The sequence below is a fragment of the Stomoxys calcitrans genome, chromosome 1, assembly GCF_963082655.1.
Source record: "Stomoxys calcitrans chromosome 1, idStoCalc2.1, whole genome shotgun sequence".
In the NCBI taxonomy this organism is placed as follows: Eukaryota; Metazoa; Arthropoda; class Insecta; order Diptera; family Muscidae; genus Stomoxys; species Stomoxys calcitrans.
In genome coordinates this window covers 213,605,471-213,677,559 of record NC_081552.1, presented here as the reverse complement: position 1 = coordinate 213,677,559, position 72,089 = coordinate 213,605,471, and the positions used below count along the sequence as shown (strand labels likewise).

Here is a 72,089-nt window from a genome sequence, read left to right as displayed (position 1 = left end):
TTTTCATAGAAAATTTCAGAGTATTGCTTCATCCAGCACCTCTGCGGAAAGAGATCTTCACGAATTAAACGGTGTCTATCGGGAAGTTTGCTAAACTAAAGAAGTCACAAGAATTGCAAACTCTCGTTCATTTTCTTCCCATTATGCGATTTTGAGCTTATTTTTTTGAAGAAAAAACATAGGAGTTGCGCTAAACCGAATCTTTTGCCACAACCTTCAATGCTGTATAATCAACTCGAAAAAAAATTTCGCATCAAAAATTGAAAATTTTGCTAAAAAACATGCAAAAAAATAAAATGTGAAATTTTAAGTAATCCTGTTTATTGGACGAATCGTCTTCGAATTTCGAACTGCGGAATGGTAGAAAATTTTCGAAATTCGAAAAAGTGAAGGAGTTACAGCGTTGTTGGCCTTGAAAACGACCTTGAATTTTACACCAAAAAAAAAATAGTTTTTGCGATGTTTTTCATAGAAAATTTCACAGTATTGCTTCATCCAGCACCTCTGCGGAAAGAGATCTTCTTCACGAATCCAATGGTGTCTAAAAAATTAGGAAGTTTGTAAAACTAAAAATGTTACAGGAATTGCAAACTCTCGTTGATTTTCTTGTCATTTTTCGATATGAATTTTGTGATTTTGAGCTTATTTTTTGAAGAAAAAACATAGGAGTTGCGCTAAACCGAATCTTTTGCCACAACCTTCAATGCTGTATAATCAACTCGAAAAAAAATTTCGCATCAAAAATTGAAAATTTTCATAAGGGGTTAGCCTTTGCTAAAAAACATGCAAAAAAATAAAATGTGAAATTTTAAGTAATTCTGTTTATTGGACGAATCGTCTTCGAATTTCGAACTGCGGAATGGTAGAAAATTTTCGAAATTCGCAAAATGAAGGAGTTACAGCGTTGTTGGCCTTGAAAACGACCTTGAATTTTACACCAAAAAAAAAAAAAATAGTTTTTGCGATGTTTTTCATACTCAACTCGAAAAAAAATTTCGCATCAAAAATTGAAAATTTTCATAAGGGGTTAGCCTTTGCTAAAAAACATGCAAAAAAATCAAATGTGAAATTTTAAGTAATTCTGTTTATTGGACGAATCGTCTTCGAATTTCGAACTGCGGAATGGTAGAAAATTTTCGAAATTCGAAAAAATGAAGGAGTTACAGCGTAGTTGGCCTTGAAAACGACCTTGAATTTTACACCCAAAAAAAAAATAGTTTTTGCGATGTTTTTCATAGAAAGTTTCATAGTATTGCTTCATCCAGCACCTCTGCGGAAAGAGATCTTCTTCACGAATCCAACGGTGTCTAAAAAGTTGGGAAGTTTGCAAAACTAAAGATGTTACAGGAATTGCAAACTCTCGTTGATTTTCTTGTCATTTTTCGATATGAATTTTGTGATTTTGAGCTTATTTTTTTTAAGAAAAAACATAGGAGTTGCGCTAAACCGAATCTTTTGCCACAACCTTCAATGCTGTATAATCAACTCGAAAAAAAATTTCGCATCAAAAATTGAAAATTTTCATAAGGGGTTAACCTTTGCTAAAAACATGCAAAAAAATAAAATGTGCAATTTTGAGTAATTCTGTTTATTGGACGAATCTTCTTCGAATTTCGAACTGCGGAATGGTAGAAAATTTTCGAAATTCGAAAAAATGAAGGAGTTACAGCGTTGCTGGCCTTGAAAACGACCTTAAATTTTACACCCAAAAAAAAATAGTTTTTGCGATGTTTTTCATAGAAAATTTCACAGTATTGCTTCATCCAGCACCTCTGCGGAAAGAGATCTTCTTCACGAATCCAACGGTGTCTAAAAAGTTGGGAAGTTTGCAAAACTAAAGATGTTACAGGAATTGCAAACTCTCGTTGATTTTCTTGTCATTTTTCGATATGAATTTTGTGATTTTGAGCTTATTTTTTTGAAGAAAAAACATAGGAGTTGCGCTAAACCGAATCTTTTGCCACAACCTTCAATGCTGTATAATCAACTCGAAAAAAAAATTTCGCATCAAAAATTGAAAATTTTCATAAGGGGTTAGCCTTTGCTAAAAAACATGCAAAAAAATAAAATGTGAAATTTTAAGTAATTCTGTTTATTGGACGAATCGTCTTCGAATTTCGAACTGCGGAATGGTAGAAAAATTTCGAAATTCGAAAAAATGAAGGAGTTACAGCGTTGTTGGCCTTGAAAACGACCTTAAATTTTACACCCAAAAAAAAAATAGTTTTTGCGATGTTTTTCATAGAAAATTTCACAGTATTGCTTCATCCAGCACCTCTGCGGAAAGAGATCTTTTTCACGAATCCAACCTAAAAAATTGGGAAGTTTGCAAAACTAAAGATGTTATAGGAATTGCAAACTCTCGTTGATTTTCTTGTCATTTTTCGATAAGAATTTTGTGATTTTGAGCTTATTTTTTTGAAGAAAAAACATAGGAGTTGCGCTAAACCGAATCTTTTGCCACAACCTTCAATGCTGTATAATCAACTCGAAAAAAATTTCGCATCAAAAATTGAAAATTTTCATAAGGGGTTAGCCTTTGCTAAAAAACATCCAAAAAAATAAAATGTGAAATTTTAAGTAATTCTGTTTATTGGACGAATCGTCTTCGAATTTCGAACTGCGGAATGGTAGAAAATTTTCGAAATTCGAAAAAGTGAAGGAGTTACAGCGTTGTTGGCCTTGAAAACGACCTTGAATTTTACACCAAAAAAAATAGTTTTTGCGATGTTTTTCATAGAAAATTTCACAGTATTGCTTCATCCAGCACCTCTGCGGAAAGAGATCTTCTTCACGAATCCAATGGTGTCTAAAAAATTGGGAAGTTTGTAAAACTAAAAATGTTACAGGAATTGCAAACTCTCGTTGATTTTCTTGTCATTTTTCGATATGAATTTTGTGATTTTGAGCTTATTTTTTTGAAGAAAAAACATAGGAGTTGCGCTAAACCGAATCTTTTGCCACAACCTTCCATGCTGTATAATCAACTCGAAAAAAATTTCGCATCAAAAATTGAAAATTTTCATAAGGGGTTAGCCTTTGCTAAAAAACATGCAAAAAATCAAATGTGAAATTTTAAGTAATTCTGTTTATTGGACGAATCGTCTTCGAATTTCGAACTGCGGAATGGTAGAAAATTTTCGAAATTCGAAAAAATGAAGGAGTTACAGCGTAGTTGGCCTTGAAAACGACCTTGAATTTTACACCCAAAAAAAATAGTTTTTGCGATGTTTTTCATAGAAAATTTCACAGTATTGCTTCATCCAACAACTATGCGGAAAGAAATCTTCTTCACGACTCCAACGGTGTCTAAAAAGTTGGGAAGTTTGCAAAACTAAAGATGTTATAGGAATTGCAAACTCTCGTTGATTTTCTGGTCATTTTTCGATAAGAATTTTGTGATTTTGAGCTTATTTTTTGAAGAAAAAACATAGGAGTTGCGCTAAACCGAATCTTTTGCCACAACCTTCAATGCTGTATAATCAACTCGAAAAAAAATTTCGCATCAAAAATTGAAAATTTTCATAAGGGGTTAGCCTTTGCTAAAAAACATGCAAAAAAATAAAATGTGAAATTTTAAGTAATTCTGTTTATTGGACGAATCGTCTTCGAATTTCGAACTGCGGAATGGTAGAAAATTTTCGAAATTCGAAAAAATGAAGGAGTTACAGCGTTGTTGGCCTTGAAAACGACCTTGAATTTTACACCCAAAAAAAAAAATAGTTTTTGCGATGTTTTTCATACTCAACTCGAAAAAAAATTTCGCATCAAAAATTGAAAATTTTCATAAGGGGTTAGCCTTTGCTAAAAAACATGCAAAAAAATCAAATGTGAAATTTTAAGTAATTCTGTTTATTGGACGAATCGTCTTCGAATTTCGAACTGCTGAATGGTAGAAAATTTTCGAAATTCGAAAAAATGAAGGAGTTACAGCGTTGCTGGCCTTGAAAACGACCTTGAATTTTACACCCAAAAAAAAAATAGTTTTTGCGATGTTTTTCATAGAAAGTTTCATAGTATTGCTTCATCCAGCACCTCTGCGGAAAGAGATCTTCTTCACGAATCCAACGGTGTCTAAAAAGTTGGGAAGTTTGCAAAACTAAAGATGTTACAGGAATTGCAAACTCTCGTTGATTTTCTTGTCATTTTTCGATATGAATTTTGTGATTTTGAGCTTATTTTTTTGAAGAAAAAACATAGGAGTTGCGCTAAACCGAATCTTTTGCCACAACCTTCAATGCTGTATAATCAACTCGAAAAAAAATTTCGCATCAAAAATTGAAAATTTTCATAAGGGGTTAACCTTTGCTAAAAACATGCAAAAAAATAAAATGTGCAATTTTGAGTAATTCTGTTTATTGGACGAATCTTCTTCGAATTTCGAACTGCGGAATGGTAGAAAATTTTCGAAATTCGAAAAAATGAAGGAGTTACAGCGTTGCTGGCCTTGAAAACGACCTTGAATTTTAAACCCAAAAAAAAATAGTTTTTGCGATGTTTTTCATAGAAAATTTCACAGTATTGCTTCATCCAACACCTCTGCGGAAAGATATCTTCTTCACGAATCCAAAATTGGGAAGTTTGCAAAACTAAAGATGTTACAGGAATTGCAAACTCTCGTTGATTTTCTTGTCATTTTTCGATATGAATTTTGTGATTTTGAGCTTATTTTTTTGAAGAAAAAACATAGGAGTTGCGCTAAACCGAATCTTTTGCCACAACCTTCAATGCTGTATAATCAACTCGAAAAAAAATTTCGCATCAAAAATTGAAAATTTTCATAAGGGGTTAACCTTTGCTAAAAACATGCAAAAAAATAAAATGTGCAATTTTGAGTAATTCTGTTTATTGGACGAATCTTCTTCGAATTTCGAACTGCGGAATGGTAGAAAATTTTCGAAATTCGAAAAAATGAAGGAGTTACAGCGTTGCTGGCCTTGAAAACGACCTTGAATTTTAAACCCAAAAAAAAATAGTTTTTGCGATGTTTTTCATAGAAAATTTCACAGTATTGCTTCATCCAACACCTCTGCGGAAAGAGATCTTCTTCACGAATCCAAAATTGGGAAGTTTGCAAAACTAAAGATGTTACAGGAATTGCAAACTCTCGTTGATTTTCTTGTCATTTTTCGATATGAATTTTGTGATTTTGAGCTTATTTTTTTGAAGAAAAAACATAGGAGTTGCGCTAAACCGAATCTTTTGCCACAACCTTCAATGCTGTATAATCAACTCGAAAAAAAATTTCGCATCAAAAATTGAAAATTTTCATATGGGGTTAGCCTTTGCTAAAAAACATGCAAAAAAATAAAATGTGAAATTTTAAGTAATTCTGTTTATTGGACGAATCGTCTTCGAATTTCGAACTGCGGAATGGTAGAAAATTTTCGAAATTCGAAAAAATGAAGGAGTTACAACGTTGCTGGCCTTGAAAACGACCTTGAATTTTACACCCAAAAAAAAAATAGTTTTTGCGATGTTTTTCATAGAAAATTTCACAGTATTGCTTCATCCAGCACCTCTGCGGAAAGAGATCTTCTTCACGAATCCAATGGTGTCTAAAAAATTGGGAAGTTTGTAAAACTAAAGATGTTATAGGAATTGCAAACTCTCGTTGATTTTCTTGTCATTTTTCGATAAGAATTTTGTGATTTTGAGATTATTTTTTGAAGAAAAAACATAGGAGTTGCGCTAAACCGAATCTTTTGCCACAACCTTCAATGCTGTATAATCAACTCGAAAAAAAATTTCGCATCAAAAATTGAAAATTTTCATAAGGGGTTAGCCTTTGCTAAAAAACATCCAAAAAAATAAAATGTGAAATTTTAAGTAATTCTGTTTATTGGACGAATCGTCTTCGAATTTCGAACTGCGGAATGGTAGAAAAATTTCGAAATTCGAAAAAATGAAGGAGTTACAGCGTTGTTGGCCTTGAAAACGACCTTAAATTTTACACCCAAAAAAAAATAGTTTTTGCGATGTTTTTCATAGAAAATTTCACAGTATTGCTTCATCCAGCACCTCTGCGGAAAGAGATCTTTTTCACGAATCCAACCTAAAAAATTGGGAAGTTTGCAAAACTAAAGATGTTATAGGAATTGCAAACTCTCGTTGATTTTCTTGTCATTTTTCGATAAGAATTTTGTGATTTTGAGATTATTTTTTGAAGAAAAAACATAGGAGTTGCGCTAAACCGAATCTTTTGCCACAACCTTCAATGCTGTATAATCAACTCGAAAAAAAATTTCGCATCAAAAATTGAAAATTTTCATAAGGGGTTAGCCTTTGCTAAAAAACATCCAAAAAAATAAAATGTGAAATTTTGAGTAATTCTGTTTATTGGACGAATCGTCTTCGAATTTCGAACTGCGGAATGGTAGAAAATTTTCGAAATTCGAAAAAATGAAGGAGTTACAGCGTTGCTGGCCTTGAAAACGACCTTGAATTTTACACCCAAAAAAAATAGTTTTTGCGATGTTTTTCATAGAAAATTTCACAGTATTGCTTCATCCAGCACCTCTGCGGAAAGAGATCTTCTTCACGAATCCAACGGTGTCTAAAAAGTTGGGAAGATTGCAAAACTAAAGATGTTACAGGAATTGCAAACTCTCGTTGATTTTCTTGTCATTTTTCGATATGAATTTTGTGATTTTGAGCTTATTTTTTGAAGAAAAAACATAGGAGTTGCGCTAAACCGAATCTTTTGCCACAACCTTCAATGCTGTATAATCAACTCGAAAAAAAATTTCGCATCAAAAATTGAAAATTTTCATAAGGGGTTAACCTTTGCTAAAAAACATGCAAAAAAATAAAATGTGGAATTTTGAGTAATTCTGTTTATTGGACGAATCGTCTTCGAATTTCGAACTGCGGAATGGTAGAAAATTTTCGAAATTCGAAAAAATGAAGGAGTTACAGCGTTGCTGGCCTTGAAAACGACCTTGAATTTTACACCCAAAAAAAAATAGTTTTTGCGATGTTTTTCATAGAAAATTTCACAGTATTGCTTCATCCAGCACCTCTGCGGAAAGAGATCTTCTTCACGAATCCAATGGTGTCTAGAAAATTGGGAAGTTTGCAAAACTAAAGATGTTATAGGAATTGCAAACTCTCGTTGATTTTCTTGTCATTTTTCGATAAGAATTTTGTGATTTTGAGATTATTTTTTGAAGAAAAAACATAGGAGTTGCGCTAAACCGAATCTTTTGCCACAACCTTCAATGCTGTATAATCAACTCGAAAAAAAAATTTCGCATCAAAAATTGAAAATTTTCATAAGGGGTTAGCCTTTGCTAAAAAACATCCAAAAAAATAAAATGTGAAATTTTAAGTAATTCTGTTTATTGGACGAATCGTCTTCGAATTTCGAACTGCGGAATGGTAGAAAAATTTCGAAATTCGAAAAAATGAAGGAGTTACAGCGTTGTTGGCCTTGAAAACGACCTTAAATTTTACACCCAAAAAAAAAATAGTTTTTGTGATGTTTTTCATAGAAAATTTCACAGTATTGCTTCATCCAGCACCTCTGCGGAAAGAGATCTTTTTCACGAATCCAACCTAAAAAATTGGGAAGTTTGCAAAACTAAAGATGTTATAGGAATTGCAAACTCTCGTTGATTTTCTTGTCATTTTTCGATAAGAATTTTGTGATTTTGAGCTTATTTTTTTGAAGAAAAAACATAGGAGTTGCGCTAAACCGAATCTTTTGCCATAACCTTCAATGCTGTATAATCAACTCGAAAAAAATTTCGCATCAAAAATTGAAAATTTTTGCTAAAAAACATGCAAAAAAATAAAATGTGCAATTTTGAGTAATTCTGTTTATTGGACGAATCGTCTTCGAATTTCGAACTGCGGAATGGTAGAAAATTTTCGAAATTCGAAAAAATGAAGGAGTTACAGCGTTGCTGGCCTTGAAAACGACCTTGAATTTTACACCCAAAAAAAAAATAGTTTTTGCGATGTTTTTCATAGAAAATTTCACAGTATTGCTTCATCCAGCACCTCTGCGGAAAGAGATCTTCTTCACGAATCCAAAATTGGGAAGTTTGCAAAACTAAAGATGTTATAGGAATTGCAAACTCTCGTTGATTTTCTTGTCATTTTTCGATAAGAATTTTGTGATTTTGAGCTTATTTTTTGAAGAAAAAACATAGGAGTTGCGCTAAACCGAATCTTTTGCCACAACCTTCAATGCTGTATAATCAACTCGAAAAAAAAATTTCGCATCAAAAATTGAAAATTTTCATAAGGGGTTAACCTTTGCTAAAAAACATGCAAAAAAATAAAATGTGAAATTTTAAGTAATTCTGTTTATTGGACGAATCGTCTTCGAATTTCGAACTGCGGAATGGTAGAAAAATTTCGAAATTCGAAAAAATGAAGGAGTTACAGCGTTGTTGGCCTTGAAAACGACCTTAAATTTTACACCCAAAAAAAATAGTTTTTGCGATGTTTTTCATAGAAAATTTCACAGTATTGCTTCATCCAGCACCTCTGCGGAAAGAGATCTTTTTCACGAATCCAACCTAAAAAATTGGGAAGTTTGCAAAACTAAAGATGTTATAGGAATTGCAAACTCTCGTTGATTTTCTTGTCATTTTTTCGATAAGAATTTTGTGATTTTGAGCTTATTTTTTTGAAGAAAAAACATAGGAGTTGCGCTAAACCGAATCTTTTGCCACAACCTTCAATGCTGTATAATCAACTCGAAAAAAATTTCGCATCAAAAATTGAAAATTTTCATAAGGGGTTAGCCTTTGCTAAAAAACATGCAAAAAAATCAAATGTGAAATTTTAAGTAATTCTGTTTATTGGACGAATCGTCTTCGAATTTCGAACTGCGGAATGGTAGAAAATTTTCGAAATTCGAAAAAATGAAGGAGTTACAGCGTTGCTGGCCTTGAAAACGACCTTGAATTTTACACCCAAAAAAAAATAGTTTTTGCGATGTTTTTCATAGAAAATTTCACAGTATTGCTTCATCCAGCACCTCTGCGGAAAGAGATCTTTTTCACGAATCCAACGGTGTCTAAAAAGTTGGGAAGTTTGCAAAACTAAAAATGTTACAGGAATTGCTAACTCTCGTTGATTTTCTTGTCATTTTTCGATATGAATTTTGTGATTTTGAGCTTATTTTTTTGAAGAAAAAACATAGGAGTTGCGCTAAACCGAATCAACTCGAAAAAAATTTCGCATCAAAAATTGAAAATTTTCATAAGGGGTTAGCCTTTGCTAAAAAACATGCAAAAAAATAAAATGTGAAATTTTAAGTAATTCTGTTTATTGGAAGAATCGTCTTCGAATTTCGAACTGCGGAATGGTAGAAAATTTTCGAAATTCGAAAAAATGAAGGAGTTACAGCGTTGTTGGCCTTGAAAACGACCTTGAATTTTACACCCAAAAAAAATAGTTTTTGCGATGTTTTTCATAGAAAATTTCACAGTATTGCTTCATCCAGCACCTCTGCGGAAAGAGATCTTCACGAATTAAACGGTGTCTATCGGGAAGTTTGCTAAACTAAAGAAGTCACAAGAATTGCAAACTCTCGTTCATTTTCTTCCCATTTCTCGATATGAATTATGCGATTTTGAGCTTATTTTTTTGAAGAAAAAACATAGGAGTTGCGCTAAACCGAATCTTTTGCCACAACCTTCAATGCTGTATAATCAACTCGAAAAAAAATTTCGCATCAAAAATTGAAAATTTTCATAAGGGGTTAGCCTTTGCTAAAAAACATGCTAAAAAATAAAATGTGAAATTTTAAGTAATTCTGTTTATTGGACGAATCGTCTTCGAATTTCGAACTGCGGAATGGTAGAAAATTTTCGAAATTCGAAAAAATTAAGGAGTTACAGCGTTGTTGGCCTTGAAAACGACCTTAAATTTTACACCCAAAAAAAAATAGTTTTTGCGATGTTTTTCATAGAAAATTTCACAGTATTGCTTCATCCAGCACCTCTGCGGAAAGAGATCTTCTTCACGAATCCAACGGTGTCTAAAAAGTTGGGAAGTTTGCAAAACTAAAGATGTTACAGGAATTGCAAACTCTCGTTGATTTTCTTGTCATTTTTCGATATGAATTTTGTGATTTTGAGCTTATTTTTTTGAAGAAAAAACATAGGAGTTGCGCTAAACCGAATCTTTTGCCACAACCTTCAATGCTGTATAATCAACTCGAAAAAAAAATTTCGCATCAAAAATTGAAAATTTTCATAAGGGGTTAGCCTTTGCTAAAAAACATGCAAAAAAATAAAATGTGAAATTTTAAGTAATTCTGTTTATTGGACGAATCGTCTTCGAATTTCGAACTGCGGAATGGTAGAAAATTTTCGAAATTCGAAAAAATGAAGGAGTTACAGCGTTGTTGGCCTTAAAAACGACCTTGAATTTTACACCCAAAAAAAAAATAATTTTTGCGATGTTTTTCATAGAAAATTTCACAGTATTGCTTCATCCAGCACCTCTGCGGAAAGAGATCTTCTTCACGACTCCAACGGTGTCTAAAAAGTTGGGAAGTTTGCAAAACTAAAGATGTTATAGGAATTGCAAACTCTCGTTGATTTTCTGGTCATTTTTCGATAAGAATTTTGTGATTTTGAGCTTATTTTTTGAAGAAAAAACATAGGAGTTGCGCTAAACCGAATCTTTTGCCACAACCTTCAATGCTGTATAATCAACTCGAAAAAAAATTTCGCATCAAAAATTGAAAATTTTCATAAGGGGTTAGCCTTTGCTAAAAAACATGCAAAAAAATAAAATGTGAAATTTTAAGTAATTCTGTTTATTGGACGAATCGTCTTCGAATTTCGAACTGCGGAATGGTAGAAAATTTTCGAAATTCGAAAAAATGAAGGAGTTACAGCGTTGCTGGCCTTGAAAACGACCTTGAATTTTACACCCAAAAAAAAAAATAGTTTTTGCGATGTTTTTCATACTCAACTCGAAAAAAAATTTCGCATCAAAAATTTAAAATTTTCATAAGGGGTTAGCCTTTGCTAAAAAACATGCAAAAAAATCAAATGTGAAATTTTAAGTAATTCTGTTTATTGGACGAATCGTCTTCGAATTTCGAACTGCGGAATGGTAGAAAATTTTCGAAATTCGAAAAAATGAAGGAGTTACAGCGTAGTTGGCCTTGAAAACGACCTTGAATTTTACACCCAAAAAAAAAAATAGTTTTTGCGATGTTTTTCATAGAAAATTTCACAGTATTGCTTCATCCAGCACCTCTGCGGAAAGAGATCTTCTTCACGAATCCAACGGTGTCTAAAAAGTTGGGAAGTTTGCAAAACTAAAGATGTTACAGGAATTGCAAACTCTCGTTGATTTTCTTGTCATTTTTCGATATGAATTTTGTGATTTTGAGCTTATTTTTTTGAAGAAAAAACATAGGAGTTGCGCTAAACCGAATCTTTTGCCACAACCTTCAATGCTGTATAATCAACTCGAAAAAAAATTTCGCATCAAAAATTGAAAATTTTCATAAGGGGTTAACCTTTGCTAAAAAACATGCAAAAAAATAAAATGTGAAATTTTGAGTAATTCTGTTTATTGGACGAATCGTCTTCGAATTTCGAACTGCGGAATGGTAGAAAATTTTCGAAATTCGAAAAAATGAAGGAGTTACAGCGTTGCTGGCCTTGAAAACGACCTTGAATTTTACACCCAAAAAAAAATAGTTTTTGCGATGTTTTTCATAGAAAATTTCACAGTATTGCTTCATCCAGCACCTCTGCGGAAAGATATCTTCTTCACGAATCCAAAATTGGGAAGTTTGCTAAACTAAAGATGTTACAGGAATTGCAAACTCTCGTTGATTTTCTTGTCATTTTTCGATAAGAATTTTGTGATTTTGAGCTTATTTTTTTGAAGAAAAAACATAGGAGTTGCGCTAAACCGAATCTTTTGCCACAACCTTCAATGCTGTATAATCAACTCGAAAAAAAATTTCGCATCAAAAATTGAAAATTTTCATAAGGGGTTAGCCTTTGCTAAAAAACATGCAAAAAAATAAAATGTGAAATTTTATGTAATTCTGTTTATTGGACGAATCGTCTTCGAATTTCGAACTGCGGAATGGTAGAAAAATTTCGAAATTCGAAAAAATGAAGGAGTTACAGCGTTGTTGGCCTTGAAAACGACCTTGAATTTTACACCCAAAAAAAATAGTTTTTGCGATGTTTTTCATAGAAAATTTCACAGTATTGCTTCATCCAGCACCTCTGCGGAAAGAGATCTTCTTCACGAATCCAATGGTGTCTAAAAAATTGGGAAGTTTGTAAAACTAAAGATGTTATAGGAATTGCAAACTCTCGTTGATTTTCTTGTCATTTTTCGATAAGAATTTTGTGATTTTGAGATTATTTTTTGAAGAAAAAACATAGGAGTTGCGCTAAACCGAATCTTTTGCCACAACCTTCAATGCTGTATAATCAACTCGAAAAAAAATTTCGCATCAAAAATTGAAAATTTTCATAAGGGGTTAGCCTTTGCTAAAAAACATGCAAAAAAATAAAATGTGAAATTTTAAGTAATTCTGTTTATTGGAAGAATCGTCTTCGAATTTCGAACTGCGGAATGGTAGAAAATTTTCGAAATTCGAAAAAATGAAGGAGTTACAGCGTAGTTGGCCTTGAAAACGACCTTAAATTTTACACCCAAAAAAAAATAGTTTTTGCGATGTTTTTCATAGAAAATTTCACAGTATTGCTTCATCCAGCACCTCTGCGGAAAGAGATCTTTTTCACGAATCCAACCTAAAAAATTGGGAAGTTTGCTAAACTAAAGATGTTATAGGAATTGCAAACTCTCGTTGATTTTCTTGTCATTTTTCGATAAGAATTTTGTGATTTTGAGCTTATTTTTTTGAAGAAAAAACATAGGAGTTGCGCTAAACCGAATCTTTTGCCACAACCTTCAATGCTGTATAATCAACTCGAAAAAAAATTTCGCATCAAAAATTGAAAATTTTCATATGGGGTTAACCTTTGCTAAAAAACATGCAAAAAAATAAAATGTGAAATTTTAAGTAATTCTGTTTATTGGACGAATCGTCTTCGAATTTCGAACTGCGGAATGGTAGAAAATTTTCGAAATTCGAAAAAATTAAGGAGTTACAGCGTAGTTGGCCTTGAAAACGACCTTGAATTTTACACCCAAAAAAAAAATAGTTTTTGCGATGTTTTTCATAGAAAATTTCACAGTATTGCTTCATCCAGCACCTCTGCGGAAAGAGATCTTTTTCAAAAATCCAACCTAAAAAATTGGGAAGTTTGCTAAACTAAAGATGTTATAGGAATTGCAAACTCTCGTTGATTTTCTTGTCATTTTTCGATAAGAATTTTGTGATTTTGAGCTTATTTTTTTGAAGAAAAAACATAGGAGTTGCGCTAAACCGAATCTTTTGCCACAACCTTCAATGCTGTATAATCAACTCGAAAAAAAATTTCGCATCAAAAATTGAAAATTTTCATAAGGGGTTAGCCTTTGCTAAAAAACATGCAAAAAAATAAAATGTGAAATTTTAAGTAATTCTGTTTATTGGACGAATCGTCTTCGAATTTCGAACTGCGGAATGGTAGAAAATTTTCGAAATTCGAAAAAATGAAGGAGTTACAGCGTAGTTGGCCTTGAAAACGACCTTAAATTTTACACCCAAAAAAAAATAGTTTTTGCGATGTTTTTCATAGAAAATTTCACAGTATTGCTTCATCCAGCACCTCTGCGGAAAGAGATCTTCTTCACGAATCCAATGGTGTCTAAAAAATTGGGAAGTTTGTAAAACTAAAGATGTTATAGGAATTGCAAACTCTCGTTGATTTTCTTGTCATTTTTCGATAAGAATTTTGTGATTTTGAGATTATTTTTTGAAGAAAAAACATAGGAGTTGCGCTAAACCGAATCTTTTGCCACAACCTTCAATGCTGTATAATCAACTCGAAAAAAAATTTCGCATCAAAAATTGAAAATTTTCATAAGGGGTTAACCTTTGCTAAAAAACATGCAAAAAATAAAATGTGAAATTTTAAGTAATTCTGTTTATTGGACGAATCGTCTTCGAATTTCGAACTGCGGAATGGTAGAAAATTTTCGAAATTCGAAAAAATGAAGGAGTTACAGCGTTGCTGGCCTTGAAAACGACCTTGAATTTTACACCCAAAAAAAATAGTTTTTGCGATGTTTTTCATAGAAAATTTCACAGTATTGCTTCATCCAGCACCTCTGCGGAAAGAGATTTTCTTCACGAATCCAATGGTGTCTAAAAAGTTGGGAAGTTTGCAAAACCAAAAATGTTACAGGAATTGCAAACTCTCGTTGATTTTCTTGTCATTTTTCGATATGAATTTTGTGATTTTGTGCTTATTTTTTTGAAGAAAAAACATAGGAGTTGCGCTAAACCGAATCTTTTGCCACAACCTTCAATGCTGTATAATCAACTCGAAAAAAAATTTCGCATCAAAAATTGAAAATTTTCATAAGGGGTTAGCCTTTGCTAAAAAACATGCAAAAAAATAAAATGTGAAATTTTAAGTAATTCTGTTTATTGGACGAATCGTCTTCGAATTTCGAACTGCGGTATGGTAGAAAATTTTCGAAATTCGAAAAAATGAAGGAGTTACAGCGTTGCTGGCCTTGAAAACGACCTTGAATTTTACACCCAAAAAAAATAGTTTTTGCGATGTTTTTCATAGAAAATTTCACAGTATTGCTTCATCCAGCACCTCTGCGGAAAGAGATCTTTTTCACGAATCCAACGGTGTCTAAAAAGTTGGGAAGTTTGCAAAACCAAAAATGTTACAGGAATTGCAAACTCTCGTTGATTTTCTTGTCATTTTTCGATATGAATTTTGTGATTTTGTGCTTATTTTTTTGAAGAAAAAACATAGGAGTTGCGCTAAACCGAATCTTTTGCCACAACCTTCAATGCTGTATAATCAACTCGAAAAAAAATTTCGCATCAAAAATTGAAAATTTTCATAAGGGGTTAGCCTTTGCTAAAAAACATGCAAAAAAATAAAATGTGAAATTTTAAGTAATTCTGTTTATTGGAAGAATCGTCTTCGAATTTCGAACTGCGGAATGGTAGAAAATTTTCGAAATTCGAAAAAATGAAGGAGTTACAGCGTAGTTGGCCTTGAAAACGACCTTGAATTTTACACCCAAAAAAAAAAAAATAGTTTTTGCGATGTTTTTCATAGAAAATTTCACAGTATTGCTTCATCCAGCACCTCTGCGGAAAGAGATCTTCACGAATTAAACGGTGTCTATCGTGAAGTTTGCTTAACTAAAGAAGTCACAAGAATTGCAAACTCTCGTTCATTTTCTTCCCATTTCTCGATATGAATTATGCGATTTTAAGCTTATTTTTTTGAAGAAAAAACATAGGAGTTGCGCTAAACCGAATCTTTTGCCACAACCTTCAATGCTGTATAATCAACTCGAAAAAAAATTTCGCATCAAAAATTGAAAATTTTCATAAGGGGTTAGCCTTTGCTAAAAAACATGCAAAAAAATAAAATGTGAAATTTTAAGTAATTCTGTTTATTGGACGAATCGTCTTCGAATTTCGAACTGCGGAATGGTAGAAAATTTTCGAAATTCGAAAAAATGAAGGAGTTACAACGTTGCTGGCCTTGAAAACGACCTTGAATTTTACACCCAAAAAAAAAATAGTTTTTGCGATGTTTTTCATAGAAAATTTCACAGTATTGCTTCATCCAGCACCTCTGCGGAAAGAGATCTTCTTCACGAATCCAATGGTGTCTAAAAAATTGGGAAGTTTGTAAAACTAAAGATGTTATAGGAATTGCAAACTCTCGTTGATTTTCTTGTCATTTTTCGATAAGAATTTTGTGATTTTGAGATTATTTTTTGAAGAAAAAACATAGGAGTTGCGCTAAACCGAATCTTTTGCCACAACCTTCAATGCTGTATAATCAACTCGAAAAAAAATTTCGCATCAAAAATTGAAAATTTTGCTAAAAAACATGCAAAAAAATAAAATGTGAAATTTTAAGTAATCCTGTTTATTGGACGAATCGTCTTCGAATTTCGAACTGCGGAATGGTAGAAAATTTTCGAAATTCGAAAAAGTGAAGGAGTTACAGCGTTGTTGGCCTTGAAAACGACCTTGAATTTTACACCAAAAAAAAAATAGTTTTTGCGATGTTTTTCATAGAAAATTTCACAGTATTGCTTCATCCAGCACCTCTGCGGAAAGAGATCTTCTTCACGAATCCAATGGTGTCTAAAAAATTAGGAAGTTTGTAAAACTAAAAATGTTACAGGAATTGCAAACTCTCGTTGATTTTCTTGTCATTTTTCGATATGAATTTTGTGTTTTTGAGCTTATTTTTTGAAGAAAAAACATAGGAGTTGCGCTAAACCGAATCTTTTGCCACAACCTTCAATGCTGTATAATCAACTCGAAAAAAAATTTCGCATCAAAAATTGAAAATTTTCATAAGGGGTTAGCCTTTGCTAAAAAACATGCAAAAAAATAAAATGTGAAATTTTAAGTAATTCTGTTTATTGGACGAATCGTCTTCGAATTTCGAACTGCGGAATGGTAGAAAATTTTCGAAATTCGAAAAAATGAAGGAGTTACAGCGTTGTTGGCCTTGAAAACGACCTTGAATTTTACACCAAAAAAAAAAAAATAGTTTTTGCGATGTTTTTCATACTCAACTCGAAAAAAAATTTCGCATCAAAAATTGAAAATTTTCATAAGGGGTTAGCCTTTGCTAAAAAAAGATGCAAAAAAATAAAATGTGAAATTTTAAGTAATTCTGTTTATTGGACGAATCGTCTTCGAATTTCGAACTGCGGAATGGTAGAAAATTTTCGAAATTCGAAAAAATTAAGGAGTTACAGCGTAGTTGGCCTTGAAAACGACCTTGAATTTTACACCCAAAAAAAAATAGTTTTTGCGATGTTTTTCATAGAAAATTTCACAGTATTGCTTCATCCAGCACCTCTGCGGAAAGAGATCTTTTTCTCGAATCCAACCTAAAAAATTGGGAAGTTTGCAAAACTAAAGATGTTATAGGAATTGCAAACTCTCGTTGATTTTCTTGTCATTTTTTCGATAAGAATTTTGTGATTTTGAGCTTATTTTTTTGAAGAAAAAACATAGGAGTTGCGCTAAACCGAATCTTTTGCCACAACCTTCAATGCTGTATAATCAACTCGAAAAAAAATTTCGCATCAAAAATTGAAAATTTTCATATGGGGTTAACCTTTGCTAAAAAACATGCAAAAAAATAAAATGTGAAATTTTAAGTAATTCTGTTTATTGGACGAATCGTCTTCGAATTTCGAACTGCGGAATGGTAGAAAATTTTCGAAATTCGAAAAAATTAAGGAGTTACAGCGTAGTTGGCCTTGAAAACGACCTTGAATTTTACACCCAAAAAAAAAATAGTTTTTGCGATGTTTTTCATAGAAAATTTCACAGTATTGCTTCATCCAGCACCTCTGCGGAAAGAGATCTTTTTCAAAAATCCAACCTAAAAAATTGGGAAGTTTGCTAAACTAAAGATGTTATAGGAATTGCAAACTCTCGTTGATTTTCTTGTCATTTTTCGATAAGAATTTTGTGATTTTGAGCTTATTTTTTTGAAGAAAAAACATAGGAGTTGCGCTAAACCGAATCTTTTGCCACAACCTTCAATGCTGTATAATCAACTCGAAAAAAAATTTCGCATCAAAAATTGAAAATTTTCATAAGGGGTTAGCCTTTGCTAAAAAACATGCAAAAAAATAAAATGTGAAATTTTAAGTAATTCTGTTTATTGGAAGAATCGTCTTCGAATTTCGAACTGCGGAATGGTAGAAAATTTTCGAAATTCGAAAAAATGAAGGAGTTACAGCGTAGTTGGCCTTGAAAACGACCTTAAATTTTACACCCAAAAAAAAATAGTTTTTGCGATGTTTTTCATAGAAAATTTCACAGTATTGCTTCATCCAGCACCTCTGCGGAAAGAGATCTTCTTCACGAATCCAATGGTGTCTAAAAAATTGGGAAGTTTGTAAAACTAAAGATGTTATAGGAATTGCAAACTCTCGTTGATTTTCTTGTCATTTTTCGATAAGAATTTTGTGATTTTGAGATTATTTTTTGAAGAAAAAACATAGGAGTTGCGCTAAACCGAATCTTTTGCCACAACCTTCAATGCTGTATAATCAACTCGAAAAAAAATTTCGCATCAAAAATTGAAAATTTTCATAAGGGGTTAGCCTTTGCTAAAAAACATGCAAAAAAATAAAATGTGAAATTTTAAGTAATTCTGTTTATTGGAAGAATCGTCTTCGAATTTCGAACTGCGGAATGGTAGAAAATTTTCGAAATTCGAAAAAATGAAGGAGTTACAGCGTAGTTGGCCTTGAAAACGACCTTGAATTTTACACCCAAAAAAAAAATAGTTTTTGCGATGTTTTTCATAGAAAATTTCACAGTATTGCTTCATCCAGCACCTCTGCGGAAAGAGATCTTCACGAATTAAACGGTGTCTATCGGGAAGTTTGCTTAACTAAAGAAGTCACAAGAATTGCAAACTCTCGTTCATTTTCTTCCCATTTCTCGATATGAATTATGCGATTTTAAGCTTATTTTTTTGAAGAAAAAACATAGGAGTTGCGCTAAACCGAATCTTTTGCCACAACCTTCAATGCTGTATAATCAACTCGAAAAAAAATTTCGCATCAAAAATTGAAAATTTTCATAAGGGGTTAGCCTTTGCTAAAAAACATGCAAAAAAATAAAATGTGAAATTTTAAGTAATTCTGTTTATTGGACGAATCGTCTTCGAATTTCGAACTGCGGAATGGTAGAAAATTTTCGAAATTCGAAAAAATTAAGGAGTTACAGCGTAGTTGGCCTTGAAAACGACCTTGAATTTTACACCCAAAAAAAATAGTTTTTGCGATGTTTTTCATAGAAAATTTCACAGTATTGCTTCATCCAGCACCTCTGCGGAAAGAGATCTTTTTCTCGAATCCAACCTAAAAAATTGGGAAGTTTGCAAAACTAAAGATGTTATAGGAATTGCAAACTCTCGTTGATTTTCTTGTCATTTTTTCGATAAGAATTTTGTGATTTTGAGCTTATTTTTTTGAAGAAAAAACATAGGAGTTGCGCTAAACCGAATCTTTTGCCACAACCTTCAATGCTGTATAATCAACTCGAAAAAAATTTCGCATCAAAAATTGAAACTTTTCATAAGGGGTTAACCTTTGCTAAAAAACATGCAAAAAAATAAAATGTGAAATTTTGAGTAATTCTGTTTATTGGACGAATCGTCTTCGAATTTCGAACTGCGGAATGGTAGAAAATTTTCGAAATTCGAAAAAATGAAGGAGTTACAGCGTTGCTGGCCTTGAAAACGACCTTGAATTTTACACCCAAAAAAAAAATAGTTTTTGCGATGTTTTTCATAGAAAATTTCACAGTATTGCTTCATCCAGCACCTCTGCGGAAAGAGATCTTCTTCACGACTCCAACGGTGTCTAAAAAGTTGGGAAGTTTGCAAAACTAAAGATGTTACAGGAATTGCAAACTCTCGTTGATTTTCTTGTCATTTTTCGATATGAATTTTGTGATTTTGAGCTTATTTTTTTGAAGAAAAAACATAGGAGTTGCGCTAAACCGAATCTTTTGCCACAACCTTCAATGCTGTATAATCAACTCGAAAAAAAATTTCGCATCAAAAATTGAAAATTTTCATAAGGGGTTAACCTTTGCTAAAAAACATGCAAAAAAATAAAATGTGAAATTTTGAGTAATTCTGTTTATTGGACGAATCGTCTTCGAATTTCGAACTGCGGAATGGTAGAAAATTTTCGAAATTCGAAAAAATAAAGGAGTTACAGCGTTGCTGGCCTTGAAAACGACCTTGAATTTTACACCCAAAAAAAAATAGTTTTTGCGATGTTTTTCATAGAAAATTTCACAGTATTGCTTCATCCAGCACCTCTGCGGAAAGAGATCTTCTTCACGAATCCAAAATTGGGAAGTTTGCTAAACTAAAGATGTTATAGGAATTGCAAACTCTCGTTGATTTTCTTGTCATTTTTCGATAAGAATTTTGTGATTTTGAGCTTATTTTTTTGAAGAAAAAACATAGGAGTTGCGCTAAACCGAATCTTTTGCCACAACCTTCAATGCTGTATAATCAACTCGAAAAAAAATTTCGCATCAAAAATTGAAAATTTTCATAAGGGGTTAGCCTTTGCTAAAAAACATGCAAAAAAATAAAATGTGACATTTTAAGTAATTCTGTTTATTGGACGAATCGTCTTCGAATTTCGAACTGCGGAATGGTAGAAAATTTTCGAAATTCGAAAAAATGAAGGAGTTACAGCGTTGCTGGCCTTGAAAACGACCTTGAATTTTACACCCAAAAAAAATAGTTTTTGCGATGTTTTTCATAGAAAATTTCACAGTATTGCTTCATCCAGCACCTCTGCGGAAAGAGATCTTTTTCACGAATCCAACGGTGTCTAAAAAGTTGGGAAGTTTGCAAAACCAAAAATGTTACAGGAATTGCAAACTCTCGTTGATTTTCTTGTCATTTTTCGATATGAATTTTGTGATTTTGTGCTTATTTTTTTGAAGAAAAAACATAGGAGTTGCGCTAAACCGAATCTTTTGCCACAACCTTCAATGCTGTATAATCAACTCGAAAAAAAATTTCGCATCAAAAATTGAAAATTTTCATAAGGGGTTAGCCTTTGCTAAAAAACATGCAAAAAAATAAAATGTGAAATTTTAAGTAATTCTGTTTATTGGAAGAATCGTCTTCGAATTTCGAACTGCGGAATGGTAGAAAATTTTCGAAATTCGAAAAAATGAAGGAGTTACAGCGTAGTTGGCCTTGAAAACGACCTTGAATTTTACACCCAAAAAAAAAATAGTTTTTGCGATGTTTTTCATAGAAAATTTCACAGTATTGCTTCATCCAGCACCTCTGCGGAAAGAGATCTTCACGAATTAAACGGTGTCTATCGGGAAGTTTGCTTAACTAAAGAAGTCACAAGAATTGCAAACTCTCGTTCATTTTCTTCCCATTTCTCGATATGAATTATGCGATTTTGAGCTTATTTTTTTGAAGAAAAAACATAGGAGTTGCGCTAAACCGAATCTTTTGCCACAACCTTCAATGCTGTATAATCAACTCGAAAAAAAATTTCGCATCAAAAATTGAAAATTTTCATAAGGGGTTAGCCTTTGCTAAAAAACATGCAAAAAAATAAAATGTGAAATTTTAAGTAATTCTGTTTATTGGACGAATCGTCTTCGAATTTCGAACTGCGGAATGGTAGAAAATTTTCGAAATTCGAAAAAATTAAGGAGTTACAGCGTAGTTGGCCTTGAAAACGACCTTGAATTTTACACCCAAAAAAAAAAATAGTTTTTGCGATGTTTTTCATAGAAAATTTCACAGTATTGCTTCATCCAGCACCTCTGCGGAAAGAGATCTTTTTCTCGAATCCAACCTAAAAAATTGGGAAGTTTGCAAAACTAAAGATGTTATAGGAATTGCAAACTCTCGTTGATTTTCTTGTCATTTTTTCGATAAGAATTTTGTGATTTTGAGCTTATTTTTTTGAAGAAAAAACATAGGAGTTGCGCTAAACCGAATCTTTTGCCACAACCTGCAATGCTGTATAATCAACTCGAAAAAAATTTCGCATCAAAAATTGAAAATTTTCATAAGGGGTTAGCCTTTGCTAAAAAACATGCAAAAAAATAAAATGTGAAATTTTAAGTAATTCTGTTTATTGGACGAATCGTCTTCGAATTTCGAACTGCGGAATGGTAGAAAATTTTCGAAATTCGAAAAAATTAAGGAGTTACAGCGTAGTTGGCCTTGAAAACGACCTTGAATTTTACACCCAAAAAAAAAATAGTTTTTGCGATGTTTTTCATAGAAAATTTCACAGTATTGCTTCATCCAGCACCTCTGCGGAAAGAGATCTTCTTCACGAATCCAACGGTGTCTAAAAAGTTGGGAAGTTTGCAAAACTAAAGATGTTACAGGAATTGCAAACTCTCGTTGATTTTCTTGTCATTTTTCGATATGAATTTTGTGATTTTGTGCTTATTTTTTTGAAGAAAAAACATAGGAGTTGCGCTAAACCGAATCTTTTGCCACAACCTTCAATGCTGTATAATCAACTCGAAAAAAAATTTCGCATCAAAAATTGAAAATTTTCATAAGGGGTTAGCCTTTGCTAAAAAACATGCAAAAAAATAAAATGTGAAATTTTAAGTAATTCTGTTTATTGGAAGAATCGTCTTCGAATTTCGAACTGCGGAATGGTAGAAAATTTTCGAAATTCGAAAAAATGAAGGAGTTACAGCGTAGTTGGCCTTGAAAACGACCTTGAATTTTACACCCAAAAAAAAAATAGTTTTTGCGATGTTTTTCATAGAAAATTTCACAGTATTGCTTCATCCAGCACCTCTGCGGAAAGAGATCTTCACGAATTAAACGGTGTCTATCGGGAAGTTTGCTTAACTAAAGAAGTCACAAGAATTGCAAACTCTCGTTCATTTTCTTCCCATTTCTCGATATGAATTATGCGATTTTGAGCTTATTTTTTTGAAGAAAAAACATAGGAGTTGCGCTAAACCGAATCTTTTGCCACAACCTTCAATGCTGTATAATCAACTCGAAAAAAAATTTCGCATCAAAAATTGAAAATTTTCATAAGGGGTTAGCCTTTGCTAAAAAACATGCAAAAAAATAAAATGTGAAATTTTAAGTAATTCTGTTTATTGGACGAATCGTCTTCGAATTTCGAACTGCGGAATGGTAGAAAATTTTCGAAATTCGAAAAAATTAAGGAGTTACAGCGTAGTTGGCCTTGAAAACGACCTTGAATTTTACACCCAAAAAAAAAAATAGTTTTTGCGATGTTTTTCATAGAAAATTTCACAGTATTGCTTCATCCAGCACCTCTGCGGAAAGAGATCTTTTTCTCGAATCCAACCTAAAAAATTGGGAAGTTTGCAAAACTAAAGATGTTATAGGAATTGCAAACTCTCGTTGATTTTCTTGTCATTTTTTCGATAAGAATTTTGTGATTTTGAGCTTATTTTTTTGAAGAAAAAACATAGGAGTTGCGCTAAACCGAATCTTTTGCCACAACCTGCAATGCTGTATAATCAACTCGAAAAAAATTTCGCATCAAAAATTGAAAATTTTCATAAGGGGTTAGCCTTTGCTAAAAAACATGCAAAAAAATAAAATGTGAAATTTTAAGTAATTCTGTTTATTGGACGAATCGTCTTCGAATTTCGAACTGCGGAATGGTAGAAAATTTTCGAAATTCGAAAAAATTAAGGAGTTACAGCGTAGTTGGCCTTGAAAACGACCTTGAATTTTACACCCAAAAAAAAAATAGTTTTTGCGATGTTTTTCATAGAAAATTTCACAGTATTGCTTCATCCAGCACCTCTGCGGAAAGAGATCTTCTTCACGAATCCAACGGTGTCTAAAAAGTTGGGAAGTTTGCAAAACTAAAGATGTTACAGGAATTGCAAACTCTCGTTGATTTTCTTGTCATTTTTCGATATGAATTTTGTGATTTTGAGCTTATTTTTTTGAAGAAAAAACATAGGAGTTGCGCTAAACCGAATCTTTTGCCACAACCTTCAATGCTGTATAATCAACTCGAAAAAAAATTTCGCATCAAAAATTGAAAATTTTCATAAGGGGTTAACCTTTGCTAAAAAACATGCAAAAAAATAAAATGTGAAATTTTGAGTAATTCTGTTTATTGGACGAATCGTCTTCGAATTTCGAACTGCGGAATGGTAGAAAATTTTCGAAATTCGAAAAAATGAAGGAGTTACAGCGTTGCTGGCCTTGAAAACGACCTTGAATTTTACACCCAAAAAAAAATAGTTTTTGCGATGTTTTTCATAGAAAATTTCACAGTATTGCTTCATCCAGCACCTCTGCGGAAAGAGATCTTCTTCACGAATCCAAAATTGGGAAGTTTGCTAAACTAAAGATGTTATAGGAATTGCAAACTCTCGTTGATTTTCTTGTCATTTTTCGATAAGAATTTTGTGATTTTGAGCTTATTTTTTTGAAGAAAAAACATAGGAGTTGCGCTAAACCGAATCTTTTGCCACAACCTTCAATGCTGTATAATCAACTCGAAAAAAAATTTCGCATCAAAAATTGAAAATTTTCATAAGGGGTTAGCCTTTGCTAAAAAACATGCAAAAAAATAAAATGTGAAATTTTAAGTAATTCTGTTTATTGGACGAATCGTCTTCGAATTTCGAACTGCGGAATGGTAGAAAATTTTCGAAATTCGAAAAAATGAAGGAGTTACAGCGTTGCTGGCCTTGAAAACGACCTTGAATTTTACACCCAAAAAAAATAGTTTTTGCGATGTTTTTCATAGAAAATTTCACAGTATTGCTTCATCCAGCACCTCTGCGGAAAGAGATCTTTTTCACGAATCCAACGGTGTCTAAAAAGTTGGGAAGTTTGCAAAACCAAAAATGTTACAGGAATTGCAAACTCTCGTTGATTTTCTTGTCATTTTTCGATATGAATTTTGTGATTTTGTGCTTATTTTTTTGAAGAAAAAACATAGGAGTTGCGCTAAACCGAATCTTTTGCCACAACCTTCAATGCTGTATAATCAACTCGAAAAAAAATTTCGCATCAAAAATTGAAAATTTTCATAAGGGGTTAGCCTTTGCTAAAAAACATGCAAAAAAATAAAATGTGAAATTTTAAGTAATTCTGTTTATTGGACGAATCGTCTTCGAATTTCGAACTGCGGAATGGTAGAAAATTTTCGAAATTCGAAAAAATTAAGGAGTTACAGCGTAGTTGGCCTTGAAAACGACCTTGAATTTTACACCCAAAAAAAAAATAGTTTTTGCGATGTTTTTCATAGAAAATTTCACAGTATTGCTTCATCCAGCACCTCTGCGGAAAGAGATCTTCTTCACGAATCCAACGGTGTCTAAAAAGTTGGGAAGTTTGCAAAACTAAAGATGTTACAGGAATTGCAAACTCTCGTTGATTTTCTTGTCATTTTTCGATATGAATTTTGTGATTTTGAGCTTATTTTTTTGAAGAAAAAACATAGGAGTTGCGCTAAACCGAATCTTTTGCCACAACCTTCAATGCTGTATAATCAACTCGAAAAAAAATTTCGCATCAAAAATTGAAAATTTTCATAAGGGGTTAACCTTTGCTAAAAAACATGCAAAAAAATAAAATGTGAAATTTTGAGTAATTCTGTTTATTGGACGAATCGTCTTCGAATTTCGAACTGCGGAATGGTAGAAAATTTTCGAAATTCGAAAAAATGAAGGAGTTACAGCGTTGCTGGCCTTGAAAACGACCTTGAATTTTACACCCAAAAAAAAAATAGTTTTTGCGATGTTTTTCATAGAAAATTTCACAGTATTGCTTCATCCAGCACCTCTGCGGAAAGAGATCTTCTTCACGAATCCAAAATTGGGAAGTTTGCTAAACTAAAGATGTTATAGGAATTGCAAACTCTCGTTGATTTTCTTGTCATTTTTCGATAAGAATTTTGTGATTTTGAGCTTATTTTTTTGAAGAAAAAACATAGGAGTTGCGCTAAACCGAATCTTTTGCCACAACCTTCAATGCTGTATAATCAACTCGAAAAAAATTTCGCATCAAAAATTGAAAATTTTCATAAGGGGTTAGCCTTTGCTAAAAAACATGCAAAAAAATAAAATGTGAAATTTTAAGTAATTCTGTTTATTGGACGAATCGTCTTCGAATTTCGAACTGCGGAATGGTAGAAAATTTTCGAAATTCGAAAAAATTAAGGAGTTACAGCGTAGTTGGCCTTGAAAACGACCTTGAATTTTACACCCAAAAAAAAAATAGTTTTTGCGATGTTTTTCATAGAAAATTTCACAGTATTGCTTCATCCAGCACCTCTGCGGAAAGAGATCTTTTTCTCGAATCCAACCTAAAAAATTGGGAAGTTTGCAAAACTAAAGATGTTATAGGAATTGCAAACTCTCGTTGATTTTCTTGTCATTTTTTCGATAAGAATTTTGTGATTTTGAGCTTATTTTTTTGAAGAAAAAACATAGGAGTTGCGCTAAACCGAATCTTTTGCCACAACCTTCAATGCTGTATAATCAACTCGAAAAAAATTTCGCATCAAAAATTGAAAATTTTCATAAGGGGTTAGCCTTTGCTAAAAAAACATGCAAAAAAATAAAATGTGAAATTTTAAGTAATTCTGTTTATTGGACGAATCGTCTTCGAATTTCGAACTGCGGAATGGTAGAAAATTTTCGAAATTCGAAAAAATTAAGGAGTTACAGCGTAGTTGGCCTTGAAAACGACCTTGAATTTTACACCCAAAAAAAAAATAGTTTTTGCGATGTTTTTCATAGAAAATTTCACAGTATTGCTTCATCCAGCACCTCTGCGGAAAGAGATCTTCTTCACGAATCCAAAATTGGGAAGTTTGCTAAACTAAAGATGTTATAGGAATTGCAAACTCTCGTTGATTTTCTTGTCATTTTTCGATAAGAATTTTGTGATTTTGAGCTTATTTTTTTGAAGAAAAAACATAGGAGTTGCGCTAAACCGAATCTTTTGCCACAACCTTCAATGCTGTATAATCAACTCGAAAAAAAATTTCGCATCAAAAATTGAAAATTTTCATAAGGGGTTAGCCTTTGCTAAAAAACATGCAAAAAAATAAAATGTGAAATTTTAAGTAATTCTGTTTATTGGACGAATCGTCTTCGAATTTCGAACTGCGGAATGGTAGAAAATTTTCGAAATTCGAAAAAATGAAGGAGTTACAGCGTTGCTGGCCTTGAAAACGACCTTGAATTTTACACCCAAAAAAAAATAGTTTTTGCGATGTTTTTCATAGAAAATTTCACAGTATTGCTTCATCCAGCACCTCTGCGGAAAGAGATCTTCTTCACGAATCCAACGGTGTCTAAAAAATTGGGAAGTTTGGAAAACTAAATATGTTACAGGAATTGCAAACTCTCGTTGATTTTCTTGTCATTTTTCGATATGAATTTTGTGATTTTGTGCTTATTTTTTTGAAGAAAAAACATAGGAGTTGCGCTAAACCGAATCTTTTGCCACAACCTTCAATGCTGTATAATCAACTCGAAAAAAAATTTCGCATCAAAAATTGAAAATTTTCATAAGGGGTTAGCCTTTGCTAAAAAACATCCAAAAAAATAAAATGTGAAATTTTGAGTAATTCTGTTTATTGGACGAATCGTCTTCGAATTTCGAACTGCGGAATGGTAGAAAATTTTCGAAATTCGAAAAAATGAAGGAGTTACAGCGTTGCTGGCCTTGAAAACGACCTTGAATTTTACACCCAAAAAAAATAGTTTTTGCGATGTTTTTCATAGAAAATTTCACAGTATTGCTTCATCCAGCACCTCTGCGGAAAGAGATCTTCTTCACGAATCCAACGGTGTCTAAAAAATTGGGAAGTTTGGAAAACTAAATATGTTACAGGAATTGCAAACTCTCGTTGATTTTCTTGTCATTTTTCGATATGAATTTTGTGATTTTGTGCTTATTTTTTTGAAGAAAAAACATAGGAGTTGCGCTAAACCGAATCTTTTGCCACAACCTTCAATGCTGTATAATCAACTCGAAAAAAAATTTCGCATCAAAAATTGAAAATTTTCATAAGGGGTTAGCCTTTGCTAAAAAACATGCAAAAAAATAAAATGTGAAATTTTAAGTAATTCTGTTTATTGGACGAATCGTCTTCGAATTTCGAACTGCGGAATGGTAGAAAATTTTCGAAATTCGAAAAAATGAAGGAGTTACAGCGTATTTGGCCTTGAAAACGACCTTGAATTTTACACCCAAAAAAAAATAGTTTTTGCGATGTTTTTCATAGAAAATTTCACAGTATTGCTTCATCCAGCACCTCTGCGGAAAGAGATCTTCTTCACGAATCCAAAATTCGGAAGTTTGCAAAACTAAAGATGTTATAGGAATTGCAAACTCTCGTTGATTTTCTGGTCATTTTTCGATAAGAATTTTGTGATTTTGAGCTTATTTTTTTGAAGAAAAAACATAGGAGTTGCGCTAAACCGAATCTTTTGCCACAACCTTCAATGCTGTATAATCAACTCGAAAAAAAATTTCGCATCAAAAATTGAAAATTTTCATAAGGGGTTAGCCTTTGCTAAAAAACATGCAAAAAAATAAAATGTGAAATTTTAAGTAATTCTGTTTATTGGACGAATCGTCTTCGAATTTCGAACTGCGGAATGGTAGAAAATTTTCGAAATTCGAAAAAATGAAGGAGTTACAGCGTAGTTGGCCTTGAAAACGACCTTGAATTTTACACCCAAAAAAAAAATAGTTTTTGCGATGTTTTTCATAGAAAATTTCACAGTATTGCTTCATCCAGCACCTCTGCGAAAAGAGATCTTCTTCACGAATCCAACGGTGTCTAAAAAGTTGGGAAGTTTGCAAAACTAAAGATGTTACAGGAATTGCAAACTCTCGTTGATTTTCTTGTCATTTTTCGATATGAATTTTGTGATTTTGAGCTTATTTTTTTGAAGAAAAAACATAGGAGTTGCGCTAAACCGAATCTTTCGCCACAACCTTCAATGCTGTATAATCAACTCGAAAAAAAATTTCGCATCAAAAATTCAAAATTTTAATAAGGGGTTAGCCTTTGCTAAAAAACATGCAAAAAAATAAAATGTGAAATTTTGAGTAATTCTGTTTATTGGACGAATCGTCTTCGAATTTCGAACTGCGGAATGGTAGAAAATTTTCGAAATTCGAAAAAATGAAGGAGTTACAGCGTTGCTGGCCTTGAAAACGACCTTGAATTTTACACCCAAAAAAAATAGTTTTTGCGATGTTTTTCATAGAAAATTTCACAGTATTGCTTCATCCAGCACCTCTGCGGAAAGAGATCTTCTTCACGAATCCAATGGTGTCTAAAAAATTGGGAAGTTTGCAAAACTAAAGATGTTATAGGAATTGCAAACTCTCGTTGATTTTCTTGTCATTTTTCGATAAGAATTTTGTGATTTTGTGCTTATTTTTTTGAAGAAAAAACATAGGAGTTGCGCTAAACCGAATCTTTTGCCACAACCTACAATGCTGTATAATCAACTCGAAAAAATTTTTCGCATCAAAAATTGAAAATTTTCGTAAGGGGTTAGCCTTTGCTAAAAAACATGCAAAAAATAAAATGTGATATTTTATGTAATTCTGTTTATTTTACGAATCGCCTTTAAATTTCAAACTGCAGAATGCTTTAAATTTGAATAAAAAAATGGAGGAGTTACGGTATTTTAGGCCTTAAAAAAAGATTTTAGGCAAAAAAAAAAGATTGGCATGCCTTCACCTCTTTCTCGCTGGTTCATTTGTTTATGGGCTTCTTTTTATTTTGTTTTTTTCTTTTTATTTCGTTTTTCTTTGGACTTTGGAAAATGCAACAATTCAGTTTTTTGTATCAATAAAAATGTGTTTAGATTTACTTATTGTTGTATTTAATTTAGTATCAGTCTGACTAATCTTGAGTACAATCAACAACTTCATTTCGTTTATTTGTTTTCAAGGCATCTCCGATTGAACTAACACAAAGATTATAGTTTTGCAAGCTATATAATCTAAATAAATTACTTATAAATAGAAAAAAGTATAAACATAGTTAAACTGCCCACACACTTGGAGAATGCAATAAATTAAAATTTTACATTTCTTTTTTTATAGTTATTATTTGTTTTCTGTTTATTACTCTTTCTTCGTCCTTACCTGTGCAAATACTCAGCACGAATGTATGGCAAAGAAATCTCTTTTGCTACTATCATATCCTAGCACTATTATGCTACTTTCAAGCATTAAAGTATGTGTGGTTCAAAAAACGATGGCAAGTAGTATAATTTTCAAATTCGATATTGAAATTTCCATTTCTGTATTAAGTTGTATATGTTTTTACAATTTAATTAATAGCTGAACGCTCAAAACATTGATATTGAATGAAACTTAGAAAAATTTCTAAATTTGTAAAAATTGACCCCTTTAAATAACCGGGTCTTGGAAAAGTTGCAATGTGAAAGAACAACGGGCAGACTCTGTCCTATTTTAGTTATCTTTACGCAGAGAAAATGGTAAATTTGCACAAGAGAAAGTAGGAAGGAGGTCTGAATGGTTTTCGGTATCATTACGGGATACATAGAACTACGGTCACACTTATGCACAATAGGTGCGGCAAGTGACAGTGTGTGTAGGGCAAGAGCGAAGATTATGAGTTGTTGGAACATTTCCAATGTCAATGCCTAGCTTTCGGGGCTAAAAGACTCTGGCACATAACTGCCGAAACGATACCAAACTTGAACCATCTTAGGGGCATATTATAAAGAACTGTGAGTGCTATTGTAAACAGCTCGGGATTCTCAACATAGATTTTTTTGAGGTTACTTTTCGGTATCTAGAGCCGTTTAATAGCATAGATGTATCTCCATAGTGGCTTGAGGCTCAATCTCTTCAATCTAACCTAACCTTGTTTGCACAACGCATAATATCACCAAGCAGGACTAATATTAGTGCAATTGAAAACAAACAAAAAACAAGTAAAAAGGCATTAAGTTCGGCCGGGCCGAACTTTGGATACCCACCACCTCGAGTATATATGTAAACCACATTTCGTCACAATCCGGAGAAAATTGGATAAATTAAGCACCCAAAATTCGGCACAGACATTTAGTGGTCTATTCAATTTTGTACATCAAAATATTGGTCTTTTTGGCAGATATATCCAATTATAAATCGATCTGAACCATATTAAGATCGGATATCGTGAGGCTCAGAGAAACTTACTGTTTCAAATTTCAGTGAAAGCGGGTAATAAAAAAAGCTTTTATTGGCTTTAGAACCCTTTTCGACAGATCGGTCTATATGGCAGCTATATTTGAATATAGTCCGATCTGAACCATATTTAGATCGGGTGTCAGGAGGCTAAAAATAACTCACTGTTTTAAATTTCAGCGAAATCGGGTAATAAAAAAAGCTTTTATGGCCTTAAGACCCTTTATCGGGAGATCAGTCTATATGACCCACCACTGTTTTAAATTTCAGCGAAATCGGGTAATAAATAAAGCTTTTATGGCCTTCAGACCCTTTATTGGGAGATCGGTCTATATGACCCACCACTGTTTTAAATTTCATCGAAATCGGGTAATAAATAAAGCCTTTATTGGCTTTAGACCCCTTATCGGCAGATCGGTCTATATGGCAGCTATATTTGAATATAGTCCGCTCTGAACCATATTTAGGTCGGGTGTCAGTAGGGTTAAAATAACCCACTGTTTTAAATTTCAGCGAAATCGGGTAATAAATAAAGCTTTTATGGCCCTCAGACCCTTTATCGGGAGATCGGTCTATAAGGCAGCTATATCTAAATATAGTCCGCACTGTTTTAAATTTCAGCGAAATCGGGTAATAAATAAAGCTTTTATGGCCTTCAGACCCTTTATCGGGAGATCGGTCTATATGGCAGCTGTGTCCAAATATAGTCCGATCAAAACCATATTTAGGTCTGATGTTAAGAGGTCTTAACCTGCTCACTGTTTCCAATTTCAGCGAAATCGGGTAAAAAATAAAGCTTTTATTGGCTTCCGACCCCTTATCGGCAGATGGGTCTATATGGCGGCTATATCTAAATATGGACCGATCTAATCCATATTCAGGTCAGATGTCGGGAGGCTTAAAATAACCCACTGTTGCAAATTTCAGCGAAATTGGATAATAAATAAAGCTTTTATGCTCTTCAGACCCTTTATAGGGAAATCGGTCTATATGGTAGCTATATCTAAATATAGTCCGATCTGAACCATATTTGGGTCAGTTGTCGGGAGGCCTAAAACTACTCACTGTTTCAAATTTCAACAAAATCGGATGAAAAATAATAATTATGGGCATTAGACCCTTTATATAGCAGCTATATCCAAATATGGTCCGATTTGGCCAAATTTCAGCTCAATATCTCAATTTTTCAAGACTCTATAGTGATTACAACAGACGGACGGAGAGACAGAGAGACTCACGTACATCGTTGAATCGACGATCCGAAATATATATGCTTTGTAGGGTCGTTCCCTTTGCAATCCCTTGATTGCAAAGGGAATGACATAATGAATATACCCCCTATCCTACGGTGGTGGGTATAAAAAAATACGGCTTCTGTGAGTTAAAAATGAGGAATTGGACTATATGGGTACCATTGTAGCCAATTATGGTATTTTGCTTAGTTCAGCACATAACACAACTCATCAGACTGATTTCGCCAAAAATCTAAAAAAAACCTGTGCAGGCTAGAAAAAAACGTAAAATCATGAGATCAGTTTATATGGAGGCATATCGAAACAAGATTCCAGTGAATAGTTGAATACATAATTCAGCTCATCCAAACGCATCAAAGTCATGTCGAGATTATAAAAATTGAGTGATAACGGAGAAGGCAAAACTTTTTGATAGTACAAAAAAAAACTTTGCAAGTCGGCAATAACCTTAAGCCTTGAACGTACCATGCACGCTCAAAAACTGGTTAAGGACGCCATGTACTCAAACTAAAAATTCATATGCAATAATAGTGTAAAAAACACAAAAAAAAACCTAACAAACTTTGTCTTTTAAATGACAAACGAAAACTTAAGGCATTTTTAACAACCCAGCTACCTTTATAGCGGTACTGACTTAACTATATGGGGAGGAAAAAATTGTGTTTGTATATAACGTTGATGTTGAGTATATTATACAAGACTGAAACCCTGAGTCTGTTGTATTGCCTGCATCAACTTGTATTTCAAGCGTTCTTTTGTTTTGTAACGTGGTAAATCCAAAAGATTGAAACAGGTATGGGCCACTGGCAAGCATTTGTCATCATTTGTGGGCTGTATGATCATCTAATGCAACAAAGTCAAAACATTCATTAGCTTAATACTGCAAAGGGAAATAATTCAACTTACTTTAATGGCTTTCATGCCTTGTATGGGTATACGATCACTGCCTGTTAAAAACAGCAGAAATTTCTTTTTGTCCTCCAAAGACATCTCGTGAAATGTTTCCCAAAACCATTTTACCTAACATATAAAAAACAAAAAAATAACATTAACTATTTCTGAGAATCTACTATTCCCAAGAACATTCCATAAAGGAACGGGGAATCATATGTAGATAAATTTTCAATTTTGCCCGCTTACCGTGTCATCACTAACTGTGTAACCATTTTTATAATCACAATTCAGTTCCCAAGCTTTCCAGTCATATTCTTCGTTGCCCACCACCATTGCCATTAGTTCCTCGGGGCGAAATATTTTCAAAACTCTTCCCCAACATACCTAAAAAGAAAGACAAAGGTTTCTATAATCTTGCTGGACAAATTTATTTTTTACCTTCATAAAGCCCTTTTGAAATGCTTTAAATTTGTCATCCACAGTCTTGTTGAATATAAAGTCCACATATAAATCTACAAACTCTTGTCTGAAATGAAATATGAAATAGTCGTTACACTCACGTTTCTTTTTGTATGGTATGCATCAAAAATGTCTTACCTATTTTCTTTTGTTACACTTATGTTCGCTCCATTGGGTTTCAATGGTTCGCTCGTACTTTCTCCGAAAATATCTCTGGATATTTCAAAATGCAAATCGAATGTTTCTTCAAAATCATCACCATCGTAATCTAAAATCTGTTGCATGGAATTAGCCAATGTTGGTGAAAGTTCTCGCAGATCACAAAGATCAACTTTTTCATCCATTATCTTTTTGTATAATGCCAATGGAAATGGTAAATTTATAATTGTAAAATTATATATTGCCAAGCCGCAAATGATGCCAATCAGAATGTACATTTCCTCAGTCTCGAATGTCATGTCGGCAAACCAAACTACTCTTGAATCTTCGTATTCCTTGAACATGCCATATTTGGGATCAATAAGGTCCTTTAAGAGTAGCATGAAAAATTCCTTTCGCACACCACCTGCATCTTCAGCTTCTTCGCCACAGAATTTCACCTGAAATTAAAAAAAAGTGCTTCGTTTTTAACTCCAACGAAAATTTTCAGAAAATTCTAATTAAAAAAAATCTTCGAAGTTAAAATTTAAGAAAGAAGTGTTTGTTTGTATGTTCCGAATAGGCTTGTTGATCCAGTGAAATTGGGCCGCACTTGGGGTATTCGACCGGCTGTTATAAAGCGAGCGACTGCTGCGTTAATGATGTCTCGGAATTTCCTCTCGGCCACTAGCACATCCGAGGGGGGTGGCAGTTCACTGAAGCGGCGATTGGTATACCTTCTGAAGCCAGCCCAATCGGCCTTCTTCTGATTGATAAAAGTCCGGCGCTCAGAGGTTATGAAATCGGGTGGTCAGTCGATGGTGATAATTATGAAATGACGGCTTGTCAGGATACGTCACTCAGGAGGTCAGGGGATGCAATGGAAATGTCTGGCGAGCTGCTGCACCTCCTCGTAATCCTAGTGGGGGCATCCTCATTCACCGTGCAAAACGTGGAGCCTTCAATCTGCTCTGCCAAAGCTATGCCACGCTGGTCGTTACCTAGGGGAGAATGCCATGAAGTGTGATGCGCACTAAAGTCCCCTAGAACCAGACGATTATGGCCAGATAATCCACTTATGTCGGGGTTGTAAGCTTGGCCATTAACACACAGTTACCAACCGGCGGTATGTACACGTTGTATAACTCTATCTCGGCGGTACCGGACCTGACTGCTATCCCCATGCACTCCATATAGGGGTCACTAGTGCCAGGCGAGATGGGTCTATATTGTACGGAATAGTGTATCACGAAGATCCGTGCCAATGTGCAAGCTGCAGGTGTTGGTCGGCCTTGTCTCCCGGACCGCTGCGACCAATATATTTTTCCGACTCATGAAATCCACAATCTCATCGATCTTGCCACAGAGACCGTTGCAGCTGCAAAATGATACATTTCCCGGCACTGGCCTGGCAATATTGGGGCTGGACTGCTGCTGTTGCGTATATTGCCGTAAGGGAGAGATCGGGGGGGTGGGGGAGGTCACATAGTCCGACGACGAGGACGACGCTTGTGACCCACTGCTGGCTATGTTCGCACAGCACCTTGCAACATATCCAGTATGACTATACTCCCGTAGTGAAGTGGGGCAAGAGCGAGATCGGAAATGTACCCACTCCACCGACCGATGATGGAGGCGGTTCTAGCAAACCGAGCAGAACTTGCAGAGTCCGGCGCGGACCAGAAGCGTGCGGAGAAGGCACTACGGGATGTACCTCTCTCACGACAAAAAAACAAGACGAACACGTACACTGAAGCGGCAGCCCTTGCTGATGAGGGTTCCATTGGGTCAATCCGGCGTGTACAACGGGCTGCAATGGGATTGGGTGTTGTTGATGTAGCAGTGTGTTATGCACTGAGGCGGCTGTCCTTGCCGATTAAGGACTTCTTCGGGTCAATCCGTTACGCACTACCGGTTGCCATGGGATTGTTTCATAGATGGTGTTATGGTTGTTGTAGCCACGATAGCTGTAACTATAATTATCCTGACCAGTGTTGCCATTTGTGGTAGGTTCCTACCAAAATTTGTAATTCTCTTGGTAGTTTGGTAGGCTCACCTCATTTTTGGTAGGTTTTTCCAACCTATAAATTCAATGTTAATTATTGGATGTCGGGTATCACTGCCTTGAATTTAATTTAAAAAAAAACCCTGCCTGTAACTGGCACGAGTCTTAAGGGATCTCTTCCAAATTTCTGGGTGAGAAATTCGGCTTTCGTACAAGATTTTAAATCTTATAATAATAGTATGAGACTTTTGTTGTAATAAGATTGTTGCAATAGGAGGCCACCGTAACGCAGAGGTTAGCATGTCCGCCTATGACGCTGAACGCCTGGGTTCGAATCCCGGCGAGACCATCAGAAAAAATTTTTCAGCTGTGGTTTTCCCTTCCTAATGCTGGCAACATTTGTGAGGTACTATGCCATGTAAAACTTCTCTCCAAAGAGGTGTCGCACTGCTTCACTCGGCTATAAAAAGGAGACCCCATATCATTGAGCTAAAACTTGAATCGGACTGCACTCATTGATATGTTAGTGGAATTGGCAAAATTTGCAATTTAAAATAGTTGAATTAATAATAAATTTAGTGTTGATAAAAATCGAATTTAACAAAAAAAAATTATATAAGATAATTAAATAAGTAACCAAATTAATAAATAAGTTTCCTGTCATAAGTAGACAATTTTTAACAAAAATAAAAGGTAACAAAATTATTAGAAATGTTCATATAAAGCTTTCTTAAAAGCATTTGAAGAGAGAGAGAGAGAGAGAGAGTTCCAAAGGCGAAAAGCATTGTAGAAAAATTGCCATTCAGAGGGAGACGATAGCGAATGGGTACTATTACAATTTTTCTACTAGATCTACCAATTTTAAGTTTGGCGTAAAAATTTTCAGGAGTTCTGTTGTACACAAACTTATGTATCATTAAAAGTGTTCTTATAAAAAGTAAATCGCCGAATGCTATACCATGCTACTTTTTTGTAAGAGTTGAAACACTTGCATATCTCTTTAGACCATCTTATTATCGCGTTATGTGACATTTCCAACAGATTTCTGCTTCTCGAGGCACATTGGCTAAACAACTTACAGCCTTATAGGAGTATAGGTAAAAAATATGATTTTGCTAAGAGATCAGATGTTCTGTGGTATGTATAAATGTGTTTTGTAGACAGCCCTATTCTGAATATCAATTTCCTAGGAGTTTTTTTCCCTATTCTGAATAACAATTTCCTAGGAGTTTGTTCCCTACTCCCTTTTCCCTTATTCTAAAAAACTTCGAAAATGGAAAATGTCTCCCAGGGAAAAAAGTAGGTATTCTGAATCGAAATAAAAGGGAGAATGAGATGATAAAATTTGGGAAAAATTCCCTAAACAAATGGAAGGGAGTTAGTATAAAAAATTATGAGTTTAATTCTTTTTATAAAAAAATGTTACCACTTCTTATTAGTTACGATCAATTTATTATGTACGCAAATTATTTTTCACTTCACTTTTTCATTTCACTTTCAAAAAAAAAAACAGGGACAAATTTTGTTAAGTTCTACCAGCTTAAATGTCATGTACCCACCACAGAAGGTTTGCATACGTTTTTCAGGTTTATTGACAATAAATGACGAAAATTCTAGAATTGGTACATGAATAAACATTTGTATGTTGTTGTTATAGCAGTGTGTTGAAGATACGAGGCGACAGTCCTTGTTGATGAAGGACTTCATCGGGTCAATCCGGCTGCCACGGGATATGCATAGGTATCAAAACATGTGATTCATATTTTAATATCCTTAGACCCATATGTATAAAGAGATGTTGCAAAGTGATACTAAAAAGAGGTCCCTCATTATTGAGCTTAAAGTAGAATCAGGCAACACTCATTGATATGCAACAATTATTCTGCTTGTTTATTTCATTATACTTCAGACCATCAGTTACTAAAGAATACTTGGTGCCACATTTGGCAACATTCACGCCACAGGGATATATTGTAAATACATTCATAGTCCAACAGCCGTCCCAACTAACAAGAAAAGCGGCCGCCGCCCGGAATGTCGATTAGATATTCAAGTTATAGCTGTATAAATGTTGATCTCTAGATAAAGCAGCGTATCAGGCAGACCACCACAGCGTTCTGACGACGTAGTCGAAGCTCACTTAAGTAGTTCTGCCCAAGAACGATCCGGTAGATTCAGCTACCTTTTGGCAAGGGAATACGCCAACGTCCACCAGACCACTTTGGAAACACCTCATCTTAGCCAACGATTTTGGATGAGAACGGAAAGTTGTTATCGCAACACAAATTTCGTGAGAGGCTGTAGACCATAATTGTGCACTATGAAAATACTAAAAGCAAACAAACAAACATTACAAAAGCAACACTAAACATGCTTGTAAACTTTTTTAACAACCTTATAACTTCTTTTCGATTTTAAGTTCTTTTTTCCAAAAAATAATAGTAAAATTTTTTGCCAAAATAAAACAGCTGTTTTCGAAAATTCCCTCTCCCAAATTTTTCCTCTCCCCATTCAATCAGAATAGGAGAATTTTATTCGAGGGAGAAATTAATTCCCTGGAAGTTTATTCCCAGGGAATTTTCAGAATTGGACTGAGAGTGTTCTTAACATTCCGAAGATTTTGCCTGTCGCTGATATGATATGGGCCTTCCATGTTAGGTATATAAAGCAAAAAATCTTGGTGTAATTATCAATCAAACACTAACATGGAAGGTCCATATCATATCAGCGACAGGCAAAATCCTCGGAATGTTAAGAACACTCTCAGTCCAATTCTGAAAATTCCCTGGGAATAAACTTCCAGGGAATTAATTTCTCCCTCGAATAAAATCCTCCTATTCTGATTGAATGGGGAGAGGAAAAATTTGGGAGAGGGAATTTTCGAAAACAGCTGTTTTATTTTGGCTAAACCGCTGCCAGAAAGTGGTGTGCGAATACCCTGTGCAAATTGGAAATAACGCTATCAAACAGGTATATAAAGCAAAAAATCTTGGTGTAATTATCAATCAAACACTGTTTGATAGCGTTATTTCCAATTTGCACAGGGTATTCGCACACCACTTTCTGGCAGCGGTTTGAAAAAAACAATAAACTTTGATTTGATTTGTGTGCAGATTATTTTCCATAGCCCACATGTTGATATATCTGAAGTCGGTGTTTAGCTTCTCTATTCCATGACACAGTTCTGTCTTTGAGCAATTCAGATAAATTTGTACATCGTCTGCATAGATGTGGATATTTGAATGTGTCAGTCTGGTGGGCAGTTCATTTATATACATACAAAACAGAAGCGGTCCCAAAATGGAACCTTGAGGCACTCCCTGCTTTCTATGCAATGGTGTGGAAACGTGATTTCCTACCACTACAGACCGGACATGATCCCGTAGGTAGTTAGTTATTAGCTTGGTTGAAGTGCTTGAAAAGTTGAAAAACATTTTTAAGCCTTCTACATAATATGCTATGGTAAACACAGTCAAATGCTTTGGAGTGATCTAGCAATACCAGATAGGAAAGCATTTCATCATTCAAACTTGAGTTATACAGCTGTGCTTTGGTCGAAAACCAAACTGTCTAGTTGAAAGAAGTTTTTGTTCATTTAAAAACTCATATACATATCTGCTGATGAACAACAAACAAAAGCTTTTGACGGGAAAGGTATGATTGATATGGGTCGATATTCGTTTTGTTACTGATATTCTTCCTGACATTCCTCGGAGGGGGTTCCCCTGCTCGGCAAAGGCTGGTACTATGTTCACTATTCTCGCAATTTTTTTTTGTAATTACTTTATTTTGATAATAGATTATAAAGCAAAAAAAAAAAACTTGCTGATTTCATTCAGTAGGATATTTCCCTATTACTTATGAAACAATTTTAATAAAAGTATTGTTGTTGTTGTAGCCACATTTTCATTTTGTAGAGGTGGCGATCCCCGTCAAGCTCTTATGTGAGCAAGATCGTTCCGGTTCAAAAGACCGATCGCCGCGGGAACAATGTGGTCATTGGTTATTTAAAGGCACCAATAACTCGCCTTGTCATATCGAGCATCATAGGCACTCAGTATTTGTGCAAAAGCCGCTGATTGTTCGCGAATGCCGTTGCAGCTACTCCGTATGGAGCATTTCACTATATGTAACCTGTGGACGCGCCCGGTAGCTCGCAGGTTTTGACATGTACATTGGGTTGTTTAAAAGTATAACAATATTTGTATAATAGAGTTATGAAAATGGAAAACAAACTGAAATTACTCCTTGATGGTCCATGGGAAGTATACCCAATGTCCACATGTATTCCAAGGAAAAATTATTTAGAATAAAATTTCAATACCATCCGACCAACAGTTTTTATTGATATTTAAATGTGTTTAGTACGGGAACGTGTGAAACGGCCCTTGTACTGAAATTTCAAGAAATCGTTAATAAATGTCTTCTGGCTTGTAGGATCCAGGACCAGTAGGATCCACATATGATCCCTTTACCATATTCCGCTCGCTCATCACCGAAGACATGGCGTACATCGTAATACGCGAATCAAATCGGAATGGCAAGGAAGTGAACGCTGCATTAAATTTGGCAAATACAACTAACACAGCTATCCCGGCTCGATATGACAAGGCGAGTTGTTGGCGCCTTTAAATAACCAATGGCCATACTGAATATATAAAGCTGCATTATTATTAGATTGTATGAAGCGCATAAAACAATTCCTTAGAATCGACAATGGAAATATGCGACAGCAACGACTAATCAACATTAAAACTTTGCTATTAATGATATTTGGCAAATGTAGCAGTCTAACTTGGCAGCAGTTTATACTCCGCATGACCGTTAATGGGCCGTACCCACTTCACACAATACATTCCATCGAAGTGTGTCAAGTATGGTATAAAGATATGGTGGTTTTGCGACTCAAAATCATTGTATCCTGTCAAAGGAATGATTTACTTTGGGAAATTGCTTGACAAGACACTAGAGGTGAAGCAAGGGCCGTACAATTTACGCCGTCACTTTTTTCACAACTTTGGATTTGTGCGTACTTTGATCATGAAGAAAACCGCATACGTTGGAACAGTGCGTTCAGGAATTCCCAAAGAATCAGACGAGTCCTGTCAACAGCACATTGTTCGGCTTCAACGAAAGCGATATAGCACTATTTTCATATGTGCAGAAGAAGAACACAGCGGTAATTTTGATGTCGACACAACATTATACTTGCGGTGTGGACATGCAAACTGAGAAGGAGAAGCCGTTTGTTATTGGATTGCTATTTGGATTACATCGCCAACAAATCGGACGTTGATACAATGGACCAGATGCTTGACACGTATACATGCAATCGCTCAACAAACCGCTAGCTATTGGCCATGTTTTATAATATGGTGGACAAGAAGTGACAGACGACGGTCATTCCTACTGATGCTGACAAAACAATTGGCACTACCAAACACTTCTTGTCCACCATATTATAAAACATGGTCAATGGCCAGCGGGGTTTGTTGAGCGCTGAACAACTATGCGGTTATGCATATCCAACGATACGGAACGCAATCGAAGCATTCGATGTAAAGGTAAGAAAAAAAACCTATCGTTCAAAATCTGAATAACAACATTCAACACCTATGCATCGATGCTACACCTGCACAGATAATATGGACGATGGACAATCTAAAATTTTTTAGGTTTTTTTCATAAAAAATTAATAATGTTATATATAAATTTTTTTTTTGAACTTTCATTATACATGTATAATAATTAGAAAGTAATAATAAATCAAAACAAAAAAAATCTAAAAAATGCGTTTTCATATAAAATTCCATACAAAAAGTAGTGTGGACCTTGTACTTCGTATTAGGGCAACAGATGACTCAACCGTCGGGGGTTTAGAACTTATGTATTTCTTTGAAAATATTTTGTTAAGGATTGTTTAAAACTGTTAGCGTTGCTCAAGTAGTGTATTGTCGGATGGCATTTACAAAAAAATGCTATCCTGATATTAAAAGGCGATATCGAGGCTGGACCATTAATATTCTTCGGTTTGTTCTTCCAAACTGTAGCTTTTGGTAGAGATATTTTGGACTTCTTTCGTTTATTATTTTATGAAGTAGGATAAGATTTTTTAGAATATCCTGCAAAAGAATCTCAATATTGAGAAAATCTTATAACTTCATGTCAAAAAGTATTTCCGAAAACAGAGCAGGGCTTTCATACCGTTTCAGTCCATGGACATATCTGACTATGGCATTGTGGGTTGTCTCTAGTCTTGTTGCACCCCTAGAATCGCAGCTACTACAAATTTCACTTCAATAGAACAGAGCAGGCAGTGAGAATGATTTGGACAGTATTTGGTACAGTGTTCTCAGTATACAACAATTTTACCAAACATCCAAATGATGTGATCAGTCCAAGTGAGAGATTTGTTTATTATAATGTCAAAATTTTTGTCTTTTTTAAACAATTAATATTCTCTCTTCCGATGAAGGACTCCATCGGGTCAATCCGGTACGTACAACCGGCTGCCATGGGATTGAAAGTTGTAGGTAGAATATTTTAGACGAGACAGCAGATCATTAATGTATTTTGAAAATAACAGTCGGCAAAAGATTTACATCTTCTATTACACTAGATCTTCTATTACAACCAACTGCGACCATTTACGGGGGTAGTTGGAAACCAGTGTTACTTCAGATGTGGAAAAATTGAAAAAACTTCTAAACTTTATACATAGTACATCGTGATTGAGAAAGTCAAATGGTTTGGGCTGATCCAAAAAAAAAACTAAACAAGTAACTAATCCAGCATCCATACTTGAACTTTGTCTTCTGTTACATCAATTAAGGCGGTAACACAGCTGTGTTTTGGTCGGAATCCAGTTTGTTTATTTGATAGATATGGGTCGGTAATCATTTCCATTATTCAATTTAGGGATTGGTATCACTTTTCAGTGCTTCCACTCAGACGGGTATTGGCTAGTTGTTAAAATAGTGTTGAAGAAGTGGATAAGATATTGTCGAATGTAAGGCTGTAAACATTTAATGAATTTCGGGTGTAGTTTATCCAATTGAATTACATTTGATTTATATGTCATACAGCTTTAATATACGTCATTTGGTTGCACACAAGAAAATTCAAAATAATGTGGCCGATTTCATGAACATTTTCAGGCGCTGAGTAAGATGGGGTATTTAGAAAATATTTTAGCCCAGGGTGTTACTCCAACACCATTTACCTTTGGAATCTGTTGCCTCCCGAAACTTATCAGCAAAATAATTAGCTTTTGCTCTATGTATATTTTTTTGACTTCCTTTCGCAATGCCCGAAATGCATTTAGAAGTTGTTCGGTTTTAAACCTCTTCCATTTTCGATATGCCAAGTACTTTGGTTCATCATTTCTCTAATACAAATGAAAATTTTGCCCATGAACATTCCACTAAGCAACAGGGGCAAACTTCTCACATACAATGAGTGCAGTCCGATTCAAGTTTTAAGCACAATTTTATAGCCGAGTCCGAACGACGTACCGCAGTGCGATACCTCTTTGAAGAGAAGTTTTTACATGGCATAGTACCTCACAAATGTTGCCAGCGTTAGGAGGGGAAAACCACCGCTGAAATGTGTCAGTAAATAGCGTGTTTGTGGTTTTGTAGGCGATTTTATATTTTGCTTTGTCTATGCAATTTGCGTTTTCAAATAACATTTGTACCAAAACTGTCAGAGAGATTTGAATGCGCAAAATGCATAGACAAATCAAAATATAAAATCGCACACAAAACCACAAACACATGTAGTTCCCTATTTACTGACACAAAGACGAAATTAGACAAAATGGAGAAATCGAATGTAGTATACGCGATCAAATGCAATAGAGATGGAACTACCGGACGCCAAAAATTATATATCGGAACCACCAAAAATAAACTAAAAACTAGACTTGCAGGGCATAAATCTGACATTAAATCCAGGAGTAGAAACACACATCAAAAAACGGCGTTAGCAGAACATTGTGCAACAGAACACCATGAGGCAGACATAAGAGAGTAAGAATAACAGATAACGAGATAAATAACAAGAGACTAACACTAGAAACGCTACATATCATCAACACGATAACAACAAAGCGTATGAATTACAAAGCAGACAGAGGGATGCGCGAGCAACTATAGACTGTTAGTACGAGTGAATAAAGACCAATAAGAAAAACTACAAAACAGTAGCAAGGCCGACAACGATTGTTGAAGACGGTCGCATAAATACAAAGTTTTTGACAGTGATGTCAATAGTTTAAAAATAAATTTAATTTGTTTTAGATCATAAATGCTTTCATGCGAAATATCGATGCATAAATAATAAAGAAAAGAGAAAAACCAGAAAGAACTCGAGCTTGAATTAAAAACAACAATATCTAATTATGTTCCGGCAGATGCAGTAGCCTCAAATCTTATTACGCTAGTATTGTAAAGGAAGGTACAATGTGGCAGGTATAACTTATGATCTGCCAAAAATAACTTTCGACGGGAATGATAAACACTATTTATTTATCTACTTTTCATGTTTAATATGATATCATAGGTTTGTCACTTACCTTAAGTGGTTTTTTCAAATCGCCTTGGCTGCACTTTCCGATTTCACGCAACGTATCTTGCACCAAATTCTCCCGAGAAACATTCAAAACGATAAATTGTTGAATAGGTTGACCGGTGGTCAAATAACTCAGTATGCTCTGAAACGATTAAAACAATAAATATGATATGGTTTTGTCCTAGTTCCATAAAAACAAAAGTGAAATATTTAAAAATGCTGATTATGATTTCTCTTCGAACTTCGAATCCAGAAATGTTTTTGGAACCGCGAAATTTGAAAATCAGGGATTGCTCTAAACGATTCTTTCGCAATATACGCCATTACTGTATAATTAGCTCAAAATTTCGGGGCACTAAAAGTTTAAAATTTTGATCATTTAATTTCAATAAAAAGTAGATTTTAAATACTTTGCTCCTAATTATGTGGCCACCACTGTATGTACTTTATTAGTCGAAAATTATTAAAAATCGGGCAACATAATGAATTGATTACGACCGTGTAGACATAAATATCCGGGCTACGACCGAAAATTTCGCTAGAGATGCGTATTGAGCTTTAAATTAAAAATAAAATTTTTCGTGATGACGTTCACGTGTAATGGTATGATTGCGTTACACTTGGCAATAAAATCACAACCTGCTATTGTTTGCCAACTCAAACATCTCAAAGTGAACAAAATGTTCGTGTATCACACCATAAATCGTTATAATACTGATAGCGTTGCCAAACGCTATAGTGTGTAGCGACTTGGTCTGCAGAGTAGAGCTGGCAAAATATCGATGGCACCATCGATATTTAATTTTTTGATTGAATATTGATTGATATTTTTTCGATGGATACATAAACTAGTAAGGAAGGACAAAAGTCGGGCGGTGTCGCCTTTATAATGCCCTACATCTTCGCTATAAGTTCAATGTGGGAGCTATATACAATTCTGAACCAATTTTGATGGACCTCGGCGGACGTTTTCCGATGGGTTATTAAACAATCCGTATCAAATTTCGAGCAAATATGTTCAAACTGTGTTATCGCGAATTAGCCAAAATTTGAGTTATATCTAATTCTGAACCAATTTCGAGCAAACTTCTCAGATAATGTGGTAGTCGTCGAGGAAAGCGTTGTGCAAAATTTTGGCGAGATTGGTCACACAATGCGCTTGCAGTGGCTCTTGGAGCGAAAATGGGGCGATATACATATATGACAGCTATATCTAAATCTGGGCCGATTTCTATGAAATTCACCAGTAATGTCGAGTCATATCAAAATCCCTCCTGCCCAATTTCGATAGAATCGGTTAAAAAATGAGCACTTTATTGCAATATTTCCCAAAATCGGACGAACATATATATATATATATATATATATATATATATATATATATATATATATATATATATATATATATATATATATATATATATATATATATATATATATATATATATATATATATATATATTTATATATATATTTATATATATATTTATATATATATATATATATATATATATATATATATATATATATATATATATATTTATATATATATATATATATATATATATATATATATATATATATATATATATATATATATATATATATATGAGAGCTATATCTAAATCTGGGCCGATATCTGTGAAATTCACCAGTAAAGTCGAGTGTCATAATTTCGCAAGAATCCGTTAACAAATTACCAATTTATTCCATTATTACTGCAAATCGGATGGACATATATATGGGAGCTATATCCAAATCTGGACAGACAGAGAGACGGACATTGCTAAATCGAATCAGAAAGTGATTCTGAGTCCATCGGTATACTTATCAATGGGTCTACCTCTCTTCCTTCTGGGTGTTACAAACAAATGCACTAAGTTAAAATACCCTGTACCACAGAAGTGGTGTAGGGTATAATAAGCAATCCTACACTGAATGATCCTTTACGATACATCGTGCCTATAGAGGGCACAATTTTCATCGATTAGGCTAACATTTTGTACAATGATTTCTCTCATGACTTTTAACTGACGTTATCGATATTGCTTCTATATAAATCGATGTCCTAATTTTTACTTCTCATTTTCGTTTGAAATATAATAGGTAATGGGAAATTAACGATAGTATCGATACTATCGATATTTATTAACACTATCGAAGATATCGAATGTTGCGATTATCGATAGTTTGCCAGCTCTACTGCAGCGTCGACCGGATTCGAGGTTTTGAAGCTGAAGTCGGGCTATTGGGCCGGAATCGGAGTTCGACTCGGAGTTGAGTCGTTCTCCGACTCCGACTTAGACTCCCCTGTCGAGGGTCAGACTCCGCAGCCCTGGTAACGACCCTCACAAAACAGATTCTGCCTCCCTCTCGCATTTGCTACCTATTGTCTCGGACATGCTCAGGCATTGGGGGTGTTCTTGCTAGAATATATAATGTAGATAGCTATAAAATAGATGTATTGACGACCACATTATATCCCGGCACCGAATAGGTATGAACACCACACAGACTGGAACTTTGAGGTCCGCAGTGTTTATCGCTGTCACGAGAAACTTAGCAGTGAGCTACCGAGCGGGTCCACAGGTTACGAATAGTAAAATGCACCAAACGGAGTAGCTGCAACGGCAGTCGCGGACAATCAGAGATATCATGCGAAGAGTCTCAGTGAGAGGTCGGGTAGCATCGGCTCTTGCGTAAATACTGAGTGCCTATGATGTCTAAACGACCGGCGATCTTGGGAACCCACCACCATGGAAAATATTGGAGCTATATCTAGTTATAGACCGAATTGGACCGTACTTGGCGCAGTTTTTCAGAGTTATCGCAGGACACTTATATGCAAAATTTCAGCCAAATTGGATAAAAACCGCGGCTTGTATGGGCTCAAGAATTCAAATTGGGAGATTGGTTTATATGGGAGCTATATCATGTTCGTGACCGATTTGATTCGTACTTGGCACAGTTGTTGGAAGTCATAACAGAACACCATAAACACAATTTCAGCCAAATCGGATGAAAATTGCTGCCTCCAGGGGTTCAAGAAGTCCAATCGGGAGATCGGTTTATATGGGATTAATATCACGTTATTCACAGATTTAAACCGTACTTGGCACATTTATCAAAGTAGAACACTATGTGCAAAATTTCAGCCAAATCGGACAAAAATTGAGGCTTCTAGGGGCTCAGGAAGTAAAATCGGAAGATCGGTTTATATGGGAACTATATCAGTTTATAGACCAATTTGGGCCGTATTTGGCTCCGTTGTTGGGAGACATAACAGAATACTATGTGCAAAACTTCAGCCAAATCGGATGAAAATTGAGGCTTCCAGGGGCTCAAGAAGTCAAATCGGGAGATCGGTTTATATGGGAGCTATTTCAGGTTCTTGACCGATTTGGACCGTACTTGGCACAGTTGTTGGGAGACATAACAGAATACTGTGTGCTAAATTTCACCATAATTTTGGCTTCCATGGGCTCAAGAAGTCAAATCGGAAGATCGGTTTACATGGTAGCTATATCCAAATCTGATTGTAAATCATTTGCAATCCCCAATGTCCTACATCAATATAAGGTATTTGTGCAAAATTTCAAGCGGTTAGCTATACGCATTCGACCGCTATCGTGATTTCGACAGACGGACATGGCTAGTTCGAATCAGAATTTCGAGACGATCAAGAATATATACAGTTTAAGGGGCCCTAGATCAATATTTCGAGGTGTTACAAACGGAATGACTGGATTAGTATACCCCCATCCTATGGTGGTGGGTATAATAAAAATGAAAAATGAAAAAAAGGCAGCAGGCCAGGGGCCGAATTACCAAAAACGTGATCGAGTGTGCTTTCGTATCGAATGCAATTTCATCTCGTATTTAATGGATGCTATACCACTTTTATATACATTTTAATTTAATTTGTTTTTATAAATTATGACCGATTTAAAGATTCGCGTTCCTGAATTTCAAAAATTCTCGTTCAAAAAAGAAATGCATAATTCACAATAGAGAGATTTCGAACGATTTTACTCGTTCACGTATACGGTAATTCGGTCCCAGGGAAGGAAGGAAGGTGCCTTCTAGTTCCTACCGTTGAACCATCCAGATCGCTTTAAAAAGCACAATAACTTGCGAATGTTCACATCCGCTAAATCAGACATGTTCCCAAAGAAATGAGAACCTAAAGTGGAACTCCTTCTGACTGCTAGTGCGGGACACACACACAGAATTTGTTCTATAGTCTTTTCTTCTTCGATGTTCTCACAGCTTCTGCTAAGTCGTTGCTGGCAACCTTCAGTCTGTTAGCATATTTTCCGATTAGACAGTGACCTGTCATTACGGACACAATGACTGAGACGTCGGTTCTAGCCAATGACAGCAAAGCAATAGACCTCTTCAAGTCTAGATTAGGCCACATAGTTTTGGAATGCTCACAGACCCCTCTTTGTGACCATCTATCATATGTAATCCTTTGGACCTGATATTGAAAACATAGCTTACTTTTCGCTAGAGGCTTACCCACAGATTCCAGTTATCCTGGAATGTGTAGGGTAGTTCCTAGTCTCCCAAGATCATCCGCTTTTAAATTCCCAGGGATATCTCTGTAGCCCGGCACCCAGAACTGGTGAATTTTGAATTGTTCAGCCCTCTCGTTGAGAGATCTGCGACTGTCTAGGGCGGTTTTCGTCGTAATGACATTATATCTTAGCCATTCCGCCACTTCCTTAATTGCAAGAATTTCTGCTTGATACACACTGCAGTGGTCGGGTAACCTCTTCGATATGACCAGTTCTAGATCTTTAGAGTACACCCCAAAGCCCACCTGGTCGTTTAGTTTGGAACCATCCGTATAGAAGTCTATGTATGCGATCGTCTATGTCTATGTCTATGCAATCGGTTCTATCAGGAAGAGTGGTATAATAACAATAATTTTTAACAAAAAGTGGCTCAGGTAGGGTGTAATCCACACTGCCTGGAATATCGGATATTGTATAAGGGATAACACAATGTCCGTAGCCGCCACATGACCAATGAAAAAGCTTCCTTAACCTCACGGCAACAAGCCATCTTTGGATGCAGTTGCAGTAGGTGGACTTTTAAAGCGCCGTCCACCAGACCACAACACCATATAGCATTATAGGTTTGACAACTGCAGTATATACCCAATACAATGCTTGCCCTTTCCAAAATTTTGGTTTTGAAGTTCAATTTCCTGTCCAGCAAAACACCCAGGTATTTTTCACTTTCTGTAAATGGAACATTCTCTCCACCCAAGGAGACAGGTTCCACTGTAGGCATTTTGCACTTTCTGTAAAAGGAACATTCTCTCCACCCAAGGAGACAGGTTCCACTTTAGGCAACTTGTATCTCCTGCTGAAAAGAACTATTTTTTTTCTTGCACGGATTTATACCTAGACCACTTTCGGTAGCCTACTTTGCTGTTGCACGTAGAGCTTCCTGAAGTGTATTTCTTAGAGTGCTGGCAAACTTTCTGCTAACCGTAATTGCCACGTCATCAGTATACGCGACCACTTTTACGCCTTTTTCTTCCAGAGACAATGATATATTGTTAATGACTACATTTCAAAGTAAGGAAAACCGTACACTTCCATGAAGAGTTCCTCTGCTGACCCATCTTTTTAGATCCACAGATCCCAAGCCTGTCGTAATGCACTATTTAGTAAGTAAGTTATTAATAATCTTTCTTACGGTAGAATTGATGCCTAGAAACTCCAACTTCTTCATGATTGACGTCGGTTTTACATCATTGAAAGCACCCTCAATGTTAAGAAATGCTACCATTGTATATTCCTTGACAGCGAGAGAACCATCTATATAGCCGACTAGGTCGTGAAGGGCTGTTTCAGTGGATTTGCCCTTATTATATGCATGCTGCGAAAGGCGATCTCCAGGCATTTTTGCTCTAAGATATGTTTCCATCAACCTCTCAAGACTCTTGAGCATAAAGGATGACAGACTAATGGGATGAAAATTTTTCGCCTTCGTGTGGTAGGGTTTCCTACTTTCGGAATGAAATTGACCTTCGTGTCCCTCCCTCCCACAGGTATATATGACATTCTGATACAAGTAGAGTATATCTCCCTAAGCCAGGGAACCAGTCTATCAGACACAGCTTGTAATTCAACCAATGATACATCATCAGTGCCTGGCGACTTAAAAGAGTCGAAACTTCTTATCGCCCAAAGGATCTTCGGCTCAGACACAAATTGCAAATTGCAAATTTTGTTCATGAACATTCCACTAAGGAACAGGGGCAAACTTTTCACATATCAATGAGTGCGGTCTGATTCAAGTTTTTATAGCCGAGTCCGAACGGCGTGCCGCAGTGCGACACCTCTTTGGAGAGAACTTTTACATGGCATAGTACCTCACAAATGTTGCCAGCATTAGGAGGGGAAAATCACCGCTGAAAAATTTTTCTGATGATCTCGCCAGGATTCGAACCCAGGCGTTCAGCGTCATAGGCGGACATGCTAACCTCTGCGCTACGGTGGACTCCAGTTTCCAGACACAATTTCCCTAATAGCCTCCGACGAATGCATATCAGTGACAACCTCTTCCGTTATCCGTTGGAGAATTTCCCGGGAAATACGTATCAACGAGTAGTTCTAGTGTTTTCTTACTAGACATTGTCCATATTTTCTCTGACTTCTGAATATACCCCACCCTAATAGGTCTCGAGGACAGAATCTTCCTTAGCCAAGAGGCCTCAGATGTATCCTCCACGGAGCTGCAGAATTCTACCCAGGATTTGTTCTGAGCCTTTCTCAGTTCGCCCTTACATTTCCCTAGCTGAGCCTTATAGATATCCCAATCGTGTGGTGCTCTTGTGGCTTTTGCTCTGTTGAAGAGTTTTCTGCAATCCTTCCTTAGACCAACCAGCTCTGGGGTACACCATGGCGGTCGCTGTTTGCCACTTGGCTCGGCACTAGGGCATGCTGACACAAGCGAGTCATTCAGGGCCTTCGTGATCCGCTTGACCATTATGTCTATATCTTCCGTAGTTTCCACTTCCTTTTCTGGTCTAGAAGGGGAAGACGTGCAGAATTTGTGCCGAAATTTATCCCAATCCACCTTTCTTCTGTTTGGTCGAGGGACCACTACTTCAGTATTATCTTCAAGGCTGAAACTAATATAACGATGATCAAAGACGCTCAGGTCATTCAACAATTCTCAGTCGCATATTCTTCCACTTATATCTTCCGATCAAAGTTAGAGATACCTAAAACAAAAAGATACTTAGCAAGACAGATTATATTCGTGTAGCTTGCTTTGTTTTTGCTCGATTCAGAGCAATATCTAAGTCAACAGAAAACAGATTATGAAGTTTAAATGACTTCCACACATATTTGTGATATTTGGACACTTCGTATCAGCTACCCTAAATATACCTATATAACTAATTTCTCATCAATAAAGGCATGGACATGTTAAAATATTTATTTAGTTCTTTCTGACTTAAAGAGTCCGTTGTGAATAAAAAATAAACTTTGTTTCTTTGGTAGGTCCAGGTTTTTCCCATTCCAGTGTGTTGTGTTGTAAAATACAGAAGGTACTTACATTGGATGTTATTGTGTTCATGGCATTATGCATTTGTATGGCTTGATCCGTCTGCAAAAGCGTAGTCTTTGCTGCTGCATTAAAAATCATCGGATAATTGCAGATATTAAACGCATCCGGCTTAAAAGACAGGCAAAAAGAGTTAGTTTCCTTCGTCTAGCAAAGTTTGATTCAGAACTCACAGTTTTATCAAATAACCAATAAATATAATTTTGTTGTACATCAACATAATCGGCCAATTCAGACCAATGAAATGATTCATAGTGGATTTTATCTTTTCTCTCCTTATGGTTTATACCATGTAGAAAGACAATGAGGTTTAAGGCAGCTATCAGATTTGAATTATACGTTACGAGCTTATAACATAAAAATGGTTAGAGTTCATAAAGGAATCACATTTGCGTTAATTTATTGAGGTCTTACTCTCTTCTCCGATTCCGAGCTTATGTTGTGTGGTATTTTAAAGCTTATGATGTAGGCAACAACATCCTTGTAATAGGCAACTATATGCTCAAACCACTCAGTGGAGGTTTGTGACCACCATTTTGCCACAATTTTACGTGGAATATCTTTTAGCTTGATAACAGCCTGGCTAAATGGCGTGTGGAGTTTGTCATAATTCTTTGAATTTACAAACTCATGATACAAAGGTAATATTAGAAAGATGCGTAAGGTTTCTACATCGGCTGGCGAAGTCACAAGTGTTTTCAACAATTCATTCGTAATAGCTTCCCAAATCTAAATTGTAAAATTGGTTATAAAATGGGGTCTAATTTTTTTATTATAATTTTTTGTATTCCTATACTTACCAAAGTCTTTAAGGTGTCATTTTCCACTTTTCTTAAATAGTGAAATGCATTTTGAGCTGCTTTTAAGTCAACACCATGATGTTTGGATGTACAGCAAAAATGTTGATTATCGTCTAGTAAAAATGATCCATTTAGGCAGGCTTGGCTTTTAAATATCAACTCTACTAACGCCAAGAGGTCCATGTCAATAGCTCCCTCACGTGCAATTTCGGCACATCTTTTTGTAGTTTCCACATTCAACGACAGCACCTGAGTTTTTTCACTGTTAATAAAAACAAAAACAAATTTGGTTAATCAGCTGTCCCAATGCGCACAAGTATTCACCGACTCACTCATATGTTCGACAGTCTACGGCAGGAATTTTATCTTCATAAGATGTACATGTGACTAGAGAATGATCGCCACCAGAGAATATTTGTTTTATAATATAGCAAGTATTTTCATTATTGTCCGACATTTCAGATTGTATTAATGCTTGGCCGCTGGGAGAAACCTGCAAATAATATTGATTATAATGCTAAGATCCTTGCTATTTAATGAACATATATAACATATATTGAAAAACTCTTTACAGTGAGCATAATTTCTTATATGGGAAGCTAGAGCATTAATAGTTTAATATGAAAAAATCTCAACAATCAACTTCATCAACCTTGACTATACTGCCGAAATCTGCCTCTTTCACATGGCAACCCTGTATTCCGATAGTTGCAATAAGGGATAACTCCAAACCAATCTCTGCCGACCGTACAAAATGTATATGTTAGGGCTTGACACCTGACAAACATCCTTACATCAGGAATTAGAAGACGATTATCAGATGAACACACACCATGAAATTACTGATAGAACACCACCAGACAACACACATTTCGACGATGTTCAAGAGAGGCAATAGAGTTGGCTACCCTACTGTCTCCAATCAACACCATCGCTTTCCTCTGTGCACGGTCCAGTAGCTCAAAGGATGATTTTGAAGCTCCAGCTATGAGTTGTACTCCATTTTCTGCCTTATGAAAGTGGTGGAGATGTTAAGGAGATCAAAAGGAGTGAAGTTCTTCTTCCACTTTTTAAGGAAGCTGAAGCACTTGAATGCTTATTTCGACAATTATACATGTTTAGCCCAACGGGCATCACTTTGTATTTTCATGCCCATAAGATTAAGAGCATCTGTTTGTTCAACATTTATACCGTAGTTGACAGAAATGCTCGTAATGGATCGTTAGTGTGACAATAAACAGCAATGAGTCTTCCGTGCATCAAAATCTACTCGATTTATTCGCCCAAAAAAGGCCAGCAAATCGTGGCAGAGTATATCGTCCATAATCCGCCTCCTGTTCACAATCTCTCGAAGACTCGGCCTATGGTTGAATGAGTACGGATGACAGGGATTTCTGTCATCCGCATATGATTCGATGACTGACTCTACAGATCGTTGATGAAAATAAGAAAATGAGAAGGAGAAAGGACAGAGCCCTGGGATGCACCTGGGGTCAATTTATGCCTATTTGATGAGAACCTTATCAACTGGGTCAGTGAACGTTTGATCATCTTTAACAAGAGTTGGGACAGATGAAGAGCTAAGCTTTACTCTTTTTACAAACGACCAAAAGCTCTTACTTCTTCGTGTAGTATCAAGAACCTTAGTTCGTAAAGAAGAAGCACTTTGGCCCGCGAAGATATTGCCTGTTTGCGCCAAGCGCTAGTTTCTGAACGCCACCTCTTTCGATCTGACACCATCTCTGCATGTCTGGTTAAACCAACTCTTGTCTTCTGATTTAACCGTTATAGTCTTAACTCGAATAAATGTCTTCATTCCATTTAAAATTATCATCTCGATCATTTCAGCAGTAGCTTTTATATGGTCATCTAAAAAACATAGTTTCGTATTAAAATCCTGAAAGTATTCATTGAGCTCAGCCCAACTTGTTTTTTCGTATAAAAATATTGACCACTTCGGGACTGGGGAGAATATTAACTTCATACTTTTCGGGGTGAAGTCAAGAAAATGTCAAAAGTATTGTTTTGGTGCACTTGGATACACGCGATATGTGTCGGTTCGTTCACTAAGTGCACCAAGCCATGGTTTCTACTAGTCATCTTAGAGAGAGCAGGTTGATTTGGGGCACTACAAACAAGTTGGTGACCGAGTATTACTCATAGTTCGGCAGTCCAGAATAATTGGTATTGCGGCAAGTGTTAGCATGTGTAGGGATGTGGGAAGACAATGACACGTTGGAGCATTTGCTTCGTCATTTTCCGGCTTTCCCGTCCAACAGACTTGGTGGGGACACATTTCCAATATTGAACCGACTTAGGGGCTTGAAATGAAGCACAATTATGAATTTTTTTAATAGCACGAAATTCCAGTCTTTGGTTTTTTCGAAGTTACTTTTTTTATTATCTAAATGTTTGTCCATAGTGACATGGAGCAGAATAATAACCACACCCTCTTTTCGATCTAACCTAGCCTATTCTGCAATGTTTAGGTTATTAGGCTATCTTTAATTAGATTGTTAAAAAAATTTTACACTCCCCATAAGGATCTCAAATGGTTTTCTATGGTACAATTAACCATAGTTAGCTTTTACTCGTGGTACAATTATAAAAGATTCAATTCATTTATCGCTTTTGCAAACTAACCATACAAAAATAAATTTTTGCTTTATATTTATAGATTGGAGCTGCTGAAAATGAGGTACAAACAATACAAAAGAAACAGCAAAAACTTACCCAAGGGCCCAAAACAACTTGTGGCACTGGTGAATTATTATTTACACGTATTCCCAATTGACCCGAACAACCCAAACCAAATCCGTATACTCGTCCACGAGAGGGTACTAGGGCCAGCGTGTGTCTCGTGCCACAAGCTATTTGGGTAACAGTACTACCCATAAGTTCCACAACCATACGAGGTAAAACCTCATTTCCATTGCTGCCATGTCCCAATTGGCCATATCTGCCAGAGCCGCATGTAAAGACACCGCCATCATTTGTAAGAAAAACGGAAAACTCATCTCCACATGTAATATAACGAACACATAAACTGCGTAATGTCTTCAATTGTGTGGGATAGCATCTGTTAGCACAGTCATTGAGGCCAAGTTGTCCACAATCATTTCTTCCCCATCCAAATACAGCTCCAGACTTGGATATAACAAAAGCATGATTACCTCCGCATGCAATAAAGGCAATCGGAATACCATTGAGAGCAGTTATAAGGCGAGGTACATTTGAGTGCACAACGTCACCAGGAGAGCCAACGCCCAATTGCCCATAGATATTTGAACCCCATGAATATAATTCCCCACCTGTAAAACAATATTGAAAATAAATAATTATGACTAATTAGCTTGGGTACATTAATTTCCAAAGCCTACTTACAGCTTGTTAAGGCCAAACTGTGATTGTTTCCACAAGCAATTTGTAGGACTGTTTTTGAAACCAAATTGCGTACAATTTTTGGTTGGGCAACAAGATCTTGACCATTGGCCAGGCCCAGCTGTCCATAGTCATTATGACCCCAACTGAAAATTTGTCCCCATTCGCTTAGGGCTAAAGAATGACGCGCACCACAGCTGACGTTTGTAATTATATAATTGTCCAATTCTTCGATCAGTTCTATATTGTAAAAATTCACATTGATTAAAATTATACAAGATTTACTATACTATAACTACCATAACAATACTTAAAACAGAAAAATACCACAGGGAGAGTGACACTAATTGCATCAATGAATTAAAGAGGATGTTAATTTTTTGTACCAAGCTATGCTTACATGCGAAATTAAGTCGTTGTTATGATTATGAAGCTAATAAAAATTATAGGCTGGAATGCTTGACAAAACCATTATCTGTGAAATTAATTTTTAATATCAATAAAAAACAAATAAGTCTTGCAAATGACTTTGGATGCATAAAACGTTTATAGAAGATTTTTTATTCTCTTCACCATAGAATGGGGGTATACTAATTTCGTCATTCTGTTTGTAACACCTTGAACTATGCGTCTGAGACCCCATAAAGTATATATATATATCCTTCATCGTCTGTCATTTTAAGTCGATCAAGCCATGTCCGTCTGTCTGTCGAAAGCACGCTAACTTTCGAAGGAGTAAAGCTAGCCGCTTGAAATTTTCCACAAATACTTTTTATTAGTGTAGGTCGGTTGGGATTGTAAATGGGCCAAATCGGTCCATGTTTTGATATAGCTGCCATATAAACCGATCTTGGGTCTTGACTTCTTGAGTCTCTAGAGGGCGCAGTTCTCATCCGATTTGTACAACGGCTTCTCTCCTGGCCTTCAACATACGTGTCTAATATGGTCTGAATCGGTCAATAGCTTGATACAGCTCCCATATAAACCTATCTCCCGATTTTGCTTCTTGAGCCCCTACAAGGCTTCTACAATGTTCAGCATTCATTTTTGGTCCGAATCGGACTATAACTTAATATAGCTGCAAAAGCATAACAATATTCTTTGTTTGTCTAAAATGAGATACCGCGCATACAACTCGACAAATGTGATCCATAGTGGAGGGTATATAAGATTCAGCCCAACCGAACTTAGCACGCTCTTGTTTTGTTCAATGTCGTGAAGTTCTAATGAGACTCCGAATATGGGTACTTACAAAAGCAGTTGAGTCTGTACTTGTAGTGTTTGAGGGAATGATCCTTCATAAAATATATGAACGAGTCTGCGTTGATAGCAGTTGTTTAGGCTGCCAAATTTTCATTTGTGGTCTGATTTCCGTTCTGTTCTGTATCTCTACCACTTCTCAAACAGCAGATTTTAACTGGTTCTTTTTATCGATTCTATCCTATTGTGCGTCCCAAAACCAAGAGCTGTATGACGAAGTAAGTATAGTTAAACGTAGCAGAATACAACGGTTGCGTTGACTAAGTCATGTTGTCAGAATGAATGGAGAAACTGCAGCTAAGAAGACTTTTGAAGGCGACCATAATGAAATACGCAAATGGGGAAGACTTAAACTCCGACGGAAAGACAGGGGCGCACAAGATCGAGGCGCTATTGGAACAGATGTTCTGTAATGGCCACCTAAGTAAGTCGTAGAGGTTTGTCGTAACTTCAGTTTCGTTGATTTTCTAGGAATGCATAATTTTATATGATATTAGAATCAACGCTTAGATATTTTTGACAAACAATCTTACACCATGAAAGAGAAAATTTCTAAAGAAAAGAGACACGAAACCCACACACAAAAAAATAAAAATCGGTTTTAGTCATGGAATTAATTGATCCAATAAATTCTTTAATTGAAACTGCTTCAATCACGAAAATGATAATATCAATCACCTAAGTGTACAACACACTGCTACAACAACAACAGTTTTTGGTGGTGATTAAAAAACAATTAAATTAAAAAATTGCATATTCAGTTGAAAAAATGATTCACCATTTTTTAAGTTTCCAATTAATTTTTTAATTGATTTAATTAAAAAAATGATTGAAATTTTTAAAAATTTCAATTAATTTTTTAATTGATCCAATTAAACAAATGATTAAAATCGCCGAAATATTCAATTAATATTTTAATTGCAACAATTTAAAATTTTATTAAAAATATGCAAATGTTATATTAACATGTTTGCGGAAAGACGCTCCCTCGGTTTTGATGCAACATAGTTCATAAATGTAAAACTCCTGGAACACGAATTTGAGCATCATGTTTCCCTTTATAAAATCTGCTGTTTTCAATGAATTAGTTGTTGTTGCAACAGTGTGTTGTACACTGAGGCGGTAGCCCTTGCCGATGAAGGATCCATCGGGTCAATCCGGTAAGTACAACCAGCTGCCCCGGTATTGTACACTGCATTGTCAATGAATTATTAGTGAATAAATCGAGGGACAAGAAGAAAAAAATAGTGGTCTAGGACGTTAATGTTTAATTGAAAAAGATAAAATTTTCAATTACATTTTATATATAAAAATATGTTAAAATTCATTAAAAAAATATTAAAACAATTAATTTTTTAATTGAAAATTTCAATCAAAATTGTAATTGAAAAATGTTCAGATACAATTAAAAAATGATTTAATCATTTTGTCAGTTTTTTTAATTGAAAATTGTTTAAATATCAATCACGATCGTAATTGAAAACACATTCGAATTCAATTAAAATACGATTGATTTAATTAATTTTTTACTTGAAAACATTTTTATTTTCAATTAAATTTTTAATTGAAAACATTTTTATTTTCAATAAAAATTTTAATTGAAAAAATATTTGTGATATTTTTTTCTGTGCACATCCCGACGATGTTCAAGGGAAGCAGTCAACACCATCGGCACTGGATAACTGTGAACACCACACAGGCTGAAACTTTGTGGTCCGATCTGTGTAGTGCTCATAGCTGTCATGAGAAGCTTAGCTGCGAGGTACCGGGTACGTCCACAGGTTGCGGCTGGTGGAATGTTCCTTACGGAGCAGCTGCAACGACAGTCACGGACAATCAGCATTATTGTTCGGGGTGATAGGCCTGTCGACACCTGCTCTTGCCTAAATACAGAATGCCTATGATTGGTCAAGGCGAATTTTTAGGGCCTTTAATAACAAATTGCTACCATGTTCCCGCGGCGATGGATCCTTTGGATCGGACCGAGTTTCCTCACCTACGGGAGCTTGACGAGGGTCGCCACCTCCACATGCAAAAGTGGTGACAGCAACAACAACAACCATCATTCTCTTGGAGACACCCTAGAACTCGAAGACACCCAAGAACTTAAATAGTTTTTCGATTACTAGTTTTCACCAACAGACATCACATTTGTATCATAATATCTACATCGTCAATAGACACGGACGATTGTGACACATCGAACAGAACTTTGTTTTGAAATCTACTCTGTTCATTCGACCCTTCTCAAATGACTAGCAAATCCTGACAGTGTTTCGTAATTAATTCGCCTCTTGATTTCAATTTATGGCCCGATTTCAACTTCTACAGTCACAATAAGCGCATTTATTGACGACTCGCGAGAATATCTGAGAAGTTTGCTCGAAATCGGTACAGATTAAGGTATAGCTTCCAACGAAAACATATCGTTTGATTGTAAAAAATATTGCACTAAAGTGCTAATTTTTTAACAACCATGGCTGCCGGTTGTGCATACCGGTTTGACCCTATGGAGTTCTTCATCGGCAAGGGCTGCCGCCTCAGTGTATAACACACTGCTAAAACAACAAAAATATTGCCAAAATTTTGCACAACGCTTTCCTCGACGACTACCACAATATCTCAGAAGTTTACTCGGAATCGGTTCAGGTTTCGATATAGCTCCCATATATATTTTCGTCAGATTAAAGGTAATTTGCAACAATGTTGTAATTTGACATCCACAGTTATTACACTTTGAACATATTTGCCCAAAATTTGATACGGATCTGAAAACATCCGGCGAGGTCATCAAAATTGCTTCAAAATTGGATATAGCTCCCACATTGTACTTATAGGGTAGGTGTAGGGTATTATACAGTCGACACCGCCCTACTTTTGCCCTTCCTTCCTGGTTTTTCGTGTAAGAGATCTTCTCTATAGTTGTCAATTTGTCTCACTTCTTTTGTATTTGGCATATTTTGCGGACATCAGCCGATGCGACATACTTATCGACCTGTACGACATGCTTAAATAGTTCACTTGACAGCGCTACAATTACTGCTGACTTATTGTGCTTTCGTCGGGCTACTACTATATGATCTGATTCTATCTGACGCTATGTAAATCTTCATAGGGTGGTCTGTGTTTGGTATTCTTGGCACCGCTACAATCAGATAACAACAATTTCGAAAAATCATTCTATCCGTATCTATAGCCTACTTCTGTAGCTGTTAATACCTTTACCAAAGCCATCAATGTGATGTTTTATTCTTAGTTAACAGTTTCAGACTTCACTGGGCCTTTGAGCACCACAAGAGCTGGAACTTAAGCTTCGATCTATATTCATATTTACCACGAGAAGCGAGAGAATACCGGGCGTGTCCACAGGTTGCGGATAGTGGAATCTCCATACAGAGTAACTATAATTGCAGACGCGAGAGGCCGGGCGGCAACGGCGACTTATTGGCGCCTTTTAATAACCAAGGGATACCACGTTCTCATGGCGACCGGTCCTATGGTCCGGAACGAGCTATATCACTTATAGGAGCGAACCTACATTAACAAATAAGGCTTCAGCAACGATTTTGGGAATTATACAAGATATTCAGATTGCTTTGTCTTCTTTTCTAGTAAGCCTCACAGTTTAGGATCAAACATGTGTTAAACTGCACTTTTTACTTGATGATTACATTTTGCAATTTTTCCATTAAATAAAAAATAGTTGTTGTTGTAGCAGTTTTTTGTGTTCTATCTTTCGTCTGCTGGATTCTGTTGAGTGTCAAGGCCCGGGAACTCTGCGACTAAGATGGGGTGCGTCCACAAGGATCGTGTATCGTGTGGTCCCTGCTCACAATCGGGACATACATCTTGTACGTCGGCATCAATCCTTGCTCTGTAGGAGTTGAGGCGGCTGCATCTGCCGGAACGTAATTGGGCCAGAACTAATCTGGTTTGTGGGGAGAATGTGTAAGATCTGTCAAATGTAACGCCAAGTATTTTGGGACACTTGATGGTCAGAATCATTTCTCCATCGACCATCACAGTCAGCTCAGTATTCACCTCACGCGTATTTGTAGTGAACAATGTCGCTGAAGATTTGGTGGCAGATATCTTCAGATTCTTGCAGCGAAATATGAGGCAAGCTCGTTGAGGTAGATGTTTAACCTATCGTAGATGTCTTCATTTTAATGTAGAGATTCTGTCGGGGCCCAACGCCTTAAATGATTTGGCGCCACAGATAACATTCGTAACTTCGCCCATGGTAAATTGTGATGGCTATTCATCGGCACGGAGACCACGAATACGGCGAATGGCTCTCCTCCTTCCCTTGTCACTTTTGGGATGCACAATAAATTGGCGCTATTTAAAAAATAGTACTTTAAACTTGCTATAAACGGTGCCAAAAGATAAAGACAATTTTTATATGTATATTGTACAATCTTTTGAACACAATTGAGCGTAATTTTGTAATAATTTCTAAATTAATTTTCTATTGACGAAGGATATGCCAATTGGCATGAAGCCAAGCTGTGCCACTTTTACGATATATACTTCCCAAAATCTTTGGGCTACAACAACAAACAAATGACTATGAACGCATTCTGCCTAAATGGTTGCTCACAGTTTGATCTGTTAGCATATTTACCTGGCAAATAAATCGGTTGGAAAATTTTACAATACGTTTATAATCCGATCTGATCTAGCATCATTTTTTTACATATAGGAAGTAAAACGCGAATCGAGTTTTTAGATAAGGACTTATTGAAACGGCTATCTTTTTGTCAAATAAAATGGTATTTAACAGTAAATTGAAAACGCACAAAAAAAAAACTTTATAAATACATATTTAGCTTTCACTAAAAAATTAAAAATATAAGGAATTTGGATGAAACATGTTATTATGGTTTTGTTGAACATCCCTGGCAAGAAAGTATGAGTTCCAATTAAAAATAAAAGAAATTTGATGGTAAAAACTATCCAAATATTACGAATATACCTTTTTTACGATACCAAGAATAAAAATTAATGTTCAATGTTTTTTTTTTTAATAGTAAAATAAAAGAAATGCTTTATAACAGTATGTGTAGAATGAATTATAATAATACTGGTTTCTAAATTAAAATCCGGAATTATTAATATCATTGCATACATATATGGATGTATGTACATACAAAGGAGACAATAAACATATTTGTAAATATATTTTATGTACACGATTTTCATATCGCTTAAAAAAAGGCATATTCGTAAATGCAATACGTATAGTCAGAATATACACAATATAGTAGTTAAAATGCAAAATAGCGTAAATACCAATAATAATTTAAAAAAATATATATATTTAAAATATTTCTTTAAAATATATAGTTCGTTCAGAGTGAAGGAGCTTATCATAGTTCTAAACAGAAAAATAAATTTGTTGGTAAAACTTTAGGGCTATATGATGCGTTTTCTGCTATTTATGTTTTTTTCTTCTGTTGGTTGTTACACCATTTTGCATTTTATAAAATAAGAATTTTCGATAAAAAAAAACACACAGAGAATTTATAAAAGGTTGATGGGTTAAAGCTTTTGCTGATGACTTTTATGTACATACTAAATATGGGTAAGGACATACGTGGCCTTTTAGTTGGCAGCTCGTGTCCCAACTGGCCGTTATCGTTGCTTCCGCATGAATACACTTTGCCACTTGAGGTCAGAAACAACGTGTGCCAGCGACCACAGCTTACTTGAACCACACATGAATTAGGTGGACTCCATGCCATTTTACGAGGTGTTAAAATCTATTGTACCAAACATTTTATTTAAATATTCCAAAATAAATCAATTCCAATTAATTGCAATTGCAGTCCTTGACACCTACCTGTTCATCCTCAATGCCACCCAAGCCCAACTCCCCGTGCGTTGTATTGCCCCAGCAATAAATGGCCATTTCACTTTGTCGTACTCTTTAGCCAGATCCAAAGTTGGGGTTTCTCGAATTATTGTGGTTTTTGAAAGTTGTTTTTGCTGTATTGTGGTATATCCGTGCATTCGTATTTTTCAGTATCTTTTAGAAAATTTCTAGAACTGTTGAATTTTGTTCGATATGAGGTTATAGTAAAATATTATGTTTCCAGCACACAAGCAGAAGTTTCTCTCTTTCAGTTGCGGATTTTTGAAATAAAAACAAAACAATCCTTTGTTAATGATTTTGCACTAAATTCCTTCATACAAAAATACGTAAATGGAGATAGAAATGTTCACAAATCTAATTAAAATGTTGACAGATGATATGTTTACAAAAATATGTAAAGGTTACCATACCATTTTTACATACAAAACAGTGTGTCAAATGATTTTACGGAACGGGCAAATATTTCGTGTTGCCAAACTATGGTTGGCAATGCATAATTTAGGGCATATTTAACTTTTGTATTATAATAAAATTATATGAAACAAACACGAACGTTTTATAGTCGGTCAAAATCTGTCAAAATCTGTGATTAGCGCAACTCTGATTTTGTTTATGTAACTAGTTCGCGGCATTTTTCGTTGTTTATGTGTTCTTAACCACCAATACACACACACAACCAAAACTCGTTGACAGATAGTGGACTTTGCGAGAAAAAATTGTACTCAACTATTTACGGTACACCAACTGGTAATTCTATCATGATTTGACCTTTGGCAAATGTCATCAAAGCGGGGCCTTGAGCCAAGATCGTACACATGGCGAAACAATTAAAGGTGGTCTCATTTGTACAACAACCACAAATCATATGGTTCAATCCGCCTACTTGTCATCAAGCTGATCTACGTTTTGCCAACACACAAAAAGAAATTTGTATGAGTGTGTGTATACGTGTGCGTATATGAGCAGAGAATATGCGAGAAAGCAGACAACAACAAAGAGAATGCAAACAAAAAATTGACATCTTAATACCGTCAAACCTGACCGGCTGTTAACAGCTGTTCGCGTGAGACCACCTTTTTAAATCCGCACTGGATCGTACAATAGTCTGCATTGGATCGTACAATAGTCTGCATAGAGGATTATGGCTGGTACTATGTTCGTTTTTCGCCGTTGAAACCCCTTTTTCACGATTACTTTTTTTAAACATAACGAAAAAACAATGATTAAATAACAATTTTATTAAAAGTTTGCCATAAGTAATGAGCTAATGTTCTACGGAATGAAATCAGCAATTTTTTTTCTCAATACCATGGCAGCCGGTTTTACGTACCGGAATGACCCGATGGAGTTCTTCATCGGCAAGGGCTCCCGCCTCAGTGTATAACACACTGCTACAACAACAGCAAGTTTTTCTGCTTTAATATCTATTGTCAAAAAAAGGTAATCGGCGAAAAGCGAATATAGCACCCGCCTTTGGTGAGAATAATATTTCTCCACCTCGGGGAAATACATGCTCATTCTGCGCGGCCTCAACTGGTGACTATACAAATAAGCCATGATCCAACAATGGCTCCAAAAAGCTTAGGAAGGCTTACGTGTCAAAAGCTTACGACATGAAAGAGCCACAAAGACCTACGAGATCCATGCAGATGCTCGGCACATGGAAGTTGTTCAACAAGGCTCCGAGGAATAGCTTCTTAGAAATTGGTCTGCACCATTCCCCTTTGGTCGAATCCTTTCTTGGCTTTAGTAGCGGGATCACTCTGCCCATTTTGGGTAAACCATCTAAAAGAGTGTTCAGATAGACACTCAGTATTTAAGCAAGGGCCGGTGCGGCCCAGCCTCTCACTAAAACTATCCACTCTATACCGCCGATTGTCCGCGACTGCATTCGCAGCTACCCCGTATGAAGCATTCCAGTAGTTGTTGTTGTAACCATAAGTCAATATGTGGAGTCAAGCTCCTATATGTGAGCAAGCTCGTTCCGGTTCCGATTGCCGCGGAAACATCATGGCCATTGGTTATTTAAAGACCCCAATAACTCGCCTTATCATATCGAGCATCATAGGCACTCAGTATCTATGCAAGAGCCGGCGCCATCCGTCCTCTCACTGAGACTCTTCGCTCAATACCGCTGATTGTCCGCGACTGCAGTTACAGCTACTCCGTATGGAGCATTCCACTATCCACAACCTGTGGACGCGCTCAGTAGCTCACAGCTAAGTTTCTCGCGACAGCGATAAACACCACACAGATCGAAGCTCAAAGTTCCAGCCTCTGTGGTGCTCATAGTTATCCCTTGCCGGGAGCATTCCAGTATCCGTAACCTGTGTACCCACTCGGTAGTTCGATAAGCGTCGCTCTTCATTAATTGGCACCTGAGTCTGTTGTAGCTTCCGATATGCTCCAAAACTTTTTTCTTATTGTTAATCTCCAGATAAAGTTCTTTTGTCCTCGTGTTGCCAGAATTGGTTCGGCCAAGATAATAATGCTATCCAGAAACGACTAGTGGAGAAATCAATGGAGGTATCAATCAATAACGTTCAATTAGACCGTTATGCCTTATCAGTGACTAAAACGCCTTCGGAGTTTCACAACGGCTAAAGAAATTAAGGTGGGCAGCTCTATTTTGCTTTCCTTTAACAGGTTTAGCCTTATTTCGGAGTCTGCAGTAAATCCTTCAATTACTCTCGCACCTGTCGTCAAGACAGGCTTCATATGCCAAATCAGACATAGATTGATGATACTGAACTTTAGGACTAGTTGTCCACTTGGAGCCCGTAGAGGCAATATTCCGTATATCAGGTTACAGAGCGATTTGGACCTTACTTGGCACAGATATTGGAAGTTATAACAAACCACTATATCCAAAATTTCAGCCAAATCGGACAAAAATTGCGGCTTGTAAGGTTGCAAGAAGTCAAATCGGTAGAGATCGGTATATGGTAGCTATATTAGGTTATGAACCAATTTAGACCGTACTTGAAACAGTTGTTGGAAGTCATAAAAGAACATTACATGGAAAATTTCAGCCGAATCGGACAAAAAATTGCGGCTTCAAGGGACTCAAGAATTCAAATCGGGAGCTCGGCTTATATGAGAGCCATATCTAAATTTTAACCGATATGGCCCATTTACAATGCCCAACGACCTTCATCGATATTAAGTATCTGTGCAAAATTTCAAGCGACTAGCTTTTCACGTTTGAGCTCTATCGTGATTTCGACAGACGGATAGATTCAGAACAACGAGACGACCAAGAATATATATACTTTATGTGGTCTCAGACGAATATTTCGAGGGGTTACAAACGGAATGACTAGATTAGTATACCCCTATCCTATGGTGGTGGGTATAAAAACGACCATCAAAAATCTTGAATAACAAACGCAAACTACCGAATAAAAGCCGAACATGGAGATTTAACCTCACCCACATCTGAATATACGGGCGAACATCAGGTTGTGGAAATGTCCCTTTTCAATCAAGCTTTCGATAGATTTCCTTAACGTACTCATTAGCCTGAAACCTACAGAAGAACAGCACCTTACCCATCTAACCACAATAATTAAATTTTTCTCATTTCTTTTTTATCTATTTTTATACATCTAGTATAAATTTGTATCTCCTCCAATGGATCTTTCAGGGCTTTCTTTCTTACTAGTACGCTTTACATTATTGCCTTGCAGGAGACCAATATATTTGGAAGAAACTACTATTTTTTACATATACCGGGACTATAACTATGCTAAGGCCGGGATTGTCTAGATGTTGAGCACAGATTTCAACGTCATAGCGCATGAAGTTTCAGAAGAGTTGCTGTATCAATCAATCACAATTGTTGCCGGCCAGCCTATCACTATAACGAACATTTACCATGTTCCTTGTAAATGTTTCATTGGGTATTACTCTGATTGATCGGATCCCACGCCCGGAAAGATTTCATCAGATCGTGGTTGGTGATCTTAAAGCTCATAGTACCATCTGGTAGACTGCTTCAGACTCGCAGGCTGGTGACTTGTAGTTGGATATTTCCCTTGTGACTGAGCCTCCTTTTATTTCATTGTCTATAAACTCACCCTATTGACGTTAGTAAGAGCTAGAAAGGTGGAGCTTTGGAACGACTCCAGGATTGATCTTAGATTGGTTAATCCATCAGTGGATCGGACGAAATATGATGCACTTTTATGGCTAAACTATGCGTTGGCGATGCGCTATTTAATGTGAAACACTATTATTAACATACACAACTTCCGGGGTGTCAATATTATGGCGATTATTTGTCACCTACACATATTCTCTCTTAATGCCCATCATCTAAGATGGAGGACATAATATCATGTTGTTGTTGTAACCACATTTTCATGTGGAGGTGGCGATCCTCATCAAGTTCCAATCGCCACGGTAACAGGGTGGCCATTACTTATTTAAAGGCATCAATAACTCGCCTTGTCGTATCGAGCCTCCCGGCCTCTAACTGAGACTCTCCAATCGATACCACTGATTGTCCCCGACTGCGGTTGCAGCTACTTCGTATGAAGCATTCGATTATCCGCAATCTGTGGACGCGCCGTGTGCGGTGTGTATTACAGAGGTGGCAGTCCTTGCCGATGAAGGCTTCCATGGGGTCAATCCAGCACGTACAACCGACTGCCATGGGATTGCTGTGTGAGTTCATGTTGTAGTTGTAGCCACATTTTCATGTGGAGGTAGCGATCCTCGCCAAGCTCTTGAAGGTGAGGTCTTGTGGAAGAGCCGGTGCCACCCGATCTCTCACTGAGACTCTCCTCTCGATACCGCCGATTATTCGCGACTGCCGTTGCAGCTACTCCGTTAGGAGCTTTCCACTATCCGCAACCTGTGGACGCGTCCGGTAGCTCGCAGCTAAGCTACTGGTGACAGCAATCAACACCACATCGATCGGACCTCAATGTTCCATCCTGTGTGGTGCTCACAGCTATCCTGTGCCGGGGGTGAGCTCATAGTTGTCCTGTGCTGAGCGAGTAGATGACTTAAGCAGATTCTTGCATCTAAAATTTCTGGATATTATTTTTTTCGTATGTATGTAGATATCTCATTAATCAAAATGTTGACTTGGTCACTCTATTCTGTAGAAATGTTTACCACGCAAGCAAAAATGCCCCATATTTAAGTCTTTATTTGCTTTTCTTTTTTCTTTGTTTTTTTTTTGTAATTGCATACATCCCCGTACATATATACATACACATATGTACATGTATACATTTATGTACATATTTCTTCAAACTCAAACCGCGAAGTATTGAATTGCATTGGTTGCGTGTATTATGATGCCGGCATATGATTGTGTTCTAAACTTTAGCTTATCTCAGCAATGGCTTCAACTACAAACGACCTCTACACCCCTTCAAGTCCGAAATTTATTAGAGAAACAATGACAACTATTCTCAAGGCTTATCAGAAAAATCCAGAATACGATGATGTGTCCAAATGCATACTTTTCCATCCGATAAGAACTAGAACTGAACTATATGTATGCATGTATGTATGTATATATAAACATACATATCATGTACCATTAAAAGTACAATGGGAATACATCATCAGACAGCAGATACACACATGTTGACTAGCTGGCATATGGTCCAGCTAGGCAGCAATTGAAAAACCAAAAACCAAAGAAAAAGTAATAAAAATGCATAGTAGTTTCTTATTTTGATTTTCTAAAAATAGAATGTGTTCTATTTCAATTAATAAATGCATCAATAAATGACAACATACATACTACATCCACTCGACGTTACAAAAATGTCCTTAAAAACTACTTAATAGAAATTTGTCCGTTAGTTTAAAAGTTTGTTATTGTTATTTGGTATATTTAACTAGGAGATTCTTGGCATTATACATACATAAAAGAATAATTGGAAAGAATATAATGGAAAATTGTTACATTTATGTATGGTTTAAACATACATTTGGAATTAGTTCACACTTTGGAACACAAAATGTTATGACAATGTTATGTAGACAAAAAGAAACAATGAATTCGAGTCAAAATAATCTCTATATAGGTATAAACTAAAATTTGTAATTTAAGTAAAGCACGTATATGTATGTAAAGCGGAGTATTGGCGAATGTTTCTTACAAAATGATGAGCATGAATTAGTAAAAGTATCAAACTGGCGTAGATACTCGAGGAAAAAACCAACTTAGCCAAGTAGCAGCTTGAAGAATTAGAATTCATCATGCCGTCCAAGAGCTTCCCCGAAGTCTGTAGCTTTTGAACCAATGAAAACATCGTATTTATCGAGAATTTCAGCTTTTGTCAATAGTTCGTCAGAATCATTGTCAGCTTCAAATATCAAATGTTTGGCTTCAGTTTCTGCATGATCAAAGTCTTTGGGTACAATCCAAGTACGAACCTCTTCGCGATCTAGGAAACCATCGCCATTAGTATCTCTGAATTTGGCAAATGTCTCTCTTTCACTTATAACCCATTCAGGTTCTTCCTCACCCTCTGCCAAGGGGGTGTACATATCGCCAATGTATTCCTCAACAGAAATTTTACCGTCCTTATTTTTATCAATGTCCTCTATGGTTTCTGTTAAAACAACGTCAGCCATTACAGGGCTGTCGACGGGGTGTAGGAAGTTAGTGAATTCTTGCTTGGTAAGAGCATCGTCCAAATTTTTATCTGCAACTCCCCAACGTCGTCGGTCACGAGTCTGCATACTCTTATATGAGATGCCATTTTCTTCATATTCTTGTTCCTCTTTGGTAAGTGCATCCATAAATCCATATACTTCGCGCCGGTAGGATTCCCATGAGATGGTTTCGTTGCCATCTGGATTATGTTGACGCCATTGACGATCTACGTCTTCATCAATATATCTCCTTTGTGTGTATTCAATCCATCTCTTCAACTCTGACAAATTAACAAACCCATCTTTGTCCTCATCTATTCTGTCTACTATAAGTCCCAGACGTCGTTTGCTTTCTTCCGGAGGTAGTTGATCAAATGTTTTAGCTTCATCTTCTCCCAAGAATTGTTCATGGTCGTATTGTGCATTATGATGACCATTTGCCAAATGATCTACATGCTTGGAATCATGTTCCAAGGGATTATGTTTTAATACTTCATCAGGCTTGGGTACAGCAGCTACACACACCATCAACAGTGAGGCAAAAAGTAGCAACACTTTCATTTTTCTTAATCGGAAGTGTTTCTTCTCCAACTATATGTCACTCTTGCAAATATAAACTGACTGATAGATGAATGAAGCAAAACCTCTACTATTCACAAGAAATACGTGTACTTTAGTCAAATGCTCTCACTTAATTGAGTAAATGATGATGGCCCATGACTTTATTTGTTTGGCCCCCTTCATACCCCACTTCAAGTAAATATGATTGAAGTGTTGCCATATTATGTCCTCAATACACAAGAGAAACACTTAAAGGCCCTTCACATGTAGGAAATTTTTATGCCCCTTCGTACATAATTGGTATGCTTTATTTTGGTCTTATGCAGGGTACTCTGTATTTAGTTGTGAAAAACTTCAAAATATATATTAATTTTTTTAAAACATATTTACGGCAACTTTGCTGTACCAACACAATCCTGCCACCATATAAGAGTTGGTATTCTATTCTGCTTTCGGAATAGTCGCAGAAATTTTTAATTGTTTCGCGAGCGGAATTTGACAGAAATCAAATGTTTTTGTTTCCAAAACACCAAAACAGGTTTTTTTATCTGCACTTGTAAAATTGCCATGTAAAATTTCTCTTCAAAGAGGTGTCGCACTGCGGTACGCCGTTCGTACTCGGCTATAAAAGGGAGGCCCCTTATCATTGAGCATAAACTTTAAGCGGACTGCACTCATTGATATGTGAGAAGTTTGCCCCTGTTCCTTAGTGGAATGTTCATGGGCAAAATTTGCATTTGTATTTATTTATATATACTTTCTTACTTATGCATCCACAATATAATTTTTTCCACCCCCAGTCAATACTTGTGAGCAATATCACTAACACAACAAATATCACTAACGCATGCAATAATTTTGTAAATGTAGTGTTGCGTATATGCAACATTGGTCTATTGAGGTAATTTTCGAAAAACCAAAACTTGCGAAAAATAAAAACTTCTTGAGTCTCTAGAGGGCGCATTTCCTATCCAATTTGGGTGAGGCATGAGGTGTTTTATTTTGACGTCCAATAACTGTGCTAAGAATGGTCAAAATCAGTTCATAACCTAATGTAGATGCCATATAAACCGATCTCGGATATTAACTTCTTGAGCCTATAGAGTGCGGAATTCTAACCCGATTTGTCTGAGATTTTGCACGAAATGTTTTGCTATTACTTCCAACAGGCGTGCCAAGTTTGGTCCAAATAGGTTTATAACCTGATATATTGGGTTGCCCAAAAAGTAATTGCGGATTTTTCATATAGTCGGCGTTGACAAATTTTTTCACAGCTTGTGACTCTGTAATTGCATTCTTTCTTCTGTCAGTTATCAGCTGTTACTTTTAGCTTGCTTTAGAAAAAAAGTGTAAAAAGGTCGATATTGGAAAACGGGGTAAGTTTTTAGCTGAATTTAGTAGTATAGTCGGGTTTTTACAATATCGGTTTTTGTGCCAAAAAATGCCTGTCTTTTTAAAGATGTTATTTGTCAGTACTACATTAGCTCTTTTTAATAATAGAATAAGTCCTGGAAAAAATGGAAATTAATAAAAATAATAATAAAATCAATATTTTATAATTTCTTTTGCCTTCTAATTTGAAATTATGCTTTTATACAACCTTTCATCAAAATTATTTTAAAAGTTTATTTATTATTTCATTGAAATTTTGTTTAACGAAAATTTCAGTTAAATTTTGTGCTTAAAAAATTTAATTGAAATATTACCTTTGGGTGTTAAATATTGAAATGTTTATGGTTTTTTTTTAATGTAATAGTAAACTTAATCGAACAGCCCTCATAATTTGACCTCCAAAGGTTTTCTGTTCACCGA

General features: G+C 35.6%; 2 protein-coding genes and 1 long non-coding RNA gene across 4 annotated transcripts; 1 reads left to right on the top strand and 2 right to left on the bottom strand.

Annotated features, from left to right (window-relative positions):
* Positions 1 to 29,515: 29,515 nt before the first annotated feature.
* On the bottom strand, positions 29,516 to 63,466 carry LOC106090917 (probable E3 ubiquitin-protein ligase HERC4). 2 transcript variants are annotated; one of them, XM_059363783.1, is made up of 15 exons: positions 63,060 to 63,466; positions 62,793 to 62,979; positions 55,958 to 56,194; positions 55,307 to 55,884; positions 52,906 to 53,066; positions 52,574 to 52,835; positions 52,188 to 52,502; positions 51,947 to 52,120; positions 51,765 to 51,884; positions 44,185 to 44,322; positions 33,605 to 34,065; positions 33,446 to 33,533; positions 33,254 to 33,391; positions 33,020 to 33,133; positions 29,516 to 32,956 (listed from the first exon to the last, which is right to left on the bottom strand). In XM_059363783.1, exons 1-15 carry the CDS (start codon positions 63,126 to 63,128, stop codon positions 32,804 to 32,806), a joined length of 3,195 nt encoding a protein of 1,064 aa, XP_059219766.1. In that variant the 5' UTR covers positions 63,129 to 63,466; the 3' UTR covers positions 29,516 to 32,803. The 2 variants fall into 2 exon arrangements, with proteins under 2 accessions (XP_059219766.1, XP_059219767.1); XM_059363784.1 differs by having other exon boundaries at positions 62,814 to 62,979.
* Positions 43,435 to 55,921, top strand: LOC131995320 (uncharacterized). The gene is made up of 2 exons (XR_009397376.1): positions 43,435 to 43,639; positions 55,251 to 55,921. It is a non-coding gene; the product is annotated as an uncharacterized LOC131995320 (long non-coding RNA).
* Positions 63,467 to 68,777: 5,311 nt separating the features above from the next.
* On the bottom strand, positions 68,778 to 70,421 carry LOC106090908 (calumenin-B). The gene has a single exon (XM_013257263.2). It carries the CDS (start codon positions 70,275 to 70,277, stop codon positions 69,306 to 69,308), a length of 972 nt encoding a protein of 323 aa, XP_013112717.1. The 5' UTR covers positions 70,278 to 70,421; the 3' UTR covers positions 68,778 to 69,305.
* Positions 70,422 to 72,089: the final 1,668 nt, after the last annotated feature.

What these genes read in the sequence shown, in the direction of transcription:
- LOC106090917 (XM_059363783.1), bottom strand. Translation starts at nt 63,128, where the DNA reads ATGGCCATTTATTGCTGGGGCAATACAACGCACGGGGAGTTGGGCTTG. An exon ending in GCTCGGAATCGGAGAAGAGA is followed by an intron (nt 52,121 to 52,187) that starts GTAAGACCTCAA and finishes TTATGTTATAAG; the next exon opens with CTCGTAACGTATAATTCAAA. An exon ending in AGTGTAACAAAAGAAAATAG is followed by an intron (nt 33,534 to 33,604) that starts GTAAGACATTTT and finishes ATTTCATTTCAG; the next exon opens with ACAAGAGTTTGTAGATTTAT.
- LOC106090908 (XM_013257263.2), bottom strand. Translation starts at nt 70,277, where the DNA reads ATGAAAGTGTTGCTACTTTTTGCCTCACTGTTGATGGTGTGTGTAGCT.